General features: G+C 50.6%; 3 protein-coding genes across 12 annotated transcripts; 1 reads left to right on the top strand and 2 right to left on the bottom strand.

Annotated features, from left to right (window-relative positions):
* Positions 1–3,556: 3,556 nt before the first annotated feature.
* Positions 3,557–25,411, bottom strand: FRS3 (fibroblast growth factor receptor substrate 3). 2 transcript variants are annotated; one of them, XM_074935874.1, is made up of 8 exons: positions 25,326–25,411; positions 20,390–20,526; positions 18,900–18,988; positions 17,910–18,096; positions 14,998–15,159; positions 14,236–14,393; positions 12,271–12,569; positions 3,557–12,153 (listed from the first exon to the last, which is right to left on the bottom strand). In XM_074935874.1, exons 3-8 carry the CDS (start codon positions 18,963–18,965, stop codon positions 11,646–11,648), a joined length of 1,380 nt encoding a protein of 459 aa, XP_074791975.1. In that variant the 5' UTR covers positions 18,966–18,988; positions 20,390–20,526; positions 25,326–25,411; the 3' UTR covers positions 3,557–11,645. The 2 variants fall into 2 exon arrangements, with proteins under 2 accessions (XP_074791975.1, XP_074791973.1); XM_074935872.1 differs by having other exon boundaries at positions 3,557–12,569.
* A 4,419-nt stretch (positions 25,412–29,830) lies between these two features.
* On the top strand, positions 29,831–48,689 carry PRICKLE4 (prickle planar cell polarity protein 4). Of its 2 annotated transcripts, none has more exons than XM_074936030.1 (8): positions 29,831–30,206; positions 38,494–38,662; positions 40,484–40,591; positions 41,518–41,646; positions 41,805–42,008; positions 42,447–42,633; positions 42,899–43,237; positions 43,737–48,689. In XM_074936030.1, the coding sequence occupies exons 2-8, from the start codon at positions 38,510–38,512 to the stop codon at positions 44,288–44,290; spliced, it is 1,674 nt and encodes a 557-aa protein (XP_074792131.1). In that variant the 5' UTR covers positions 29,831–30,206; positions 38,494–38,509; the 3' UTR covers positions 44,291–48,689. The 2 variants fall into 2 exon arrangements, with proteins under 2 accessions (XP_074792131.1, XP_074792130.1); XM_074936029.1 differs by having other exon boundaries at positions 29,832–30,206; positions 38,483–38,662.
* Positions 46,611–68,819, bottom strand: LOC141975573 (uncharacterized). Of its 8 annotated transcripts, none has more exons than XM_074936032.1 (14): positions 68,699–68,819; positions 59,888–59,963; positions 58,875–59,030; positions 55,881–56,030; positions 54,933–55,004; positions 54,215–54,338; positions 53,638–53,693; positions 52,602–52,721; positions 51,748–51,879; positions 50,859–51,059; positions 49,846–49,977; positions 49,358–49,489; positions 47,708–47,839; positions 46,611–46,839 (listed from the first exon to the last, which is right to left on the bottom strand). In XM_074936032.1, exons 2-14 carry the CDS (start codon positions 59,924–59,926, stop codon positions 46,657–46,659), a joined length of 1,629 nt encoding a protein of 542 aa, XP_074792133.1. In that variant the 5' UTR covers positions 59,927–59,963; positions 68,699–68,819; the 3' UTR covers positions 46,611–46,656. The 8 variants fall into 8 exon arrangements, with proteins under 8 accessions (XP_074792133.1, XP_074792136.1, XP_074792132.1 ...); XM_074936035.1 differs by lacking the exon at positions 68,699–68,819 and adding an exon at positions 66,764–66,871; XM_074936031.1 differs by lacking the exon at positions 68,699–68,819 and adding an exon at positions 60,855–60,924.
* Between the last annotated feature and the right edge of the window lie 662 nt (positions 68,820–69,481).

Here is a 69,481-nt window from a genome sequence, read left to right as displayed (position 1 = left end):
AGTTCAAAGGGAGCTTCACCTGCACCCTTGTGATCGACCGTGATGGGTCTTCCAAAGATTTCACAGGGGGAAGGGCCAGAAGGGACCGTTTCGATCATCTAGTCTGAGCTCCTGCATAACATAGACCAGAGCATTTCACCCAGTCATTCCTGAATCAATTCCAGTGTCTGGATCAAACCGCCAGCGTGTAACCCTGTTCTGAGCCCATCGTACCTACTTCTGGCAGATAGCCTGGGGTGGGAGGTGTCTGTCTCCCCGCTTTCCCCACCCCACTTTCTTTTTAAACTCACTTTGTCAACACTTGAAGAACTTTTCATGCCAATCAAGTCTTATGGAATTGCTTCCTCCATAGTCTCTTTTCCTAACTGCAGAGGGGTAAATTGACCTAAGAGCAGTGCCATACTTCGCACCAGGTTACATGTATGATCACCTTGATATCTGTGTGAACAGGGGGCGGTGCAGAACAGCAAGGAGAAGGAAGACTCTCAAGCTTAGCTGTGCAAGCAGCAGCCCTTACTCTCCACCCCCGAAGATTGTGACTGTTCTCAGCAGAGGTCTGTGCTACGTGGCCCACATCCTGGTCTCTGGATTGTCATTGACAAAGGGCAAATATAAAGATCAGCCCACTCAAGGGGAACTTTATCACCAAGGGCCTAGATAAACAGTGGAAACTGCTCACCCCATGGGCCAAAATTACAGAAAAGCAAATAGAACGTGGGTGGGAAAGGGGCATGGAATAAACCCTGTTCCCCCACCACACAAACTCAGATCTGATTTGGTCTTGCAGAATGTTCCTTTCTCCTTCAAGCTTCATAAAAAGAGGGCAAGAGGCCAGGTGCCTGGTTGTATCAGCTAAATTTATTTATTTATTTATCCGCTGATTTATTGCCAACACTAGAAATGTAAGAATTGCTACACTGGTTCAGAGCAATGATCTATCTAAGTCCAGGATCCTGTGGCCATCATTAGCAGATGCTTCATGGGATACTGCAGTGAACATCATAGTGGACAATTATGGAGTAACCTGCTCCTAAAGAAACTTTATTCCTGACCCTAGGCAGTAGTGGTTGACCTATGCCCTGAAGCATGAAGGTTTATAGTCCTCATACATTTTCTATCGTGTCTGAACCAAACATTGATGTTCTCATTATTGATTTAAATATCTACTCATCTGACATCCTACCAGATTTTTTAGGTTCAGCGATCTTTTGTGGCAGAGACCCATACTTTAATTACATACGGTGTAAAAAATGTATTTTCGTCTCAGTTCTAAAATGCACTGCCTTTCAGTTTCATTGGATATCGATTTGGTTTTGTCTTAAGAAAGAGGTTACTAGGGTACATAGGAGCACCTGAGACGACGCCTCGATTGCATTCATTATTTCATATTCCTCTCTCATGACCCCTTTTATCCAACTCCTCTCCAAAACAGTCCCTGCTCTCTCTTCACACCAATGCCTTTCCAGGACTCATCATTCTATCACCCAGCTCTGCCCCTCTCTCCTTCCACTAACATGCTTTTTGGAGACGGAGAGACCAGAACGGAACAAATCAGTGAACTTCAGAGCCATCTAGGCCATTTGGCTACACAGCACTCACTCATTTCAATGAGCGGAGGGCGGATGAATCATAGTCAGCTTTGACAATCTCAGCCAGAATCCCAGGTGCGGGTGTAGTGTTAATTGAGAAATCGGCATAACTCCACAGCACTATTTTCAATCTCTATCTTTAGAACACATTGTTTCGTTTTCTGCCCACTACTACACACCAAGCCAGGGTTTTCATCAAGTTGTCCACTGTAACACCGGGGTCTTTTCCTTGCCTTATTTCCATCACTTTAGAACCTAGTAAGCTGAATTTTATCTGCCATCATTAGTTCTTTGCCAACTTCTCTGGTCTTAACTAACCTAAATAATCATTGTGTCTGCAAATGTTGCCACTGCTTCGTTCATCCCATCCCATCCCATCTCATTAATATAATAAACACTAGCCTTAGCGTAGACTTTTGCGGCACACTGCAGTGTTAATCTTTCGACAGGTTGAAAATTGGCCATTGACTCCTCTTTCTTTTCTGTCTCTTAGCCAGTTTCTGATCCATGAAAGAATTTTCTCTCTCCCTCCTGTGATCGTTCAGTTTTCTTAAGAACTTCTTTGTGAGGGACTTTGCCAAAGGCTTTTTGAAAGCCCAGATAAGTTCCATCAACCAGTCCTACTTATTCACTAGTTGGTCAAACAAGCTCAAAAAATTCCAGTAGATTAGAGAAGCATGATTTTCCCTAACTGGAACTGTCCCCAAGTCTCGTGATATTTGGTGGTTTCCTTAAAGGTCACACCACTGAGATCAAGGGACTCTCAGATTTCATTAAAAATATATATTTATAGCGCTCATGTTTGCAGAGAAACCCAGAAAGCACAACCCCTAAAGGCTCACACATCCGAAAGCACAAAGAAAGTCCCCCAAATACTTGTTATTTTTTAAAAAGTTTAAGATTTTAAGCCAATCTCAGGATTTTTGGGGGGTCTGATGTGATTTTCAAATGCTTGAGATTGGCAATGCTGCTACTGCCTGCAGTTTGATCTATTCTGGTACATTTCACAGCTGATAAGTTCAAACGGGAGCCTTCTATTAAGGGATAGCTCAAAGCTAAATAGATTGTAGCTAGTCAGCACTTTGGGACCTCTAGTCTCTTCCTCCATCTCCTCCCATTGTCCTTTTTATGCTTTGCTCAAGGGTGCCCCTTTGTGCTTGGCACAGCCCCTAAAATCCCACCAGGCAAAGAGCTCCCCACAAATAACTTGAAACACACCTCTCTTGCAGTGCCCCTTCACTTCCTTTTGTTGGAACCAGTGGGCTCTGTATTGTATTATCCAGGTTAGATTTAAGCTCTTTTGGGCAGGAATAGTCATTCATATTCCACAAAGCACCTTCTATAAACAATGAGAGATTTTCAAGAGCACACATGGCAGGCAGGTGCTTCAATTCCGTTTTTCCTTTGAAAGTCTCCCCCAACACAGCGAATAACCAGGCAGAGGCCATTGCTGGAGGCAGGATACATGGAGCAATGGGCTGATCTCACATGGAAAAGCTTATGTTCCATTGCTCGGGAAAGGCACAGGGCTGGAACAGCAGGTGGTCAGAATTGAAGCGCATTGGGGTAACGGTTTGTGGGGAGCCCAGGACTGGTAAAACAGAGCGTAGTGCAGGTCAGGACTAGGGGGCATTGGCACAGCTGGTCACGAGATCAGGAACAGAATAGCAAGTAGTGCTGCAGGCCAGGATTGCCGGATACCGGCAGAGCTAGAGGTGGCGTCCAGGACTGACACAGCAGAGGCTACAGGAGGTTGGGATAGAGGCGCGTTGGCAGAACCGTGGGGGGAGGCCAAGACTGGCATAGCAGGTTAGGATTCGGAGCACCGGCAGAGTTGCATGAAGGAAAGCGCCTACTTACGCTAGGATTGATTCTGGCCAGCACGCCGGGTCTCCAACTTAAACGAGCAACTAAAATTCATCTTTAAACTGGACAATTCTCTATTTAACACCAAACAAGTCACACCCTCCACCAGATAGTCGTCAGATTCCATTTATTCTGTATACATTCTTAGTGCACATTAGAATAAGACAGGAGCGCTCCTCAGCTCACACAGCACTAAGGCTCTTTGCCTTGAAGGTTACACCTGGATGAAATATAAACAGGGACTGAATGGATATCCATAGTAATAACCCATAGAAATAATTACACAGAAAGACCAATCTCTATGGACAGAGCAGCTTTGAATCCCTGGTGACCAGAGCCCTGAAGTGCCTTTGCTTTTCCGCCACGTCAGAAATATTTAGTATCAAAGACACCAGTACAAATAACAATAAGGAGAATCACACAGGATAAGAGCTTGAGGTTAACACAGATGTGCCTGGGCCTTTTGACTTTAGTCACACACACAAAGGAAGGAAACAAATAGGATCCCCTCTTTAGAACCGGCGTGTTCCCCACACTCACTGCCTGGCTTTCATTTCCTAACCTCCAGCCTACCCTATCCCTTAACTTCTTCCCATTTGGTCCTGTTTGGTAGCAGGAGTCCACTCCCCTTCAGCTACCTACACACAACACTCAGCTTCAGATGAGCCAAGCATGGTGGGAAGACAAACTCTGCAGACAGACAGGCTGCAAGGGTGCCATAACAGGTGAACTGAGATTACTACTAAGCAATTGATGAATGATACTGCACGGTAAGGGTGAAGTCAGATGGGGTTGGATAGCATCATGCCTACGGAAAATGGGAAGTGGCTGCGGAGATGACTAAGAGACCTTATGTTAATAATACCTAGCTCTTGTATATCACTTTTAATCCACAGATCTTGAAGTGCTTTACAAAGGAGATCACTATCATTATGCTCATTTCACAGATGGGGAAACTGAGGCATGGGGAGGGGACGTGATTTGCCCACTGTCATCCAGCAGCAAAGCTGAGAATAGAACCCAAGCCTCCTAAGGCCTAGCCAGTGGGCCACACTACACAGAGGGATAAACAAACAACTGACTGCTCGAGACACACATACCCTCACCTGTCCTAGTGTGAGGCACAGGGGTCTCTGGTGTTAGAGGTATAGAAACACTCCCCTCCTAGTGTGGGAGGAGGAAGATTCTGAGGGTTAGAGGTATTTAGATGGCCACTTCCCACTGGAGGTAAAGACAGCAACAGCTGGGAATTTTTTCCAGTGGACACAGTGGCTTACATAATAATACTTCGTATTTGTGTAATTTTTTTTGTGTTCAAACCACTTTGTAAACATCAATTAATCCTCACAATACCCTTGTAAGGCAGGTAACTATTACTAGCATTCAGACCAAAGGCGTTACAGTTCCTCTCCATTCCTAGAGAGAAAAGTAGGCATCTAGACTGTATAAAACAAGCTAGAAATAGACACGGTCCTTAAGATGAGACCGATTCCCTGGCAATCACATAAATAGATGGCGAGGGAGAGGGAGTCCAACTGCCTAACTTCAAAACCCAAAGAAAAAACACTTCAAAGGTTAAGCTACTCAAAAACCTAAAGAAATCTCCTCGTGCCGAAAGCCTCCTGAGGACACATGGTCTTTTCCATGTTATCAGCCCCACACAGAACAGATCAGTGCAGGGACGATCCCCGAGGAAGCCCTCCATCCACAGGACAAGCCTTAAGAGATGATGTGCTCCTCATCATGGAGCCAATTCAGTTCGGGGGCTAATTCCTTTTTGTGTTAGCACATGCGAGGTCTCTGGGGCAGGTACTCATCCGTTTACGATGCTGAGCTCCTTGTGTCCAGCGGTGTGCCATGAGCCAGATATATAATGCTTTGGAGAACACCTTTGACTCTGAGACCAAGAAGGTTTATGAAGGCCACTACAAAAGATGAAACATTCTGGTTTTTGCCTACGTTGTATTAGCTGAGGTGGTCACAGCATGTTTGGAGTGGGGACATTGGGATGTGGATGATGGTTCCTAATTTAACCCACATCCAAGATACAGGTGCACAGGCACTTGTATAGTCCAATAATCTGTTCCTTGCAAGGCTCACGGCAAGATGTGCAAGGAAAAGAAAGGCAACCATTAAAAGAACACGATATGGAGGAAAATATAGTCTTATGGAATGAGATGTCCTGTTTTCTTGTCATGAACTAGAAGGTTTCTAACAATGATAATTGGGGCCAAATTCATCTCCTGTGTGACCCCACTGAAGTCAGTGGAGTTACAGCAGGACTGAATTTGCTCCACAGATTACCTCCTCAGGGCAGGGATCTGTGTCTTATTTTAGATCTGTAACAGTGCCGGGAATACCTATGGTGCTCCATAAATATAAATAATTCCAGACCAAAAGAGAATCATAGGATAAGAGATTCCAACAGAATTACCACTGGATTACAGGCTACCTACCATCCATTATCCAAAGCAACTTCTAATCAAACAGATCAAGGAACTTGATGGTGAGAAAAAGTCAAATAAAAAAGGTCCAAGCCTGTTCAACCTGCCACTGAAAACTCCCATCTTCTACCTGAGAATGTCCCACATCAGACCACTAGAGGAAGCTATGAGGCTGGATAACACCACACCACACTTATTAACATGGAAACCTCATCAGCAGGGGCTTCCCTTCTGTTTCTGGTCCCAGAAGCTCTCATGCAGCAGAGCTCACACTGTGCTCCGTGAAGTGTCCTCCTGGCTGTCAAAAATGAGGCAACAGGATGGAGACTGGGACAGGACCTTGTCCATGGAAGGAGATCTCACCCTTATGAAGCTGCCAGAGAATGAAAGAGCAGTGGAGCTATTGGTCTAATACATTCCTGGCTAACTCAAGTCAGGTGACCATGGCTGTGTCTCCCCCAAGCCTATGAGATGACTAACTGCCTTGAGAAGCCTTTATCCATTCACAGTGTGGCCAACTGGTTCTCCCACTTTGCCTACACAGATTCTCTCTCCATCCCCGGAAGTCTTCCCACCCAGCTCAAAAGCTGAACTCGACCTTCTGTGCTATGGAGACATGGTTCCAATGAGCATTAAATTGTAAATTCAATTCTACTCAGCCATCCCCTAGAGCCAATCTGCCCCTGGTACTTCTCTCTTGAACCTCTTCATGAGATCGGCTGCTTCTCATGAACAAAGTCAAACATTGCACTCCTCTTACACAGGGATGCCATAAGGAACGGAGAATTCGAGAGACAGTAAATCAAGACACAGCCAGACTGCAATTTGTAAAATCAAACTCCAAATCAAACCACAAATGTACTAAATCAGAACCACCCAGGATGGAATCAGAGGCTTCTTTTCTCACCTCAGTGATGAGAGAACTTCTAGCTACTTCATCTCCCCCACTTAGCAGGTGCATCATCCATTATCAACCACTATAAACTGGATTATGGCTTTGATAAGGCAACCAACTCAAAGTGTCAGAATCTTTATGTACTTATATGGCCTTCATCGCCACAGTACCCCAATCACAAGTGCCTTACAACACCCCTGTGAGATAGGGAAGTATTATCCCCCTTCACAGATGGGAAACTGAGGCACAGGGTAGCGTGACTTGCCCAGGGTCATCCAGGAAGTCGGTGACACTAGACTATCTGAATGGCATTCCAGACCGGGGCATATTAGGGGCTTCAGCCTGTGTGGGTGCACTGGGGGGAAGCCCCACAGAGCCGTGTTGTTAACAAACAGCGCCTTGAAGAGACCAGTCTGATTGATTCCAGCCTCTTGGCTCATTTAGAGTTTTGGAAATACTCATTCAGGTATACTGTTCCCCACAACTCCCCCACTCTAGAGAGAGAACACTATGACAGCAAACTCTATAACATGGCCCCAGGCCTCACCTATTACATTACACCTGATTTGACTTTTCCCAAGACAGGTAAACTGTACAGATCTGTACTCAGATACAGTTTTACCTGTACAGATGAGTGGCTTTGGATACACTTAAAGGAACCCAATGTTTCTGTCAAAAGGCAATGAAAGGCCCCTTCCCTTTCCATGGGAAAGGACAGGGTCTGAGATATCTTATTCCAATGCCAGGAACCATACTGATCTTGGGTGTAACCCTACCAAAGCTAAAGAGGCTGCAACAGGAGGAATTTGGTCCAATGGTCAAGGAGTCCTTTTCTGCTATTGCCGTAGTGTCAAGAGTCCTTTGTGATCTTGAGGTAGTTCTAGCCAATAGCAAGTAGCAGGCCCACATGGGGCAGAATGAGGAAATTTACCTTTTTGTCTGGGACTAGATTAGCTTTGCTGTTAAACCTCCTAGGCCCTGATCCTACAAAGCAATGAGACTCAATGGGAGAGGAGGATGCTCAGTGATTCATAGGCTTAGGCCCCACATCACCTGATGTCACTTCCCATGATTTACTGAAAGAAAGAAAATGGCACAAGCCTTATAAGTGCCTTAGCACCAGATCCCATCTGCCAAATGAGTGAGTGCATGACAAATAGCTTACAGGATCTTCTTTCTTATCTCAATCCTTCTCACCCTTCCCTCTTAGCCTTTCATCTCCATCAGGAGATGATCTTGAAGTCCTAGGATTGCCACCACCAGCCACTCCCAATTTTAATATATTACATGTTCTTAAAGAGAGGCACACTTTCTAAATCTTATCAGAGTCACCAACAAATACAGGAAACTTCACAACGGAGTGGAGCTACCACAATACAACAGGGATGATGGCTCCTGTCACATACTGGTTTTTCCTCTCTCCCCCTTACTCTCAAAGGTGCTGAGACTGTCCACAGTATGACTTACACCATGCTAGTAAGAGCTCCTCTTCAACGTGGGTGTTGCTAGGACTGTTTCCTAGGCCAATGTGGACAGTGACTTTTCCATTTCACCTGCACTACAAATACAGCTGTAAACAGGGCATCAAACACAGGCTAAAGCCTCAGACATTTCCCATCTGCATTACAAGACCAACTCTGCTCTAACTGTGTGGGCGACAGGCATGTTGTAACCAGATCCCCTGATACTGTCATGGTGTAGATGGACGCAATGTCCGAGAACTATGTTATAAAATCATGCTACATACAACAACGGAGAGCTAGCCAGCTGGGGTATCCTGTGGGTGCTTCTGAGCATGAACTAACCAACCTAGTTCTCAGAAAACTATTGCTGATCAGAGGAATTGTGATAGGGCCCTGCTAAAGATGCTTCTTAGCATAACAGTAACGTGGACAAGGCCTGAAAGTCTGCAGTTCACGCAGGCTAAGCAAAATCCAGGACAGAGGGAAGTCAGAGAACATGCTGTTTCTTTTATCCCAATGTTAAGAGCACTCATCTAGCAGCAGGCAACCACTTTCTACTTCGTGGTCATTTGTGATCAACATTATTTGTACACAGCCCCGCTAATCACTTTTTAAAATCCACGTTAGATGTGGTGAAATAAAAACGTTTTATCCTCTCCATTAACTGAATAAACCTGTTAGATCAATACATTTGCTACAGACCAATGAGGAAGTGATCAAGGTATTAGAGGACTTGATTTACTGCTGTGGATGTGTGCCAGGCTCCCTACATACCTAATCATAACAACACTAAGCTAGATAGTTCATCACGCCAAATGCTAGCAACGAACTCCGAGAATAGACTCTGATCCGGGCTGCAAGTGAATGGAATGGAAGGTCTCAGCAGGCTTCAGTGAGTGCTGGATTGGTCCAATAAAGCACTGTAACAGGTAACATTTGCCCATAAAAGGGCAATTCAAAGCCCACCAAAGACAGTGGGAGTCTTTCCATTGACTTCAGTGGACTTTGGACCAGGGCCTACATGAAGACAGATAAAACTTGGCATGGTCAAAGTGGGATGAAATTCATGCTCCAAGATTTGACCGTGAAGGGGTCCATGAGTGCATCTGCAGCATCCGCTGCCATGTAATTCTAACACATTCGTATTGTGACATTTAAAGACATTCTGTCAAGATCAAGCACACATTTAACAAAACCTATATCCTGACTTGTTTTACAAATAATTTTTTTTTTGCCTGGATGTTTTGCACATCTCTCAGCTGGGTGAGCAAAACTAGACAAGTCAATTTAAATTCAGCAGTTAGTCAGTTTCAGCTAAAGATTCTCAGGCATTCTCCAGCGCTGTAATGTCTGAGATGCAAAAGCTGCAGTGGAGGGTGATATTTAAACCTTTAAAAAAAGTCTCTTAATTGAGATTTTTCATGAAAATATTTTTATACAGTTACTTAAAAAAAAAATTCTTCCTCACCCCTAATGAAACCTAAGTTTGGGGCATAAATTACTTGACAGTTTCCTTATAAATAAAGTCAGTTCATATATTAAAAATAATTAGCTTCTGTTATAGAACAAAAAAAAGAGATGGAGGGAAGCATGGAAGACAAGAGGTCAAAGGCTTGCCAAAACTCACTCACTTCTGAAAGTGGTGGTGGTGGTGTTTGCTATTTGTAATGCAGACACCAAGCCAATGAGAAGAATCATAACACTACAAATGATAGGGAGTTCCTGACCTGAGAGTAAAGAGATTATATGGATATCCATCAGTTTTACTTATTTGTAGCGCTGTGGCTACATTCCTTGCCATTGCTCCTAGAAGGCTCACTTTTCAAGGCAGCACCTCAGCACCAAAAAGAAGCTGGGTCTGTTAGCGCTGGAAAGAATCTCAGTAATCGACAGATTATGTTTGTGACCTCCAGGGCTGAGATATGAGCAGATGATCCCGCTTTTCCCTTTCACCAACTCTAGTCTGCTAACATACCAATGGCAAAGACATCATAGGAAGGTTTGGATGGCTCTGTTTGCCAACCCCGAGAGAGCTTTCAGAAAATTGGATGGCATGATTCAGATCCTGTGGAAGAGGGTGAGGAAGTTTCAAAGCGATAAGGCAGAAGTTAATATAATTCCAAGAGCTCTTTTATGTCTCTCAGAAATGAGAGGGAATAGCAAAGTGGAACCAGTGAATGCCTCATGCTGCAGAGATTGGTGTGGCCTGTAGCAAGTGAAACCATATACAGAATGTTATCACTGGACCATCCCACAGTGGAAGAGAAGTAGAATGTCATGCACAAGTTTGTTTGGTTTTTTTACAGAAGGGCCTGATGGTTCACATCAAATTCAGCCCTGGGGTAACTGGTTACAACCACTCAAAGCCAATGGAGTTATAGTAAAGCTCAGTTTAGTACTTTGAGCCTACAATACAAGGAAACGAGCCATGCATTTAGCCAAAACACTAGTCAATTATTTCACATGGACTCAGCGAGGTGGTGTGGGAGTAGGCAACGCTCCTTAGATAGGACTCCAAGCTTGGCTGCCTCGCAGTTATGCTCACACTTCCACGTGTTCTGCACTCACTCCCACCAGTGCATTCCAGGTAACTGAGCTTTGAGTCACAGCTACTCCTTCCCCATTTGTGTTCCACAAAGCATCTGGATGTAATACATCACTCTTTTCACCATATCTCCTCTGCCCCCGCCCCAAAAAAGGAGTTGAACACCAAGCAGATCCATTGCATGATGCCACTGGCTTGGCACTTTTAACTTTGATGCAAAAGAACGTTCACAAAATAAAATAAATAGATAGAAAAATAAAACAAATAAATAAACGGGCAGCTTGAAAACATTTCTGAATATCTACAAAAAAAGACAGACAGAGACGTACACACCAAGGGCTCCCTGATCCCAAACCTCAAACTCCACTTGCATTCCCCGTCTTTCCCCCTGCTCCTATGGTTTTTTTTTAAAACGCTCCCAATACGCTCTCCACCCCTCTGCGGTCTTCTCTGCACCGGCTGCTGACATGGAGGCCATGAAAGCAGGGGGATTGACCCTGGTCCATGAATGACCTGTTCACGTTTATACTCTGCTTGGTGCCATTTCGAATGCTGGCCCCCCACAAAATAACTAAAGTAAAATAAATAAATAAATAAATAAATAAACAAACGTTTTCTGCTGCTCTGCAAGGCTTTAAAAACAAACGACACAGGAGGAACGGAGAGACGGGGAGAGGCAGGCAGACATTTGTAAAGTCTGCGTGATGGAGCTATCCCAGGATGCTGTATTGAGCAATAAGGTTAATGGGGCATCAGGGCAATAGAGAACAAAAGTCACGCTACACGATACACTGAAAGGCAGGTACGAAAGCCACAATGCAGCTCTTGCACTCAGTGTGTCCCTTACACAGGCAAGTCGGTGCTGTTATGCCGAGTTTTCCTTGAAGTCCCATCGTCTCTGGGCAGCGCTCTCTGCAAGTTGGACATGGCTGCTGTCTTTTTAAGGTCAATGACCGCGTAGGAGTCCATCCTGCTGGCCGGGTGGGTGGCAGAAAGCGGGGCGCAGGGCACCTGGTGGCTCTGGCGCCCCTTGTGGGGGTCAGCCTCCAGCTCTACCTGGATGTAGTTGAGCTGCCGCTGTTGCTCCGGGCCGGGCTGGCGGAAGTCGAAGCTGAAGACGCTGGGCGTGCAGTTGTGGCGGTGCTGCAAGAAGCCATCCCGACGCAGGCCGCTGCGCAGTGCAGCGTTTTCCGAGTTCAGGTAGTTTTGCAGGGGGTCGTCTTCGTCCGGCTCGGGGTAGCCATTCGGAGAAGGAGTCAGCACATCCCCAGAGTCCTCGTCCTGCTGCAGCGGCTGGCACTCCCACACAGGAGGCAAGGAAGGCAGGTTCTCGTAGTGCAGCAGGGGCGCCCTGCGGTGAGAGCAGCTGTTTAAGCCCTGGTCCTCCCGGGTGAGTTTCAAGCGCCCGCCACGCCGGAGAGACGCGCCCCCAGCAGGCAGCAGGCCGTTCACATTCTCGTACACACACCTGGGCACGAGGCACTCATCCTTGCACTCGTTGTTGTTGTTAGGGGCGCAGATGTGTCCACCGCACTCCCGATGGTAACGGCAGGAGCTGTCACGTTTCACCATGTGCCTGTGAACTGGGGCAGGGCCCAGCACAAACTTCACCTCCCCTGGCTGCAGGAAGACCTGGGGGTTTCGGTCCTCCAGAGAGCAGCTGTGGTTCCCATGCAGGAAAGGAGGGTGGACTTCAGGCAGCGAATGCATGCAGTGCCGGCCTCTTATCTCCTCTTCACCATTGGTTGTGTTCACATAGGTGTGGGACTGCAGGGAAAGAAGATGCATTTTAGAGGCAGAGGGTGATGCTGGGGAGGGCGACAATGATAGGAAGAGATCAGAGCCAAAAATACAGGGGGTGGAGGTGGGATTGAGTGTAAATACAGCTGATAATGTGAGTGAGGAGACTGAGGGGTCTGGCAGCTGATAAACTGGCGGGGCAGGGGGGCGAGGAGGAGGAGTCTTGAAAAAACTTGGAGGGACAGTGTGCCGAGAAAGTGGGGAGTGAAACTTGACTGAAAGGGATGCAGCTTTGATAAAATTATGTTTACACATCAACTGTTGCAAACCAAACACCCAGCACCTGGAGACAGGAATGAGTTTTGTTTTCTCTCGTGGATGTGAATTTAGTTTCTAAGGGGCAGGATGAGCAGCAACTTATCAGATTTCAATTGTATTCCCCCTCACATTGCTCATCTAGAAACTGCCCTGAAGAACTGCAGTTATAAAGGGGAAATAATATGGCTCTAAAGCTTCCCCGTTAGTCTGGCCTGATTCGGTTCTGCTCCTCGCTCCCATAAGTCCCCAGCTTCTCCCTTACGATCAGAGCCACTATTCATCAGGGAGCGACGTGTGGCTCTCCAGGGTCAGAGGCCAGATCTGCGCTAGAAGTGCTTTGCTGGTATAGTTATACTGGCATATTACACCACCAAAGCGCTCCTAGTGTAGATGTAGCTTATACCAGCAAAACTGTGCTTTTGCCAGTAAAGCTTATTCTAGCCCCCCCACCCCCCACCCCCCGCCCCGCCAAAATGAGCTATACCAGCAAAATTGCAGTTTTGCCAATACAACTACATCTAGAGTAGGGGCTTCTGCCAGTACAGCTTTGTCCGCCACGGATCACGCGTCATCACACCCCGACTGACACAGCCGTGGTGGCAAAAGTTTGCAGCACAGACTTGCCCTCCCATAGGCTCCTTTCAACATGAGCAGCTTGTGCACATGAGATGGTTTAAAACAAAATATCGAGGATACGTTTTTAAACAGATCCCAAGTTGAGTTCAAACTCTGATGTGGAGCATGTGAATTTCCATCTACCCAAGGTGAGGTATCTTCTTGAGTGGGCTATATAAAGTATCCTAGGACACAGCAATGACATGAGGAAGGAGCCCACACCTGCCTAGGTTTGCGTGACTCTGAAGCAGCACCTATCAGACAATGATGGAGACAAGACACTGGGTCTAATGGACTGAGCTGGTAGGATAAATCCATGAGCCTAAACACAGAGAACGAAGATCAGCTGCCCCGGCAGTGTAGTGGAAGCACACCACCATGCAAGAATCTGAGTCTCGGTGTCCAGCCTAGCGTTTAGCTTGGGGCTGGCAGAGACGTGGAAGCAGCACATACAGTCTCAGGAGGGAATTGCATGCTGCTGTCAAACAAGGGGCAGATCATTACTGATCGACCCGGGAAGCTACACCCAGCTCTCAATGCGAGCAGCTGTTTTAGCCAGTAGTCACGGGGGTGCAAATTTGCAACAGTGAAACTAAGTAAAACAGCCAAGAACGAGCAACTGACAAGGTAAGAGGGTCCCTGGGCTTCCTTAGCATCGAGCAGATGTTTGAGCCTGGCACCCCACAAGAATCCTAGAAGAGAAGGGGCAGACATGCTACGAGTTCCCTGCAGCAATGGAAATCGGGAGACCTGGGCTTACCTGCTCATCCGGCCCAATGAGGCCGTGTGTGGAGTCCTCCCCAATAGAGGAGTGTCTCAAGCTGTTCATGGAAGGGTGTCGGGCTGTGGAGTAGGATGGGGTTTCCCCAGGGAAGCTGTGGAATCCGTTGGGGAACCCTGGAACAGTGTATCCCAGAGCTGGAGGGAGAATTCAGAGAGACGTGCTTTAGAGGCAGAGTATCACACTGGCCCTGCGTACAGATGCAGCTGCATCTGCGCCATGGGACAGCTTCTCAAAGGGCCTTATTAAACAGGCGTGCTGGAAAGGCAGAGCCTGCTTGGCTGGGGAAGGCTCCTACCATGTGTACACCTGTTGTAAATATACAGGCTAGGTCCCCTGGGTTAAATTTACCAGCACTTAAGTCACGCCTATGAAAGTGGGAAACAAACACACATTCTTCTAGTTGAGGTTCCCCTCAGGAGCCCTCTGTTCCCTAAAGAGGCCACTTGGCAGGGCTTCTCCTGGAATCCGACTGGAGTCGGAGAACAAGCTTGATATTTGCAGTTTTTGTTCCCATTTCCTTGGGAACAAGGTATCACATCTGCAAATGAGTGGGGCTTTAAGCATGCTGCACAGAACATATGTGGACTCGAGGACCCAGCTCAGAGGCCAGACAGATCACACCAGCTGCTTAGGGGAACGTAGCCTGGGCTTGAAGACCAGCACCCAACACAGAGATAAACTTGGAGAAACTTCCTCTACCCCTCCATTCCCCTGGACCTAGCACTCTGGAAGCCTTACTGTTGGGTGTCTGGGGTGTCCGGGATAGCTCCAGCTCAGAGGAGTGACCGCCCCTAGTCATGATGACTGGCTCCTCCACCACATTGATACTATTACACTGCATCAGGTCCTGCAGCAGGTTAAAGATCTCCTCCGCCCTTGAACACTTGAAGGCAAATATCCCTGTGCATATACAAAGAAGGGGGGTGGGGAGAGAGAAGTACAATCTTAGTTTAATCAGAATGTAGTCTCATCCTTGGAAAGCAACAAAACCTAAAATCTGATTGAAAAAGGTTTCTGTTTAACACAACACAATTAACCTGGGGAACTCACTGTCACAGGATAAGGTCACAAGCTTGGCAGGATTCAAAAAGAGATTAGACATTATATAGGTAAGGAGAATATTCACCCTTCCATTAGATAGTACACAAATATGTAAGAGGTATAAACCCTCATGCTTCAGGGTACAAACCAAATACTAAATGTCCGGGGTTAGGAAGAAATTTCCTCTATACACCGGTTGTTACACAATTGCTCGTCATGAAGCTTCTTCAATTTTCCTCTAAAGCTCATGGTGGGAGCCAATATTTCAAACAGGATACTAAATTAAATTGACAACTCCTCTGACCTTGTTGGGCAAGTCCTGTATTTCTCTACACACAAATTTATGATTTACAAGGAAATATTTTGTAAGATATTGTCAATATTAAAACACCCCCTGAGGTGATATTTCTGTATAGTGTATCCTGTTGTTACATCACTAGAAACCTAACAGCACAGTTGCTACTGATCAATTAACTGGTGCATCTAATGCCACCTTCACATTAGTTAACTCATCTGGAGATAAGAATGGTATACTGGGTCACAGATGAGGCTCTTCACCTGTAATTTCCATTCTTTTCATTTTACCTGGGGCCTGATCCAACTCCCACTGTCAATGAAGTCTAATGGGAACTGGATTGGGCACCTGGAATGTAGGTGGAAGAGACGGGCAACTGCACCCCACTTTTAAAATGTATCAGATGACACGGTGGCTCCCCAGATAAATAGTTTGACCAATAGCCAGCATGCGCAGAACTAACCAATCACATGCTGGTGCGCACACACATGAATGCACAAAAGCCATAGCAACAAGGACAACAGCATGGCAACAACTGCTGCTACTCTGAAGAAAAATTTGAAAAAATATTCTTGCCAGAAAATATATGCAGCCGTCTTATTCACTGGGTCTAGGGAGGAATGATCCAAACAAAATCAATTAAGTGCAAAAGTCTCCTATGAGAAGGAAAAGAACCAGAGGAAATGTACGCAGATCAAAACAGTATGGCTTCCATACAATTTATCTTTGCATATAGAGGACATGGATGACTTAGCCTGTGCCCTCTGAAAGCTCTCTTTGTAGGTGAAGAGTGAATGTCTCTACCCTAGCTGTGCTATCTAGAGCTCCGTAGAAAACCCGAGTAAATGTAACAGCATTCCAACGACTGATCGGAATCCTGCAAAAGGGAAAGTAGACACACACAAAAAGACACAGGTCCCACCCTGCTGGCAACCAATAAGCATGCAATTCCACTAAAGGCAAATCCTGTTTATCTAAATATTATAAAAGAGTAGCACACAGCATTGTAAATGCACACAGTACTTTATAAACAGACGCAGAACAGTGATGTGGACTTTATTCAGATATCGGAGGACTTTTCAACACACATTATGCTAATTGGGGGACATAACCGGATTTTTTTTTCTTTTGCTGTGTGCCAAGAATATGCTCATATCTTTACAAGTAATATACAGATAGCCCTTATGCCAAGAAACTTACAGTTTAACAGGCAGCATGGTATAGTGGGAATCAGAAAACACAGGCTCTATTCCCAGCTCTGCCACTGACTGAATGGTGTGTTCTTGGGTGAGTCATGCCATCTCTATGCCTCAGTTTCCCCACATGTAAAAAATGGGGCACTTTTGGAACTACCCTCCCCCCACCTGGCAAAGTGCTGCGGGATCAATGGATAAAAAGCAGTAAAAGTAGCAGTACTGCTAAACAAGGCAGATAGAAAAGACAGGATACACTGGAAAGACCAGAACAGAGGAGGACAGGATTTTTTAAAAACTAACATTGACTCACTTTTTTGGGTCATTGTGCAACAAGCAAGCCTTTTAGAAGGGACCTAAATGAAGACAGAGCAGAGGCTTGGCAGACAGTAGTACAGAGGACATAGATGATGACATGCATGCAAAAGCAAATATCTGAAGTTGAAATATGCTAGGAAACCAGAGCCAACAGCCTCACCCTTGCAAAAAGCACCTTGTGGGACCTTGGTTTCACATCCCATAGAAAGGTGGCATTTCTAGCACCTCATAGAATCATAGAATATCAGGGTTGGAAGGGACCTCAGGAGGTCATCTAGTCCAACCCCCTGCTCAAAGCAGGATCAATCCCCAACTAAATCATCCCAGCCAGGGCTTTGTCAAGCCTGACCTCCTCAGTGCCAACGTAGAAGAGTAAGCCTACAGAATCACTAACTTCTTCCTGGGTTTTCTTTAATGGTCTCTGATCCAATTGAAACCCCACTCCAAAACTGCTTACCTTAAGGTACAATGAGAGCCAATTCTAGATGTGTTTCTCAATAGCCTAGTTACTTTAAGTATATAAATATAAACAAGAGAGCCACAATAGGCCACAAGAGTGATAGCACATGATGTCTCTGCCCTCAAACACAAGCTTCCAACATTAATGTCTTAACTGGGAGTATTAAATGCACATGCAAACACACTACAGTACCCTAAGGGCGTCCTATCGCTTGTGCGCGTGAAGCAGGGTATAAAGCCGGTTTCCGAGACGTGATAAGCAGGGGAGAAATCAGCACCAAGCAGTTACAGCACTCTGCAACTGAAAGCTTTAGACAGGTTTGTTCCCCCAAAAGACATGACACCTTGTCCGGTCTGGCAGCGGCGTCCGCTCTCGAAGGAGAAGAGGTTGGAGTCATAGCCATAGCGGCGCAGGCAAAGGTACGGCCACCGGACAGCATCGCGCTTGTGTGTGTGCAAGATGAGCTCCATCTGCGTTAGCTCCATAATCCCAGATCCCAGAGCGTTACCCTCATCATCCACGTTTGTTACCTGCAGGGGCACCAAAGCTCACATCAGGAGGCTCACACAAGGAGATGTGACAGATGTAAGTTTGCCTGGAAGCTACTGGAGCCCCAGCTCTCTCTCCCTTGACTCATTAACATGCCTTGCTCTCGGATGATAGGGGGAGGTCATTTGGGTGTGAATTCATTGCTGGTGAAAGATGCCACCTTGACAGCCCTGAAGACTGCAGCCCCACGCCAGCTCAGCTAATGTGCCTCAACACAGGCATTGGGGGAGCGGGGGGGGGAGGACACCCTTGAGAGGGAAGAGGAGAGTTCAGTCTCTCTCCAGTTCTTGGCCTCTCTGCTAAGACTGTCAAATGGTTCAACCACGGCCAGTTGTGCTGGTGCTTTTACAACCTGGAGACCTGTTTACAGCCAATTAGGCTGAAATGCACTCACTCATTTCACACGAGCCACCACATAGCTACCATATGGTGGTAACTTTTGATGCCCACTCACTTGGGCCCAATTTGAAAGGTTGCACAACACATGAGCCATCCAATTTTCCCTTCCCATTGCATCTGTTTCTTCTCTGGCACGGGGAGATTGAATCTCGATGCCAATGCAAATCCTTCTACACGACAGAGGACGGAACCAGCAAGCAGGGGATTCCCTGCTTAAAAATCAGCAACACTGATATATAGAAGAATTCCATATAGAAGAATTCCCCCATAAGAGAAGGGGCTTTAATGTGTAGGTTCCATGACATTTGGATTGTACTTTGCAGGCCTTGATTCCCAGTGGCTGCTGACAATTGCAGAGCTCTCCCTCTAGGATAAAGGGTATTACCTTAAATTTGGAGGGGTGGTTGTTCGGGACACTGTCTCTGCACAGGTAGCTGTAGCAGCTCCCCATGACGTTAGCATACCAGGTGAGCCCTAGAGGGATGGTGGGGGAGGAAAAAAACAGAGGATAAGGGCACAATTTCATTTGTGTTTTTGATCCATAATTATCGTTTCATCCCAACCAATGACCCAAGCTTTTGAAGTGGTGGAGCAAAGGCTGGGATGGCTCAGCGGAGCCCTGTAAGTGTCCTGGAAGTTAAATGCCTTCAATGAAGGAGGGAGTGGGTATGCATGCCAGGGTGCAATGCCACACGCAGGCCACACAGTGCACATACGCATCACCCAGTGATTTTTCTAAGGGTACGTCTTCACTACCCGCCGGATCGATCTATCGGGGATTGATTTACCGCATCTCATCTAGACGCGATAAATCAATCCCTGAATCGACACCTGTACTCCACCTCGGCAGGAGGAGTAAGCAGAGTCGACGACCAGGTAAGTCGAACTAAGATACTTCGACTTCAGCTACGCGACTAGCTGGACCTAATAGAAAAATATTTGGCCTAATAGAAAAATATTTTCATAGTTATGCACCGATGGAGCAACTAACAGCGAATGTGACACAATGGGGCTACAGCAGCTGTTCATAAAACAAAGTTACTCTGGAGTTTTGGCACCAACTACCCTTCTTACGACTAACCACAACGAGGAAGAATCACTTAGGCACTAGCCAGCTCCACACTAGGAGTGTTTCACCAGTATAGCTCTCCCCGGAGGGAGCAGCAAAGCACTCCTTGTGTGGAAACAGCTTGTATAAGCGAAAGCACAATCTTGCCACGATAACTGTGTCTAGGCTAGAGATCACAACCCTGACCAACAAAGCCATGCCAGCAAGAGTTTGTAATGTAGACCAGTGGTTCTCAACCATTTTGGGGCTCAGGACCAATTTGTAAATGTTTATGGCTCGTTGTGACTCAGTAAATAGCCTGGGGTGGAGGCCCTGAGGGGTTTCGGTCAGGTCCTGCCCAGCACTCACCCCACAGCGACGGCTCCTGCAGCTGCTGTGCTGTGGGGCTAGCTGGGCTTGGTTCTCAGCTCCGGATATTGCAACCTCCAGGGTTGCAGCGCCACTCAGGTTTGGCCCCGCCCCCCTGACTTGACCAAATTTGGGTGAGCGGAGTTGTGACCTGACTCATGGGGTTGCAGTGCCTGTCACTCAAATTTGTCCTATCCAGACTCCCGTCATCATAATGGCTGGGCCAACCCTGAGTGGCTGTAGTGTCTGGAGCAGGGAGGCAAGCCCAGCCAGACCTGCGGGACAGGAGCCAAAGGAGCTGCCATGCAACCCTTTGAAACATTCTGGCGACTCAATTTTGGGTCTCGACCCCCAGGTTGAGAAACGCTGATGTAGACCTAGCCCTAGTGCAGTGCCTTTGAGATAATCCGTGAGGACAGAAGAAAGTTTGTAACTCTTTAGTCCCACTTGATTCTTACCCAGTTGAGGCCATTAGGTGGTTTTTGAGGGCGGGGAGGGATTCCCACTTTATTCCCACAGTCCTCTGCTGAGTGTCATGGTAACCCGGATGTCAAGAAGTCACCTAGAGTTCCGTGGAAACTGTGCCATGTTTCACCTGACAAGAATACAATCAAAGAGATTGGCAGAGAAAAGACAGACAGAGAGCTAGATTTTTATCATCTCTCTATTAATCTTTCTAAAAAGTTAAGAAAAACATAAATTAAAGCAACAATTTATAAGCGTAAGTTTATGTAACACATTGCATGGACAAATCCAGTGGAGACCCAGGACCAAATCCAGCGGGGACCTGACAAATAAAACACACTTTGGGGGTAAATTAGAACGTAGGTGTAAACAGACTAATCCAAAACTCACTGGGTGAGCAAAATGAGATGTACGTCAGCAGGAAATGCAACTAGCAGTTGCTTACTTCCTCCTATTCGCTGCTTTTTTCCCCACATCCCTCTCTTGCTTTGTAAATTACACTCCCTTTGCCTGTTCAGCACCAGGTACCCTACTTTGCCACTTACATCCATTTTCCACCCAACAAATGTCGCTATTGAATTTGGCACAGACATTCACGGGAGTTGCACCACACCACTTACAGCAGAACGAACAAGGCGTGCCAAGCATTTTCAAAGACACACCAAATGTGCGTGCAGCTATTAAGGAATTAGCTCAGCACCATTCATAAATGAAGTGGGGCTGGAAACGCAGACAGGCAAATAAAATTTCAGACAAAGAACACAAGCAACTTTCTTTTCACTGGGCAATACTGATCTCCAGAAATAAGACAAATTTTATCTTTTAATTATGGGATCCTGATCCATTACTGGGCCTCTGAGCACTACTTCAATATAAACAGATTATAATACTAGTAATTAGCATCCAAGATACTAAAAATCACATGTATCTGCTGCTACATAACGGTCAGACTTGATTCTGCTCTTTTTTTCTCCTTCCTTATCCATACCTGGGTATCTCTCCATCACACCTCTGAAACACTGCCTCTGCCTGCCACTGCCCCAATCCTACCTCTGATGAATCCTCATCCAGATCTTAAGCCTGATCTACACTTAAAACTTAAGTTGACATAGCTACAGCACTGACACCCCTAAGCTCTGCAGTTCTACTGACCTAAACCCCCAGTGTAGATGCGGAAGAATTCTTCTGTCGACCTAGCTACTATTACTCAAGGAGGTGGAGTTACTACAGGGACGGAAAAAACCCTTCTGTCACCACAGCGTACATCTATGCTCCAGGATTGCAGCAGTATAGCTGCAGCACCAGTGATGCCACTGTAGAGTAGACAAGCCTTAAGTCTACTCTCAACTTCATTCTTGCAATGACCTTCTCAATGGCTTTTCTTTGTCCCAGCTCCCACAACTCTAGAAAATGCAATATTCTTCAGCCTGCCTTCTTACAACCAATACAATCACATCATCCTCAACCCTGAATAACTCCATAGGTTCATGACACAGTTCAAAATTGGCCTCCTTGTTTGTAAAACCCTCCACGAACTTGCTCCAGCAGACCTCACAGACTTTGACCACTTAATCTAGCATCAGCCTCCTCTCTGCCTTTCAACTAATCTGGTCACTGCTGGCACAAGTAGCCTTCTCTTCTACAACTCCTGCCATTATCAACATCCTCTCCCACCCCCTACCCACACACACCTTATCAATTCTCCATCCTATTTTAAATCTCAGTAGAAAACTTCAACTTTTTCCTTTGCCTCTTTGCTTCTCTCTCCCTCTATGAGTATTTCTGTCACTCAGTTCTTTGGCTCTGTAAAACGTTTGGGATAGAGAGTTATGGCTTCCACTGAAAGGCTGTAAGGCTCAGAACTGAGAAACTGAGATGATAAAACTACCCATGTTACGATCTTTGCAGATTTCCTAGTCAACTAGTCATTGCAGACAATGCCTTGCTGCTGACCATTCTAGCTGTATCCATTTGATGCAGATACCTAGATTCTTAAGACTATATCTTCAACGAGCAATCCTTTGAAAACATGCCGTTTTCTGACTATGCTACACATCCAGAGCATAACCTAGCTGACCGAAACAACTTATCTGCAACTGAAAAAACCCACAAGCCAGTATATCCAAGTGGGACATTTTTAGGAAATGCTTCATATTGACCACAACATATTTTAAACATCACTTTCTACAAGACAGTGGAAAGAACTCAAGAACCCTCCTTATTTACTGTCTGCCTATATACTGTACACACACAAGTGCTTCAAAGCTCTTTCTGAGCGTCCATCATCCAGCTCCCTTTGCCCACACCAGCTGCTCCAGCCATCTGCTAAAATCCCCCATAGCCTATACACAAGCGAAGCAAAATGCTGCTATCCTTTGTTAAAGACCCAGACGTCAGTTGTGTCTTTGGCATATAAATATCTACAATACCATTTCTCATGGTTTCTTGCTCACCATGCTTAATTGGCTGTGCTTTCCAGGGGAAATGAAACCAGCTAGCACTCCTAGCCCTATGCACACCTGTGACTGCCTGGGTCAGTGACAAGTGTCCCTACACTGTAGCTGGAAATGTGCCTCCCAGCCAAGCTCTGCTTGAGTTACCATGCTAAAGGTAGCAGGATGGACAGTTAGCCACCCCAGCTCGTACCCACAGGGTCGGGAGGATTTGGACGCAGGTAGCTACCCAGAATTGCTGCCTGTGCAAAAAATTCGCACTGCTATTTTTAGCACACTAGCTCAGCCGGGAGGCGCTCTCCCAGCTACATACCCTAAGGGGAGAACTGCCTACAGCCAAGGGATGGGAGTATTCTCAAAAAGATACAAGGTTCCAAGGTTGTCAAAACGCCCAAGGCAGGATTTATATCATTTTCCATCTTATTGTGAGAGAGAGATTCTGAAATCACAGCTGGCAAATTTTCTTGTGATACTCCTGTCACCTTATTAACAAAGGTGGAGATTTTCAAAAGCACAAAATGGGGACTGGGCACCTAACTCCCATTAACTTTCCATGGAAGTTGGATGCTTAACTCCTGCTTGTACCTTAGAAAATATCCTCTAAGCATTTTTTAAAAACTAAGGAAAGGAAAGGAAAGTCATCCACATACAAAACTCCATCCTCTCTGTAATCCTCCCCAGCTCATATCTCGGTTCTTCTTATTGAGTGTCCCAGTGCATAGCTCAACTCTTCGATTCCCTTTGGTGTGAATTTGGTGGTCAGCTCAAAACTGTGACAGCACCAAACACCCTCCAGCACTATAATTCACAATAGTGCCATCACCTCCTATTCTTGTAATCTCTTCCTGTGTTTTTAATATTTATGTTTTTGAGAAACGTGGGTTGAAAACAATCATGTGAAATGATGACATAGCTCCTTTTCCTGGGAGGGTGGCAGATGAGAAATAATTTAATCTTCATTTTAGAATGACACTTTTTCAAGTTTTACACAACGATGACAATTTTAGGCAGAGGCCTATAATTTCTCCAAGGAGCTTACAAATAAAAATGCACTTCTAACTCAAATGAGTTGACATGTACTGTGTATTGCACCTGCAATGCTAATCTATTGCACGGCTTTGTTCTGTTTCCAAAATTATTATAGACCCTATGTTTATGTGCAACACACAGGTGGAGAGCTCCGGTCACTCCTCATTAGGAGCAGTGGATGAATAAGGCTAAATTGAAAGCTTTTGGTTTGCAAGCCGATTGACAGCCAGCATTGAACATGTGAGCGAATACCCTTCCAATTGGCACAACACTACCAGCAGAGACCATGTTAAGACCGATACCAGCCCTGGAGCAAAATGTTAATAAGACACAGGCTTTCAGGAGTCTTTAACCCCTATTTATTGTGTCTTCAAATCCCAATCTGGAGATTGCCCACTCTGTGGGTATGTCTACATTGCAACCAGGAGGCGCGATTGCAGCATGCGTAGGCATAGCCGAGCTAGCTTTGAAAATAGCCGTGTAGCTGCAGGGGCATAGGCTAGCCGCCAGGCAGGATCATATGCAGGCAGCTAGCCCATGCTGCCTCACCTACACCACTATTTTGAGTAAGCTGGCTTGAGCAAAGCTAGCTCAAGCATCCCAACACATGCTGCAATCTTGCCTGCCTACTGCAGCGTGGATGAAGCCTGCGTGAAATGCAATGCCTAATCCAGCCATTTGTATCTGGAAACAAGGCGCATATCACTCCCAAGCTCAAAAATTTTCACTGCTTTTCTATCCATTAGAATTCAGATCCAAACCTCCCGGTGAGTCTTCATGCTCCTCCATGGACTCCCCCAAAATTGAATTCATCTCTAATTGACAGTTTTCTTCCGCTCTCTAAATATCTCACATTTGTGTCCAACATTCCCCGTCTCTCCAGTGCCGGGGGTGTCGGGGCAGGAGGTGCTAAGGGGTCAGAGGGAGGGGATAACGGGGTGTCGGGGCAGGAGGTGCTGGGGGGGGTCCGGAGAAGGGATAACGGGGCTCAGTGCTGGGGGGTCAGTGCAGAGGGTGCTGGGGGTCAGGGGAAGGGATAACAGGGGGTCAGGGCAGGGGGTGCTGGGAGGCCGGGGGAAGAGATAATGGGTGTCAGTGCTGGGGAGGGGATAACGGGGGGTCGGCACTGGGAGGGTCAGGGCAGGAGGTGCTAGGGGGAGGGGATAACGGGGAGTCAGCGCTGGGGGTGGGGAAGTGGGTGCTGGGGAGGGGATAACGGGGGGTCAGCGCTGGGGGGAGATAACGGGGGTCGGTGCTGGGGGAGGGTCGGGGCAGGAGGTGCTGGGGGGGTCGGGGCCCGGGGGGGCAGGGGCGGTCCCATAGGGGTGGCGGGTCCCAGGTGCTCCCGGGGGGAAGGTGCCGGGTAGCGGGCGGGGCGGGCGGGGGGGCCGGGAGGGGTCCCCGAGGGGCGGGGGGGCCCTGAGAAGGGGGCCGGGGGTCTCTGTACCTGCGGCGCTGCCCGGCCTCTGCCGTGCGGGCGCTGAGGGCCGGGCCCGTCCCGCCGGCCGGCGCCGTGGGCCCCCGTTCGGGCTCCGGGACCCGCCAGCGCAGCCTCCCTCCCCCCACCCCAGCTCGGGCCGGGGCCGGGGCCGGGCCCGGACTCGGAGCCGCCGGGAGCAGCGAGTCCGGCAGCCGTAGCCTAGAGCGTCTCTCGCTGGGAGGACCCGGGCGGGGAGGCGGTGCGGCCGCTAGGTGGCGCTGGGGACACGCGGCTCCGGCCCTCTGGAGGGGGGCGGGGCTCCGAAGGGGGCGGGACCTTTGAGCGAGCAGGGGGCGGAGCTTAGCTGTGGGGCGGGGACATAGGGCTCTCGGTGTGGGAGGGGGAGCTCTGGGACTGCGGGCGAGTGAGGGGATTTGGGGCTCCGGGGGGGCAAGGGAGGGGTTCTGGGGGGCAGAGAGGGAGGGAGAGCTGGCCCTGGGGGCAAAGGGAGGGAGGGAGGGAAGCTGGGGCTCTGGGGGGCAGAGGGAGGGAGGGGGAGCTGGCATTCAGGGGGGCAAGGGAGCGGCTCTGGGTGGCAGGGGAAGGGGAGCTGGGGTTCAGGGGGGCCAGGGAGGGGCTGTGGGGCAAGGGAGGGGGAGTTGGCCCTGGGGGCAGAAAGAGGAAGGGGGAGCTGGGAACCTGGGGGGCATGGAAGGAGGGGAGCTGGGGTATTTGGGGGGACAAGGAGGGGAGCTGAATTAAAAAATGTTGCCCCTAAAGAGAGAAAACAGCTGGAGGAAGGGGCCATGCAATGTACAAACCCCATCCCACCCACCCCACGCTGCACCCAGCTCATGCCACAGCAATGTACATACAGCTCACACGTAGGCTCCCCCAACACAGACAAAACCCCGTGTGCACTCCCACGCCGTATACACAAAACAACCTGTACTCCACGCACACTAACCCCACACCACCCACGCCCGTTTCAGACGGATCATCCCTTTCTTCTAGCAAACTATTACTATTACCAGCTAAAAACCTCCCTTTGTCCCCATGAATTTAGATGCAGTTAAAAGGTGTTTCCCTGTTTTTCCTCTCCATATATCTTGTTTATAGCTTTCAAATACCTACACACTCCAGTAGCCTCCAGTAATGTCGCAATATTAACATAAAAGAATAATTCATATTAATAATAGGTCATCCCCACACACCATGGTAAATGCCTAAACGGATGAGATAATATTAATGATATTTTTACAATATTCTTCACTTCCTGTAGTGTAGATTGCTGTCTGCTATTAAACAGCTATCAGAAGCGGCTATATGTCCATGGGTGTCTAGTGATCCCTAGATTGTGTATTGGAGGCTCCTGTGTGATGAAAGATGCTGTAGAAATGCAAGGTGATGTCATGTATTAAATCCTGATTCGGTAGGACTGTTCCCTGTAGTGGCAAAGTGCCCACACCTGGTCCATTACCCATGTATCTTGCATCACACCCTTCAGAGGCTATGGGATGGCCCAGTATTCAAACATGAGCTTTTTCCATTTTTTTGGTGGAACGATTGCACGTGGCCAGAGAGACGCACACAACAGATTTCCCAGGGCACTATGTCTCCTCCCCAGCCATTTATCTGCCAAGTACAATATTCCCTGGTTGAACTAAAGTAGCAGACGTAAACACGCCAGCCAACCGTTGCCCTGTACCTGCTCACAATTTCCCTATAACCTCTCAGAGTAGAATTACCATTGCATGCAGTCTGAATGCATGGGATACAAATAATAATCATAATTAATAATGCTAGTGACAATTAATTAAAGGTGGGCTTAACATGTTTTCCCTGACTTATGGACAGGGATAGTTTATGATTGTTCTAGCCAACCTACTCTATAACTTCAGAGTTAAATTCTCTTCTGAAGTCAACAGGTGTAACGGAGAAGCTTTTAATCCTGACCTCTGAGAGATCATGTGCGTTTATGTTTTAAACAGGTTTTGAACATGGCTCAGACAAAATATCCTTGTCCACACCAGTCAGGGGAACTAATGTGAGACTTCTGCTGGCAACGGCAGCGATGGAAGTCGCCCGTAGTTGGCATGCTTCTGATCCCGCAGTGAAATTCACCCCTGCAGAGGGGGCCGTCTGAAGGCATATGCGCTACATGTGTCTTCAGAATAGGGCATAATAAATCTGCAAATATGGTTCAAGCCATACTACAGGGATGGTAGGGGGCTGCCTTGTGAGAGGGAAAGTAGGGAGGTCTGTACATCTGACAAATTACTTAACTATTTCTGTTTTCTCTATGAGGCTGTAACAATGCTATAGACAGAAACTGCCTTTCATGTTTTGTACAGCGTTTACCACAACAGGGGGCCCGGCTGCACTTGGAGCCTTCAGGCTCTACTGGGGTACAAATAATAACAAACAGCACAGCGCAATGAAAGGGGTTGACTAAACGATTATATTTTCAGGGCTGTAACACAGGTCCCTTAAAGTGCTTAGAACACAGACTGGTTCTGTCTAGCGAGGCAGAATCTTCCGCGCTATGGTTGTGTTGTTATGTTGCCAAGAAGGCCAATGGCATTTTGGGATGTATACGTAGGGGCATTGCCAACAGATCGAGGGATGTGATCGTTCCCCTCTATTCAACATTGGTGAGGCCTCATCTGGAGTACTGTGTCCAGTTTGGGGCCCCACACTACAAGAAGGATGTGGAAAAATTGGAAAACGTCCAGCGGAGGGCAACAAAAATGATTAGGGGACTGGAACACATGAGGGAACTGGGATTGTTTAGTCTGCAGAAGAGAAGAGTAAGGGGGGGATTTGATAGCTGCTTTCAACGACCTGAAAGGGGGTTCCAAAGAGGATGGCTCTAGACTGTTCTCAGTGGTAGCAGATGACAGAACAAGGAGTAATGGTCTCAAGTTGCAGTGGGGGAGGTTTAGGTTGGATATTAGGAAAAACTTTTTCACTAGGAGGGTGGTGAAACACTGGAATGCGATACTTAGGGAGGTGGTGGAATCTCCTTCCTTAGATATTTTTAAGGTTAGGCTTGACAAAGCCCTGGCTGGGATGATTTAGTTGGGGATTGGTCCTGCTTTGAGCAGGGGGTTGGACTAGATGACCTCCTGAGGTCCCTTCCAACCCTGATCTTCTATGATTCTATGACTCTATGAATGTCTGCGCTTGGAGGTGGGATCTTAGGTGTGACTGAAATGCTCCCCTTTCTGGGGGAATAGACACAAGTGACAGTGAGTGAATGGACAAGGAGGACTTAGAGGAGGCAGCAATACTTCAGATTGTGCGGAAAATACACAGGAAAAGTAAAGAAAGGCCCAGCAGCTCAATGGAACAAAGTCCGGAACAGCGAGCAGTCAAGATAAAGCTGACACCAAACCCAAACATAGTAGATTAACTTTCACTGGGTACAAGTTGGTTGAATAGTTCCCTTTAGGACTCTGGTCGAGCTGAATGTGCCTGGATTGGAGCTCCTTTTAGAAAGCCGCCCTGGGTGAATTGAGAGGGGGTAGTATTCTTTGATACACACCTAGGGACTGGCACAGGTCCCTTCTTCTTGTTGTTTTTGACAGGTGGACAGCGCAGGAAATAAAATGCTGTAGAATAGGCATGAACAGATGTGATGATACATATAGGGCACACTGGGGAGGGCTCTTCCCACCTCTGCTACTGCCTGGCTGCATGGCCCAGGGCAAGTCACTTCACAGTCAGCAGCAGCATTTGAGTTATTTGTGTTGCCGTAGTTCTTAGAGGCCCCAGCCCTTCTGCTAGGTGCTGTAGAAATCAACACAAAGGCAATCTGTGCCCCAAAGACCTTACAATGTAAGTATGAGACAACAGGTAATGCAGCCAACAGAGGGGAACCCAAGGTATAAGTATCAGGGGGGAGCCGTGTTAGTCTGTATCCACAAAAACAACAAGGAGTCTGGTGGCACCTTAAAGACTAACAGATTTAAGGTATCAGTGAGACAATTATGATAAATGTGAAAAGAAAAGGAGTACTTGTGGCACCTTAGAGACTAACCAATTTATTTGAGCATGAGCTTTTGTGAGCTCATGCTCAAATAAATGTGATTAACCATAGTCAGGGCTCTCCATCTGCTTAACCACTGTTCATTTAATTATTTTAGGCATCATGGCAGAAGCGAGTTTTAAGGAAGGAGTCACTGATCCGTGCCTCAGTTTCCCCGTCTCTAAAAAGGGGATAATTATCTTGACCTTCTTTGCTGAGGCCTCAGAAGAGTTTGCGATCTGTGTAGCATAATAATCACCACAGAGAGGAAAAGCAACGCACCAGTGAAGCAGGGGGATCAGGCACCAGATGGAGGGAAGGAGAGAGGCAGAGGACAGAGAGGTGGTGAGCCGCAAAGCAGCGCCCAGATCTTTCCCCTGCAGGGTTAACAACAGTCTCCTCTCGCCTCCTCTGCTCGTTTCCCTCCCTGCCTGCTGCCATTGGCTGCCTCTGTAGGTTTAAGCTAAGAAGCCCCGTAATTAGGACCCCAGCTGACACAGGGCCAGGTTCCTGGGCAGGCAGATTTTGAAAAAAAGAAGAAAATCCCTGGTGGAGCCTGGGTGTTTTCCTTTCGCTTTGCTGCGCAACCTTCCCAGCCGTTCCCCCTCTGCCCGCGGCCCTTTGAAGCAGGTGGAGAAGGGGGTGACCAGCCATCCCAATGTTATGGGGCTGTCCCAATATTAGGGGCGTTGTCTTGTATAAAGCCACTATCCTCCCCTCCCTGGGAAAAAAAAGTGTCCCGATTTTTTCACCCTTGTTTTCTGGTCACCCCTCGCTGGGGCGCGACAGGAAAAGGGCAGGAATACAAACCTTTTTGCGTCTGGGCGAAGCAGATCTGGGCTCCGGCGCTGGAAGGAGGGGACCCCAGGAAGCGGCAGGTATGTGATCTCTTGGGGTGCTGTGATTCCCGGCAGGCAGGTCCTTTGGGGTGGCATGCTCCGTGGTGCTGGAACAATTTATATAGTGGGGGGGGGGGGTGAGAGCCACTGAACCAAACTGTAAACCCTGCATATGATGGAACCCGCTTCAAGCCAGGGGGTGCAGGAGCACCCCCCAGTTCTGGCACCTATGGGCATGCTGCGCCAAGCTCCGGGAGCTGGGCTGGCATATGGGGCAAAGAACAGAAGGCAATATCCTAGAGAGGGGGAGATCTCTACACTCCCTGCCTGGGAAGTTACTGCAGTGTGATGGCAGGAGAAGGGGGAAAGAATTGGGGAGGGGAGTTCCCCCTGTGAAAATCGTTTCAAGGTGTATAATAGAGGCACCCCCTCGCTCTTGGGGAAGCTGAGGGAATTCCCACAGAACAAGCCTCAGGAATCCTATATGGAAGAGGGGACTCCCCCTCACATAAAACAGGAACTGGGTGGCTCAGCTGCTTAGTTGGGGGAGACCGAACTTTTTCACTTCCAGCTTACCCGTCTGCCTGTTTCTGAGTGGGACAGGAAACACCACTGCGACTGGCACGAATTGTCCCCCCTTGCCAGCAGGCAGGCCGAGCGCTGAATGGGCAGGGGTGCACAAAACACCGCCCTCCCTGCTCCCCAAGAGGTGGTGAGACAACAGGGGCCAGATATTCAATAGAGCTCAGTGCCCATGATGGAGGCCAGGGCTGTGTATTTGCAAAAAGCCCAGCTCCTATGTAGGCGCTACTCGATTTTCAAAAGAGCCCAGCATGTTGGGCAAATCTGGCTGTAATTGTCACAGCCGGGAGAGGCCGTCATTGGGTGCTGAGTGCTTAAAATGGGCACCTAAATGAAGGGGGGAGCTAAGTGGGAAGGAAAATCTAGCCATGTGTGTGAGAGAGACAGCGCTGGGTGGGAAAAGGCCATTCAGTCTTGCAGGGATTTTGATATTCTGAACATTTGCTTTCATTTGGAATGAAAACAAAGAAATTTGAAATATTCCACCAAAGGGAAGGGAGCCCTGGCTCAGGTCTACCGGGTGGGTTGTCTTGGAGCCCCGGGGTCCTTCTTCCAATCCTGACCACCAAGTGGAATGCAGATCTCGAAAGATCCTGACCCCAAAGCAGTCCACCCCTGCATAGTCACAGCTAGGGTCCCTGAGGCAGGCTGCCGAGAAAGCAGGGATGTGCCAAAACTGAGTGGAAATCGTTCCACGTCCAAGGAACATTTTGATGAAACAGCAAATGTTGATTTTTTTTTTTATTTATTTTTTTTCCAAAAAAAGTTTCATTCAAATTTTTCTGACCAGCATCAGCCGACACCTGCTCACACGTTGCTATGGATTTGGGGCTGCCAGCCTGGATCCTTTCACCAGCACTCAACTCAGCAGATTGCTCAGCACAGCTACGAACAAACCTCTTGTTATAATGAATCACAGTCATCTCCCCTAGAGCTTTTAGCGTAGTAGGCAGGTGACAGTAGGTGGTGAAAATGGAGCATAGATCTATATATTCAAAAGTGGCCTAGGATTTTGGGTGCCCACCTTGAGACCCCGACGGCCTGATTCGCAGAGTGCTGAGTAGCTGCAACTCCTGCTGACATTGGGGGTGCTCAGCACTTCAGCAAATCAGACCCCAGGTGCCTCAAGTTGGGCACCCCAAAATGCATGGACATGTTTGAAAATGTGGGCTGTAGTGAGTTTGCAGTAGACAGTACGTAAGCCCCTTCATTTTCTGTTTAAACCAATTTTTACCAAAAAAATTCAGGGTTTTACAAAAAGTATTATTCACGTTTTGCTGATTTTCGCTCTATTTTTGTATCATTCAAATATTATAAAAAATAACTTGTTTTATTAGGACAATACCGTACATGGCATGAAATATATGTGTTATGATAATACGTTAGTCCAGGGATTCTCAAACTGGGGGTCGGGACCCCTCGGGGGGGGGTTGCAAGATTATTACATGGGGGGGGGGGTTGCAAACTGTCAGTCTCCACCCCAAACCCTGCTTTTCCTCCAGCATTTATAATGGTGTTAAATATATAAAAATGTGTTTTTAACTTATAAGGGGGTGGGTCGCACTCAGAGGCTTGCTATGTGAAAGGGGTCACCAGTACAAAAGTTTGAGAACCACTGCATTAGTCTGTGTGTACATGCAAAGCTGCCTGTTGAAGTAAGGTTATGCATTAGTCTAGAAGATACACACAGCAAACAAACAGGCACGCACGCAAACTCTGAAGTGCGTGTGCATCTGAACGTACTGACGAATCTCACGCCCACCACGTACACATTTGAAGCTGTTCGCAGATAACGGTTTCAAGAGCTGCCACGCACTAAAATGAGAAGAAAACGAAAATCTGTCTCCGAATACATTTCAGAACACAAGGAAGTATTCGAAAGTTTTTAAAAAACAGGAGAAAAGGATGAAGTTGAGAGTATGCGTTGCAAATGGTGTGGCCCAATTATTAAACGTAAATATTTATAGGCTACTAGTTCTAAGTGTACAACGGTAAACTGTTTATTCAAATGAAAAGTTTTATTTGGGGATTAGAGAGCTATTGTTTTCTTAAACTCAGAGGTGGCGTTGTGTTTTGAGTTCTGTTTTCATTCTGCAGCAAACCACGCTGATGAATGGAATTCAAAACACGAATCTACTGAATACTTTTCCCCCCGTCTTTCTGTCCACCAAAATAAACCCCAATATTTACCCAGAAAAAATTATTAATAGTTTTTTGCACTGATTTTCACCTGTTTTTGTTCTTGTGCTTGTGATAATAAACATTGATACATTCCCCGGAAAAATTAAATAACAAAAACTGAAATGGAAGGGCCCTTAGATTATGGTGTGCACAGAAAGAGAGTGATGAAAGATGAAGGTAAATCCTTATTGTTTTAGTCTTAAACTGCATTTGGACCCAAGGAAGGAGTAGGTTACACTGAGCATGAGTTGAAAGTTAACGTACCGGTCTTGGCATAAGAGAGATGGAAGGTAGCATGCGTGGCCCGTGGGGAGCTAATGTAGGAAAGCAAGATACTATTTCACATTCATGTAGTGCCTTTCATCTGAGGATCTCAAAGTGCTTCACAAAGGTTCATGTCACTACTGTTGTGCCCATTTTACAGCTAGGGAAACAAACTCCAAAGGGGGAAGTGACATTCCCAGGGTCACACAGCAGGTCAGAGCCAGGAACAGACCTTAGGAGGCCGGCCTCCCCATTTTGGGTTCCAAGCCTTATGGGCAAATTCAGGCCTGGTGTAAGCAGGAGAAACTCGATGGTGGAGCTGTACCTCCTCACTGCAGTTCTGATTTGGGGACGTAGCTGTTGAAAAGCCCCAGCGAGGCGTGTGTGTGGAGACAACAAGGTACTCTCCCAAGGGATCCCATGAGCTGCCCAGCACCTCAAGTTCATAGCTAGTCTAGTCTCCCCCAGATATTTGTCACTTCTGTGCAAAGGAATAAGCCTGCCAGCAAAGAGAACAACCTTGCACCAGAGGGGCGAGCCGGACAAGGTCATTAAATCCTCTTTCACATGGAAGAGCGAGCGAGCGCCAAAGCCAGTGATTAATGGGGCTGCCTTCAAAGCCGGGTAGGGGACAGGACGGGAGAGAGACAAGGACATGGGGAAGGAAGGACTGAGCCAACAAATTGAGGAGGGGGAAGGAGCTGAAGAGAAACAAAGGAGATGAACCTGTGGGAGCTGCCTGGTTCCGCCTAGGGAGGTGCTAGCTATTGTTATTCCCTGCTAATTGTGGGGAATTGTCCAGATGGCCAAACTGATTAGTCACATAAAACCCAAACACAGGGTAGGACTCCAGGGGCTGGATTAATCTCTAGCCTAACCCTCCCTGACGGCCTTACTCCAGTCAGGGATACCACCCTGTTATTTGTCGCTAAGCAACATTTACTGCTCTGATGGAAGGTCCCATGCTGCCAGCCCTGAAGTCTGACGTCTGTACAGTGTCAATGCCAGCTCCTCTTATGTTACCTTCACCCCTAAACTGGAGGAAGAGAAGACCTCAGCCTCCAGTCCATCCTTGGCCTCTCTGCTGAGACTGCCAGGAGGATACAACTGTGATGGAAGGCCCAGTCCCTTGGAAACTGGCATGAAATCACCAGTTGGAATTTCAGTATGATGGCAGCCCGCACCCCAGACTACTGTACCCCCAAAAAGCGGCCACTGGCCACCCAACCACCACCAAAAAAGACCCTAGTACCACTGGTGGGCTTGGAGTCCATCCTGCTTCCCAGAGCGCTTGAGGGAGTCCCCCTACCCTATTCTCCCCATACATTGTATGGGGAGCTTGGGCACCGCGGGCTGGGACCACTAGGCAGCATGGCCCTGAGGGGCCGGGCTAGGTGTTGCAATACTGAGCAGAAAATCTGGGCCAAAGTGGTTTGCCCAAGGCCATGTAGCAGGTCAGTGGCAGAGCCAGGAATAGTGTCCAGATCTCAATCCCTGTCCAGTGAAAGGCTTCTGTCCTCTGAGGCTCATGCAACGGAGATGGAGTTCTGAAGTGCAAAGCTCTCCCTTGCTGGCATTGCAACACCAGTGCCATCACATAGTGATGCCAGCCCAGCCAGCCAGGCGTGCCATTTGGTCGACAAAATGCAGAGATTGGTCAGGCAAGTTTGTGTCTGTTCCCCCCCCCTTTTTCCCCACCCGTAATTGTGGTCTCTCTGGAGGAACCACAGATCTCCCTTCCCTCCTCCAAGTTTGCACAGAATTCTAGAGCCTGCCACTTGCTGCTGCCTTCCTGGGAGCAGGGTGCTGGGAAGAAGGCAATCAGTCCTTTTTGTTTTTTCCTCCTGGTCATCGGCCAATCTGCTAAGTTAATTATTGACCCAGGCACCCAACAGAGAAACCTGAGCTCCCTGTGCTAATTACCTTGGAGGAGCGGTCTCAGGCCCTGAGAGGCATGTGGATGAGACTCAGAAAAAGAGCCATTCCCTCATTAAAACCAAGAATTCCGAAAAGCTGCACCAGCGGCTGGATTTAAAAGCCCCAGTGCACCCCTTGAGCTCTCCGTCCAAAGCTCGCTCTCCTAGGCACAGCTGGAGCACTCCGAATTCCAGGCTCTTCTGAAATGGGGGAGAGATCTACTTCACATGCCTTCTGTACGGCTGATCCTACTCGTGGATGATATTTCTGTGCCTGAGAAAGGTGCAGGTTATCCTGGGATGTGGGCGACAGGGTAGGGGAGTATCTTGCAGACACAAACATTGAAGTGCGGTGTACGTTGGAGTAGCATCTGTATTGCGGAAGGGCGTGTGTTGCAGTGGGATAGTGTAGCAGAGGGGCAGGCTGAAATGGCATTGCAGATGGGTACACACTGGTCATCGGGCAGATGCAAAAGGGACGTTGCAGAAGGGGATAGAGAACAAGATAAGAACAGCCATGCTGGGTCATACCAATGGCCCATCTAGCCCAGTATCCTGTCGTCCGACAGTGGCCAATGCCAGGTGCCCAGAGGGAATGAACAGAACAGGCCATCATCAAGGGATCCATCCCGTGTTGTCCACTCCCAGCCTCTAGCAGTCAGAGGTTAGGGACACCCAGAGCATGGGATTGCATCCCTGGTCACCTTGGCTAATAGCCACTGATGGACCTATCCTCCATGAACTTAGCTGATTATTTTTTGAACCCCGTTAGCGTTCCGGCCTTCACAACATTCCCTGGCAACGAGTTCCAGAGGTTGTTGGATAGCTTGTTGGAAACAGCCTGGGAGCACAGAGAAGTGTGCATGCTGGAGAGGGGTACGCGTTGGGAGTATAGATGGGTCTGCCCACTGCAGAGGGGTGCACATGGGGAACGGGCTGGGATCATGGCGTGCTGCACAGGTACATATCTCAGGCCATGCAACTCAAGTACGGTTCACTGGAGTTGGGAGCTGCGTGTGCTGGCTTTGAAAGTTACAGTGTGACTCCCGTCTATTAGCCAAGTCAAGGGAGTTAAGATGGACCCTTTGCTGGGCGCTGACACCAGGCATAAGTTACAGCAGCTTAGACTCCCTCTCTGACTTGGGCCTCATGAATGAACTGATTTTGGGGGGGGGGATCCAGGAAGTGCTAAAGGATCCCCCCGTCCCCCAGCCTAAGAGGGGGGTCCACAGGACCTGGAAATGAATTAATTACGGGGACAACTAATGAACAACAGGGACAGGAGTGCGGTCAAAGGGTCAAACGAAGGGAACCAGACAGGGACACCGAGCAGAGAACCCCGGACAGCGCCCACTGCTTCTCAAAGCCGTCAAGAGAGTCAGTGGACACCGCCCAGAGGAACTCTGCCCGGAGACGTGAATGGACGGAGGATCGGAAATAGGCCCCACAGTCACAGGAGACTCCATCGGCCAACCTCCTCACCCTGGTTTTATAGATGGCCACTTTAGCCAGGGCCAGGAGGAGGTTGACCAGGAGGTCCCATGACTTAGGGGGCCACGGATAGGGAGTGCATAGATGAGAAGGTGAGGGGAAAAGTGCAACCAAAATCGTAACAAAATATTTGTGAGGAGCCGGAATAGGGGCTGCAGCCTGGTGCACTCCAGGTAGACATGCGCCAGGGTTTCCCTCACGCCGCAAAAGGGGCAGGCGTCTGGGATAGGGGTGAACCGTGCCAAGTACACGCCGTGCTCACGGCCACTGAAGGAGCCGCCAACTGATATCCCCGGCGGGCCTCGGGACCGGGGTGGAATATAGGCCGGCCCACTGGGGCTCCTCACCCTCTACAGGTGGCAGGAGGTCCTGCCACTTTGTGTCAGGGCGGGATGCAAGGGTGACGATGTGATGCCGGTGAGATTTCTCACAGCAGCTCACTTTGTCTGTCCAGCTCTGGACTCTCTCCCAGTGGGGTGACTGGCTGGATGCAGCGTAGATCAAGAAATGCCTTACAACCCCCACATGCTGCAATCTGTGTCATATGGCTCGTAAATTCCTCAGCTCCTTCCCCTGGGCAGTGCTGCTGATCAGTCATGGCCCTGCAAACGCACCACCTCTGCTCTTCCTCAGCCCCAGGCTCTCTGGTTTCTCTCTGCTCAGCGCTAGGACAGGAAACCCAGCCGCGGAGCGTCGGCCTCTGGGAAGGCATCCAAGGAACCGCAGGAGCTGAACGAGCGAGCCATCACATTGACATCTTGGCTTTGTTTTGGAAACCGAAGCGCGGAAGGAAGCCAGCGGTGAAAGAGAGACGCAGGGGGGATGGGGCTGGTTTCCACAGTGTAACCATTAGCTAGGAGGGGTGCCCGGTGTCTGCTGGGTTAGGTGGCTGCTTGGGCTGGAGGGAAGGATGATTAATAACAGGCCCGTGGGGGGCTCACAGGGAAAAATAATCATTTTCCACTGAACTGGAATAGACAGATTAAAGCTGCTTCCTGCTGCTGCACTGAGTGACAGGATGCGAAATCATGGGATAACTATGGGAACATAGGGCTCTTACCAGCTGGGGAACTCTCCCCTACCTGGCCTGTGTGCACCTCAGAGTCCATTCCAGCTGGGTACAGAAATCCAGTTCTGGTTCCCTCCCACCTCAGGGGCCTCTCCCAGGGTCTGTCACGGCTCCCTTTTAATTCCTTCCAGCCATGGCTCAGCACAGAATCCAACCCTCCTCCCCCGGCTTTTCAAAGCAACATGCACCCTTTCCACAGTCATTACTTGAGCCAGAGAGCTCCTGTTATCTCCAGCTAACTTTCCAAGGTCTCTCTGAATAATCCTTCCTTCAGCTGAAAAATTCCCTTGCCTTTCACTGAAGGCTCGAGACACGGGAGGTTCGGTGTACCCCTGCATTGCTTTGCCTGCTACTGAAATGCAGCTACCTCTGGGGTGGAATTGCTCAATCCCCCCCCCTGCAGTAAAGACGGAAGGTCCTCTGCTTTCTTTTGATGCCATATGTATATACAGTAGGCTCCATATCAGTCCTGTAAGGCGGTAAACATACGTCACTAAGCACTCATGATACAGGTTCTCCATAGGCTCTCAAGTGTTCTGTATGGGTAAAGGCACCAGACCAATTCTGCAATGCTACCAAGCACCATATAGGTTCTGTATGGGGAAAGAATCCAGGCACTGTATAGGTAGCTATCCCATATAGACACCACAAGAGTTCTGGTTCCGTATAGGTTTTGTATGACCAGCTGGACCTGGCCTGGACAGAGGTACCATAACAAGACTTCAGGTCCCATCTGAAAGCCCTCCAAGCAGCACCAGTCTGCCTGGACGTCCTGCCTGCCCCATTAACAGCCCTGTCCCATCTCACTTTAGCTTTGTTTCAGTTCTTGCTTCCTGCTGATGTCCCTGCCGAGCCCTACATGGCCCCAGAGAGACACACCTCCCTGCAGTGGGACACTCGCCGGCCTCGCACCCACCTCCTCTTCGGACAGTGACTCCGGCTGCGCCCTGGAAGAGTACCTGGAGCCCGCAGCAGACGCTGCCCCAGCAGAGGTAGGCAGGAGTCCTCCTCTGGCTCAGCAGCCCCTGCTGCTTTTCCTCCGCTCAGTGTCCTGTGAGATGGTATCGGTGGGCTGAGATTTTCCCCTAGGATCTGAGCCTGGGCTACTGCACGTGCCAAACAGGCCACCTTCGCTGCGCCTCCCTCAATGAAGCATGCCTCTTCGCTGTTGCGCCCACCTCCGGTCCCCATTGGGTCGCTGTTAGTGTGTCTGGGAGCCACCATGTCACTTACCCCCAGTCAGCTCTGCCACTGCTGGGCCCCCCACCCACTCATTCCACTCCCGTGCAAGCCCTACAGTGGCTCACGCCCAGTGGCAGCCAAGAGGGGAGAGGGCTGCAACGGGTCCCGCTTAAACCTCCCATTCCATCACAGGGTCGCTCGATTGGCTTCCCGGGATCCCCGCAGCGCCGAGGACAGAGCAGGGCTAGTGCTGTGTTAGCGGGCTGCAGCCTCGCTGGGCTTCTTTAGGGGCTTGTGTCAGTGGGCGCCTGCAAATACAAGGGAGGGGAATAGTGCTGATGGGGACTGTGCCGACTGCTCTCCGACGGCCCTGCCAACGTGTTTATTTCAGGCCCGGGTTTCTCCGGCAAGCAGGCTGCTAACATGAAAGAAACAAAACTTCCAGGCACATCCTGAGACAATCCAACTCCCTTTATTTGGGACCTAGCTCAGGTCCATAGCACGCCCAGATCTGCATTCTCCTTTTGCCTGTGAGAGATTAACCCAGCAATGGAACTTAATAGCCGTGTTGACACTTAAAACAGGCCAAAGAATGAACCTGGGATTTGCTTAGGAGCAAGAGTCCCATGCTGCTTTGCAGTTAAGCTCATTTTAAGCAGGGCTTTTACTAAGCAATAACTTTAGACCAGTGGCTCTCAACCTGTCCAGATTACTGTACCCTTTTCAGGAGTCTGATTTGTCTTGCGTACCCCCAAGTTTCACCTCATTTAAAAACTACTTGCTTACAAAACCAGACATAAACATACAAAGGTGTCTAAATACACTCGTACTGAACCATTGCTGACACTCTCATTTTTACCATATAATTCTAACATAAATCAATGGGAATGTAAATATTGGACTGACATTTCAGGGTATAGTACATAGACCAGCATAAACAAATCACTGTCTGAACTTTTAGTTTGTATTGATTTTGCTAGTGCTTTTTTATGTAGCCTGTTGTAAAACTAGGCAAATATCTAGATGAGTTGATGTCCCCCCTGGAAGACCTGTGCCTACCCCGGGTTAAGAACCATTGTTTTAGAAAATGGCTGCAGCCGATAGTGTAGTGACAGTAACCACAAAATGTCTTCAGGTGGTATAACACGACATTATTACCAAAAAAAGAACAAACAATCTCTAATCAGATCTTGTTGAGGCAGCTGGAAAGGTATAAGGGGACAGGGAACTTAGAAAAGAACCTAAGGAGATGTATACACCAAAAGAGGGAAATAGATATGGATTGGAATGATAAACAATAAGGGGTAAGGGAATAATTAGCCTAAGAAATCACAGGGGAAGTAAGACCATCTGCAGAGTGGACGCAGGTTGTCAGCAACCGTCTGCCTCTCTGGGTTTGTGCTGTTTTTACTAACTGTTAAATCAATGTATCCACTCAAAGCTGATCTATTCGAGGCTTGTTGTTATTGAGCTAATCCGGACTCGAGAGAGCTCCTCTCACTAAACGGATCATCACCGTTAACATTTGCATCAATTATTGGCGATCGATTATTGACCAATTATTAATCCTTGATTTGTCATTATTAACACCCTGGAAATCTTTTCACGTCTCTCCTGTGTGAATTCCCCAGGTATCTTCGTGCTTCGACTCTCCCTCAGCGGACACGGTGCCTGCTGCCATCAGGAGCCAGCTCCGCATCAAATCTCTCCTTCGGCAGCTGCCCCCGCAGGACTGCAATGTAAGATGGGCAGTGCCTTTCCCATGGGGATTCTGTATGCTGGCTATGGTTCATCCATCCATCACTCCACAGCATGAGCCAAGCTCACTCTTCCCCACCCCACAGGCTTTGCCACCCTCTGCTACTCCAGCCTTAGCTCCCTCTCCCATATCATCCTGTGCACCTCAATCCTGTCCTGGAGGAACCAGTCCTCCCACTCCAAAGACAGCTTTGATGCTTCTCAATCCTGCTTTGCAGCCCCTCTCCCCCGCCCCCGCCCCCCCCCCCCCCAGTATTCCAGTTCTGGGATCCCCCATGTTCTGCTCTGCCAATGCCTCTTATCCCTGGCCTGCTGCTGCCCCTGCTATTCGCAGTCCTGGCTCCCCCTGGGGCAGGGATAGCTCAGTGGTTTGAGCATTGGCCTGCTAAACCTAGGGTTGTGAGTTCAATCCTTGAGGGGGCCATTTAGGGATCTGGGGCAAAAATTGGGGATTGGTCCTGCTTTGAGCTAGACGTTAGACTAGATGACCTCCTGAGGTCCCTTCCAACCCTGATATTCTGTGATTTTCTTGAGTAGAAGCCAGTGATGCCAAATTCTGCACTGGCTCTGCAATGTAGACACGTGCCCGTGGCGGCCAAAGGTGTGACCACTCCAACCAGTGCTGGTTCGAGGGGCAGGGGAGCAGGGCCTCATGCTGCTCCATTCGGCTTAGTTCCTCCACTCCTGATTGGCCAGCCGGCCTTTTAGGTTTTTTAAAATTATTGTTTTTTGCTCGGCCACCTGGGCTCCCAACTCCATCCAAACTCCTGGCACTTGTGCCTATGCTCCAATGTGATGCCCATCACCACAGCATCCAAGCACTTCTTCCACATTTGAGCACTGGGTTGCAGGGGTGAAACACCCAATGTTCCTGCTGCTGTGATGCTATCTTCTGGTTCCTTTCCAGGACAGGTACTGCCCCGGCCTTGGGGGGGAGGACAGGAGGCGACTGCAAGCATTCAGCGCCCGTCGCAGGCAGGAGTCACTGGGGCAGGGATTTGCATGCCTTGTGCCCTCTGCCTGCCTTTGTGAAAAGGTAAGACGTTGCCATGCCCATTCCAACCTCCTTTGTTTCCAAGACATGCCAGGCTGTAGCCTGGGGCCCATCAGCACCTGCAGCTATGCCCCTTTCACTGGCCAGCTCACAGGTCCCGGGACAATTCTCGGGGCTGATGATATCCATTTGCCTTGCAGTGCGGCAGGAGGTTGAACACAGGGGACCTGGGGGTTTTTGCATCCAGGCTGGGAGACCGGTCCTGCTGGCATCCCTCCTGCTTTGTCTGCCACTCCTGCCACCAGCCTCTGGTTGACCTGATCTACTTCCACCAGGAGGGGAAGATCTACTGCGGCCGACACCACGCGGAGTTCTTCCGGCCACGCTGCGCCGCATGCGATCAGGTAGGCACACAAGTGACTGCGCAGGCACCGGGGGCCGTGTCCCACTTTGAAGTCACCGGAACTGCTATGCCACGCTAGGCCTCGGCTCCGTTTAGTCCGGTATCCCCGCCATACTGCACCAGCCCATTGGTCCCTCTACTCCTGCGTCCTGGCTCCAGCCAATGATGCTCAGAGGAAGCTGAAGATGCCCAGTTGTACAATGCTGTCCATGGGGTGTACAGAGGCAGCGGGGGGTTCCTTCCTGACCCCGGCAACAACCCATTTATGCCCTGAAGCATGAAGTTTGATCATCCCCATCTTAGCATCAGAAATAAGCTCAAATCCCCCAAAATTTGCAGGAGGAGGGGTTCCAACCCAGATCCAAATGCTACCAGCTTGGGGGCTCCGTCTCCACCTTTGGCATCCGGCTGAGGTCTCCTTTGTGCCTTCTCTCGCCAGCTGATCTTCACAGACAAGTGCACGGAGGCCGAGGGCAGGCGCTGGCACCCGGGGCACTTCTGCTGCCTGGAGTGCGACCTGCCTCTTGGGGGGCAGAGGTACGTCATGAACAGCGGCAGACCCTGCTGCTGCAGCTGCTTCGAGAGCCTCTACGCAGAGCTCTGCCAGGCCTGCGGCGAGCTCATCGGTAGGTAGCAGGCAAACCGGGCACGGCTCTGAGCTGGCCAATCGCACCAGGCGTCGGAGGGGGTACAGAGTAGGCTGAAGGGTTCTGCGGGGGGCTTGGAGCAGCCAGCGTTCCCGGGCGGAGGGATTAGAATGAATGGGAGGCAGTGGGCATGGGGTGGCCCAGCTGAGACCTCCCTGGGAGAGGATGGGCACCACCTTGAGGAAGAGCCTCCTACCCTTGTAACGGCTCTGTGTGGGCTGTCGCTCGTTGTGCTGTCCCTCAGGTGTCGACAGCGAGCAGGCCACTCACCAAGGCCGGCACTGGCACGCCCGGGCCTCTTGCTTCTGCTGCACCCTCTGCCAGAAACCGCTGCGAGGGCAGCCGGTCACGTCCCACCACAACCTCCTCTACTGCTCCGAGGCCTGCAGCTTGGAGAAGGCGACAGGGGCCTCCACAGCCTCGGACTCGTCCGACTCCGCCTTTGTCTCGGCTCCGTCTCCCGACTCGACGCCCGCCTCCCGGGCCAGCAGTGAGGGCGGCAGGAGCGCCCCGGGGCCAGGGAGCGCCCCTCCGGCTCCAGCAATGGGTGGCGATTCCTGTCAACGGAGGGCAGAGGCAGAGGGTACAGTCACGCGTGAGCCGCTTTCGAAAGCGGGGGGGGCGGAAATTGGGGGCAAGGAGAACGTTGATCCCGAACGGCCAGGACAGGGAATTTTCCCTTAGCAGCTAGAGGCCAGGGCATGTCCTCCTGCCAGCACGTAGTGTCCAGGCTGGCTGGAGCGTAGGACCATTCTGCTCTTGCCCACACCAGTGAAGTCCCTGGGAGGCTGCATGGTCTGCAGGATCAGAATCAGGCCCATAGGCTCTACCAGGGCAGATCAGCCGGTCGGGCCTCGGGAACATCTCCAGCGGTGGCCAGCAGCTGATACCACAGCGTAAGACGTAGGGTGGGGACAATCCTGCCCTGATTTATGCAGCCCCGTCGGCTTCCATGTACATGTCAAGGCAGAACTCCGCTTGGGCTCCAGCATTGAGCGGCAGTTGTCATCAAGCGGGGATGGGGGGCATGGTGGTGAGGGGCACATTTGGATCCTTTTCTTTCTCCTTCTCCCCTCGTTCAGAGATGGAGGACTCTCCAGATCAAGCCTCCACGCGCCCCGCATGCAGAAGCCAGGATGGCCACGGGACAGCATTCCAGGAGAGCAGTAAGGGAACTCCCTACCCCAGTGCGCTGGCACAGGCAGCTGCCGCTCCCCCGGGGCAGGAACGATCCTCCACCACCCTGCCCGGTGAACTGGGTCTGAATGGACCTGGGGCCTTGGGCGACCAGCTCCCAGGGAGCACGCTCGCAAGGCTTCCCCCAGGCCGGGGAGCTCCGCGCTTTAGAATCAGTTCATCCACTGACCCCAGTCCGGCAGCACGACTGAGCCCTGGCCCATCGCTCAAGGATGCCCGCTCACCGGATGTCATGGAGGAAGAAGATTCCTGGTGCCCGACCTGCTCTTCCTCCTCGGACTCAGACTCGGAGCAGGAGGGCTTCTTCTTTGGGAAACCGATCCCGAAGGCTGGGCCAGCCCTCCCCGACAGGGAACGGAGCGGCCTTGGCAGGGCGGCAGGAAGGAGCAAGCACTTGGCCAGGCTGCGAGGAAGCCGCAAACACTGCAGCATTTCCTAGCACGGGGAAGGCTGGGCAAAGAGCAAGGGCTCCCCAGGCAGCATGGAAAGGACAGAAAGGGGGTGGACAGCAGGAGGAAGAACTTGTTACTTAGCCAAGTGTATTTAACCAGAGGGTCCCCCCAGCAGACAAGCCAGGGGACCAGAAGTAGCCCCATGATGAAGAACAGGTACAGCAAGCTGGGGAGGGGAAGGCAGACAGCCCTCAGGGGGAGGCACAAACATCCCCTCTCTTACGTCACACCCAGACATGGGAAAAGACAAACCAGCCAGCCCTGTTTGTTCTCCAGAGCCTGTTTCACTGTGAAATGCAGGGGGGGCGGGGTTGTTAACACAGCAACGGTGCCTGCAATCCAAATCTCTCCATTGCCCCATCGAAGGATTTTGCAAGCACTGGAGAGCTCCGAGGGGCAGGACACAGGTGGCTCGGTTTGGCTGCTCCGGCAAAGGGGAACTCTTGCTCTGAGGACCTCCCTGCTGAGAATCCCGTTCAGGCAGGTGCGCACATTCAGGGGTGGCCTGGCCCCTTTTGCCAGCCCACCAGGACCGATCAAAGATGGACACCGGATCCTTCAGCTCAGGGCCGGGTGCGGCTTTCTCCCCCACAGTGAAAGCTCTGAAGGAGGATGACTGGAGTTTGGAGAGAGAGAAGGAGGGTTTTGAAATCCTACAACCAAACAGTAAGCAACGAAGTGCCCCCAGCCCGGGGGTGGCGAGGGGCAGACTGTGAATGTGCCGGAGTATTCAAGAGATCAGTTCCTAAGCTTCACCATGTTGAGCTTTTTTGGACCTGAAAGGGGTTGGGGTGTGAATAAGAGAAGCAGGTCTGGGTGGGACATGTTCTGCCACCTGCCTGACTGCTGCCTGCAGGAGGAAGAAGGAAAGGGCCTCACTGCATTAAGGGGGTCCAGTCGCTGCTCGCAAGGGGCTTCCCTTCCACTCAGGGTACGTCTACACTACAGCTGCTGTAGAAGCCCAGCTATGTAGTGCTTCCCACAATCGCGGAAGGAATTTTTTCCGTCCATGCCGTTAATGCACTTCCCTGAGAAGCGATAGCTGCCTCGATGGAAGAATCCTTCTGTTGGCCTGCCTGCGTCTACACAAGGGGTCGGGTTGGCCTAAATTTTAGGCGTGGACCAGATCTAAGTCATTGGCACGGAATATGCTGGCGGGATAGAGCACAGCTTTTAAACAGGAGGGGGTGGGAGTGCTGCAGGGCCAGCAGAAGGAGCCCAGGTATGGAAGAGCAGGGGAGCTGCAAGTCAGGAGCGAGGTGCATCAGCAGAGCTGGGTGGGGAGTCCAGGATTGCAATCACAGAAGAGCAGGGCGGCCATGCTTCCGTGGAGCTGCCTTGGGACTGAGGATTAAGCTGGCCTAGGGCCATATTTTTAGAAGAGTCCAGCTCCGATTTAGGCAGAAAATTAAGCGGACAGAGGAGCCCAGCACACTGGGTGCTGAGGGCTTGAAAATAATCCAGCCCTGAGCTCCTTTAAAAATCCCACCTCCTGTAGCTACCTGCATCACACCTTGCGCCAAGCAGAGCCACCAGTTCCTCCTACGGGAGAAATGCCCCAAACTGAATGTTTTGAAACAAGCGTGTAACAGCCTCAGCCGAACAGCTGCTGCCTTATTTACCAGCTTCCCCGTTAACTCCCCTCAGCGGCTCCGTCTGTGAGCGGCTGTATTCACACTCGAGCAGACTGACACAGGAACGCTGATGGCGCAGGGGCAGCTGCAGGGGGCGCTCTGCCCTCTGCCTGCCATTTTATTTTTCAGAGATAAAACAATTTTCTCCAGAAACAAACAAACAAAGAAACATTTCAAAGTTCAGGGAAGCCAAGCGGGGACTCCTCTCCTTCAAGGAGACCATGAGGCTCAGGGGCCCCGATTCTGGCCAGGTGAAACCGCTGCAAGTGTTATCCCGAGGAGGCTGTCGCTCATCACTCTCAGCCTCGGCTTCTGTCAGCCCCGCCCGAGAACCCTCCACCCATCCCCAGCCCCTCTGGCACCACTTATCCATCCCCACGGCTACTGACCCCTTCGGCCCTACCCCCCAGGCAGTCCCCCTCCCCTCCTAAATTACGAACCCTCCCTGCCACTTCAAGCCAACGGCCCCTTTCCCGTTCCATGCCGTTGTCCCGCATCAGCACCGTGATTGCAGCCCTCCACGCTGGGGGCTCTGCTCCACCCCGTCATCTCCAGCTGCAGCCGCACAAGTCCGCAGCTGCTGGTTTCTCATCCCAGCCAGGCCCGCTGCTGGGGCTCCAGCCCCAGTCCTTAGTAGCGCTCCCCCCTCCCCGCCATCGCTCTCACCCCCCACCCATCAGGCTCAGAGCCGGAGCAGACGTTGCCCGCTGTGCTGCCTCTCACAAGCGGGCGGAGCCCGAGTCGTAGCTGCTAATGAAGCGCTCCAGCTCCCGCAGGCAGTGGCCCCCGACCTGCCGCAGGTTGGCCCGCAGCGCAGAGCCCATCGCCGCCTCCATGGAGGGCTCCTTCTGCAGCAGCATGGCGGCCACCACAGCGAAGGCCAGGCTGGACTGCTGGTAGGACTGCAGGGAGGGGAGAAGGGGAGCTTGTCAGACGAGGCGGTGGGCAGGCAAGTCCCTAAACTCAACCTGGGTGCCTGAGATTCCCCCCTGAGGCCCGACGGGCAGCCCCGTGAAAATGATCAGAGCTACCCTACGACTCAGGCCAGTGGCACCCCTTAGGGCTGGGGCAATAATTAGTGCTTTCGTTGATCCCTGCTGCTGTCATGACACACCTCTGCTGGGCGGCCCGAGGACCTCTCCCCGCTTCTGGTTGGACGGTCCCTCCCTCTGCCCAGAACATTTGCTACCACCAGAGCCTTGCAAGGGGTCAGGCTCTGAAGCCTCAGCCGCAGGGGCGGACAGATGGGCCAGCCAGCCAATCACCAGGGAGTGTTAAGACAACAGGGCCAGCCCTCAGACTGCCCCCAAGCCCCTGGCAGTTTAATCCACTCCCCAGCGGAGTGTGAATCCAGGAGGAAGAATATTTTTCGCATGCCGTGACGGCCACAGGCACAAGAAAACAAAGCAAGGAGGAGGACGGGGGTAGGAGTGAGGTTGCTTTGACTTCCTGGCACCAAACTCACTCGTCCTGAACTGCTCCAGGCTGGCAGTGGGGTTTTGCCTCCCACCTCGTTCTTCCCAACCCAGGATCACGCTGGTCATTCATGGATAGCAGACACATGAAGGTCTGAGACGCCCCCCCGAACCTATTGCACCTGCTTTGAAGCCCTCACTGCAGCTGTTGCAAGAGATTTGGGGCAAGCCATGCAGATGGCGGAGGTGGTTCGGAAGGGGAAGGGAAACCTAGATCCTGCACACATCAAGAGCCTCAATGCATCTAGGTCCTACCCTGCTCCTGGGTGAGCAAGAGGGGACAGTTAGAACTTACCAGCTCAATTTCTTCCTTTCTGGCCAGTATGGCAGCAGAACGAAGGTACTCCATGGTCTCCAACGGGGCAGCCAGAGCAGAGCAGGCCTGGTAAGGATAGCCTGCGTCCTCCTGATGAGCGGCCAGCTGCTCCTGCGTTTGATTTCAGACAGGGTGAGGGAAGGAGGTTAATCTGCTTGGGGGGAAGACAGGGTTGGGCGTTTGCAGGTACATGAGTGAAGAGGGCTTCTGACCAATTAAATCGTCCCAAAGTCAAATCCAATAGTCATGAGTGGAGAAGCCAGCGATAAACTCTTCCCCCTTATCGCTTGCTGAAAGTGGGAGCATTAGAGGGATGGCTGCAGACTATTTTAAAGCATTTTTCTGAGCTTTACGCCACCTGCCCCAGCTTCCTGTCTGGGTAGCAAGGGGCAGTTTCCCTTTAAAAAAAGAACAGGGGATGCCAGAGACGGGCACCAGTCCAGGTCAGCTGCGATGCAAAATCGCTACAGTCGGATCGCTGTTCTTGTCCCTTGCGTGAAGGGAGGTTGTGATAAATGAAGCGGGAGGCAGCTCCCTTTTATGGACACCCAGCCAGCCAGTTAGCTATAAAATCCCTCTTAGTAGGTGTTCTCTACTTGCTTTACCTGTAAAGGGTTAAAAAGTCCACAGGTAAAAGGAAGGGAGTGGGCACCTAACTAATTCCCTTTGTCTGGTCTGTTGTTCTCTGGAGAGAGGGGACAGAGCAGAGACAGGGCTGTAAAAAGCTTTTTGTCAGGTATGGAAATCATAGGATCATACCTAAAACCTACTCATGAATCAGAAAATGTCTAGAAAGACACAATTAGGTTTATTTCTGTTTATTTCTTATTGGCTTGTGGACTCCTCCGTGCTAACCCCAAATGCTTTTGTTTGGCTTGTAACCTTGAAGCTGGACCTCAAGAAGGTTATTCTTGATGTTTAATTTTTATAAGTAGGTTTTTTAAATCTAGCAAAAGCCTAAGTTCCAGATGTATTTTCATTCTTTTTGTTTTTAATAAAATTTACCTTTTTTAAGAACAGGATTGGATTTTTGGTGTCCTAAGAGGTTTATGCACATGTTGTTTAATTAGCCGGGGGAAACAGCTAATTTCCTTTGTTTTCTTTCTTAGTTCTTCCCCGGAGGCGGGGGGTGAAAGGGCTTGAGGGTACCCCACAGGAAGGAATTCCCAAGTGTGCCTTCCTGGGCTCCAAGGGGTTTTGCATTTGGGTGGTGGCAGCATCTACCCATCCAAGGTCAGAGAGAAGCTGTAACCTTGGGAGTTTAATACAAGCCTGGAGTGGCCAGTATTAATTTTTAAAATCCTGGCAGGCCCCCACCTTCTGCACTCGAAGTGCCAGAGTGGGGAATCAGCCTTGACAGAGGTCGACAGCTCTCAGCCCAGTTCACAGTGGGCAGGCACCCCTGGCAAAAAAGCCACCACCACTGGCAGCCCTAGCAGAGCTGCCGAGAAATTAATGCCTCACGGGGATGCTTCCCAGAATCTACTGCCTTGGCACCTGCTTTGAAGCACCCATGCAAAGGATTCTGAGGGTGTTTTAGGAAACAAAAGTGGGCTGGACAAGGACTTAATCCCTCCCAGGCCTAAGGTGCCAACCTGGGAGAATGGGGGCAAACAGGTCAGTTCATACCAACTCAATTTCTTCCTTTCCCACTGGAGGCAGCTCCTCTGTGATCTCAGACCAGACTGGAGGTAAAGTAGCTAGAGCAGAGACAGCCTGGCTGAGAAGATCCGGGGCCTTCAGGTTGTCTTCCAGCTGGAGCTGTGGAGATTACAGAGGGGACGAGGGAGGTTATGCCATTCTAGAGCATGGGGGCTGTGGGTTTGCCAATGCACAGAGTGAAACGGCGGCAGCGAAGACACTGACAAATCAAAGCCAAAAGACTGGATGGGCCATGGGAACGTTCCCCAGAACCCTTCAGGCGGGTTAGTCTTCTTGCCTCCACTGATGCATGGTTGGGATAGTGCAGAGGACTCTGGGGACTACAAGCATCAGTTCCACAGGATGGGGCAGGCAAATGGAAGCAGATAATGTGTGGGAAGAGGGCATCAAACCCCACCTTATCCTAAGGCCCCACAGCATCTGATCCAAGGTGAAGGAGAAGGGTCAGTTCATACCAGCTCAGTATCTTCTGTTCTGATAGGGTAAAGCTCCTCTGTAGTTTCAGGTGGGGCTGGTGGCTCAGCAGCTAGATCAGAGCCGGCCTGGCTGGGACGGTCTGTGGCTTCATGGCTGGCTTCCAACTGGACCTGTGGAGTTTTCAGATGGAGGGAGGAACAGTTAGATTGTCCCAAGGGAGGGCGGGGGTGTGCGTGCATGAACGAAACAGGAGCACCAGAAGCTCCAACAGTGCAATCAAACTTTGCAGCTTCAGGGGCGATTCTGCAGGAATAAAATCCCTCTGTCTCACAGCAACTGGGAGACTACTGTAATAACAATCCCTAGCGCTTAGCTAGTGCTTTTCATCCTAGAGCTCATAGTGCTTGACAAAGGAGGTCAGTGTCATGAGTCCCATTTTACAGATGGGGAAACTGAGGCACAGGGAGGGAAAGTGACTCGCCCAAGGTTACCCCGCAGGCCAGTGGCAGAGCTGGGAACAGATTCCAGATCTCCTGAGTCCCAGTCCAGTGTTCTAACCATTAGACAACACTGCCTCCTGTTCCACACCATGGAACACATGAAACACACTTGTGACCCACGCGCCCTTTTATCCATTCGCTACGTTAGCGGAGGGGGCAGACTCCTATCTCAGCAGCCTTGCACCTCGACGTCACCAGCGATGGACCAGTGCGACTGCTGCTGCTGGACAAATGCCCACATCGCATTCCCCATCATCCCTCTTGGCTGCACTTAGCTGTCTCCTGGACTGCCTTAGCGGAGTCCAAAGGACTGAATGGACCATGCAGATGCCACCCACAAACTTTTGCGCCAGTCGTCTTGGAAACTCCTTTGACGTGCTACTGCAGCTGGTGCCAAGGATTATGGGGGGGCGTTTGGGAATTAACGGCAATCCACTGTCAGTCAATGCCAGGTGGGCACGAGGAAGGGACTTCAATCGCATCTCTCGCCAGAGCACCAACACGTCTAGCCTCGGGGAAGAGCTGAAAGTGGGGGACGGATTAGCTCATACCGTCTCTATTTCTTCCTCCGGGAGACAAAGATCCCCCGGGGTGTCAGCCAGGACTGAGTCAGTCGCCAGAGTGCAGCCGGCCTGGCTGTGATTGTCTGCAGCCTTCAGACTGGCCCCCAGCTGGACCTGGAGAGATTTCAGATGGATGAGGACTGTCCCAGGGCAGGATGGGACCTGTGGGTGCAGGACTGAACAGTGGCCCTGGAAACGGTGACAGTCAATCAGACCAAGGAGCTCTGTGATTCTAGAGGAGATTCAGCAACCGGAGAAGCCCGGAATAAAATCCACCCCCATCCAATTACTCTCTGCAATGGGGAGTGTTGCAGAGACGCACGCAGAACATTCTCTGTGTACAATTTCCAGCTTGCTGCTGCACTGGGAATTCAGGCTCCCCCTGAAAACCAGCCTATTGATGCAGAGCCATCTGGTGGTCTGCGTGAAGCGAGTTCAGTGGGTCTCAGCCTGAAATGCCCCCGGACAGCTGCCCGCGCCACAAAAAGCTGCCATCCTAATTAGCCTCCTTTACAGTCAGTCTTGGCAAAGTGTCCAAAGATTAAAGGGGAAGACGCTCCCCAGAATCCTTCACACTGGCTACTTTGACACCCTCCTTGCTGCACTGCCACAGGCATCACTAAGGATGCTGGGGTGCTTATGAGATCCAAAGGGGAGCCCTGCACAAGTCAAGGTGGGAGAGTGAAAGGAAGCAGCGCGTAGGGACAAGGAGAACCAAATTCCATCCTGTCCTCCTTAGACTGCAAACGCCTTTGGGCAGCAAGTGTCCCTTTGTTACAGGTACATACAGCGCCTAGCGCGAGGGGGCTATTGCAATGCTCTAGGGCACCAACACATCTGCTCCAAGCAGAGTGAGAAGAGCTGGGTTAGTTCTTACCAGCTCAGTTCCTTCCATTCTCATGGGATGAAGATCCTCTGTGGTTTCAGGTGAAGCTGGGGGTTCAGTATCCAGCGCAGAGCTGGCCTGGCTGGAAGGGTCTGTGGCTGTCTGGCTAGCTTCCGGCTGGACCTACAGAGGTTTCAGATGGGATGAGGGAAGGAGGTTGGACAACCAGAGGAGGACAGCAAACGGGTGAGCTTGCGTTCCCTCTGCCCAGGCTACAGCTTCACGCCATGATGTTGGCCATGAGGCTGCCAGTCCAGCACCTTTCACCAGCACTTAATTCACACCCTCGCTACGGCAGAACAATCACCAGCCTGTACCTGGGCCTAAGAAAGGGGAAACGAATCTCCCCTTAGCAGGCTTCTGTACCTGAGGTTCACTCAGCATCTCCAAGAACTCGACTGAGCCCTCAGCAAGGAGATGAAAGGGGAAACTGCACCAGGGACTTCTCAGCTGCAACAGAGGGAGGTGCAGCCAGCAGCTGCCTGCTGCAAAATGGCCCTGGTAAGGTTGCTGCTGCTTGCCTTTGCCAAATATAGAGGGCCCATCCCAGCAAGGCATGCTGGGAAAAAGAAGTTCCAATAAGATGGTGACCTTGCTCATAGAGAGTGAGTAGGCACCAAAAAGTCGCTAGGGAAAGGGGCTGTGCCGGTTATCTTCTCCTATGGCTCCACCTTAGATTGGACGCTCTTTGGGCAGGGACGATACTCGCCTCTCTCCCCATACCCTGTAGCACCCGAGTGTCACACAAATCCCCCTACACCCAAGGGACTTAGGACACAACCTCGTCCTTGGGACCCATCCATTGGCCAGGAAACCCAGCCCGTTCCCGCCCCGCCGCCCTTGACCTGGGGCGGTTTGGGTTCTTCCACTGGAGCTGCGGAGTCTTTCTTGGATTTTCCAGGCTTCTTGGGCGCTGCTGTTTTCGCTTTCTCTGTCTTAGATGAAACACTTTTCTTTCTACTAGACTGGAGGAAGGAAAAAGAGCAGAGGCTGGAATCTCTCTCTCTCTTGTCTTTCTATGGCCCTCTATTACTGCTCTATCTTAGGCCCTCAAATTCTTTACTGTGTTTATCTTTGCCACACCTCTGTGAGGCCGGGCTAAACACAGAGAGACTATGTGACTTGCCTAAGGTCACACAGCGACACTGTGGCAGAGCAGGAATTGAACCCACGTCTCTGAAATCCAAGGCTCAGGCCCTAACCACTGGGCCAGCCTTCCCCTCCTTGGCTAGCAGCCTGCAGGCTTTTCTAGCTGTGGTTGGGGATTCCAGTGAGACTGTGGGCATCTCCCTTCCCCTCCCTGGCCCACGGACTGTCCTCAGCTGAAAGACAGCGGGTGAGACTTCCCAAAGCCGCCTCCAGGGGTTGGCTACCCAGTCCATATTCGATTGCCGCAGGAACCAGACATCCCAATCCCTCAGTCAGCTTTGGAAACGCCAGCTTATCTTTCCAGGCTGCAGTTCACCGGGGGCAGCCAGGCTCTAGCTTTGTGGGGCTTACTGCTCTGGGGAATGCCCACCACGACCAACTCCACAGCAGCTAAGGGCCAAGTTCTCCTCTTGGTTACGTTGAGGCAGCCCCATTGACTGTGACATGCTCGTGTAAGGGGGGGGGGAGGATTTGGTCACGCATGGGGGGCGCCCACCCTGCGTCTGCTCGGTGGGTCCCCACGGGCAGTCACCCTTCAGGGCTGGCCAGGCAGCACAAGCAGGAACCCCAGCCACAAGCGGGTTGGGTATAAGACCAATTCCTCCTCACCGGCCCCTCTGCCCCCTGCCCGGCTGGGGCGCAGAGAAGCATGAGGGGCTGGACTCCAGAACCTGGCTCATCCCCTCTGCTGCCCTCCTGGCGGGAAGCAGAGAGACGCCGCTCTCCTCTTACCGCCGAGTGTCTCTCTGGGGAGCGGGAGGCCGACGACCTGGACGACTTGAACTCTTCTGCAAAGAGACCAACAGGGACAGAATGAGGCAGACAGAACCAGGGGGCAGCAGGGATGCTGGGCCTATGGGGGCCGGGCCACGTTCCTCCTCCTGAGTGAGGGGCAGGAGCTCTGGTTTTAACACTGCCCTCCAGTCCCAGCCCCATGCTGGGTGGAGAAAAATCAGATGGGTCCTCCTGGGCCACTCCTCAGCCCAGGCAGATTCTGCCACCCAGCCTCTCCTATGGGCTTCAGTCTTCCTCCTTCCACCCCTGAATCCTTCTCCTAACAGAGCCACGTGCCGACAGTCAGCTGTGCTCCATACCGCCCTGCTTGCCGCTCTTCCTGGGACCCCTGCGATCGATCCCCGGGGATCCAGACCCTGCTCTTCAGGCCAGAGAGACCTCCGTGGCAGGTAGAACTGCCAGGACTTTCTCACTCAGTGCTGAGACCCTGGAATGCAGCTCGGGATGGGGCATTGCTGTTTCCGGGGCTAAGGAGCCCATATGGTGTATGGCCTAGGCCCCCCAAGGGACTGACCTCTGGAGGAGCAAGACTGAAAGCGGTGGTAGTGAGGGTCGAATTTCCCCCGGTAGCCGCCTCGGAAAGGGCCACGGTGATGCTTCCAGCCGCGGCCACGATACTTCCTGGGGAAGAAGCCTTGCTCCCTGCAGAAGGAACAGGTGGCCCTGTGAGTAGCTTCTCTCGTTCTGGTCAAAAGCAAGTGTTAGCCCTGGAGGCTCCATCCGGGGTCCAGACAAAGGGCAGAGCCAGGTCCCCACTGGTATTCAGATCCCACCCTGGCGCTCCAACCTCCAGGGCTGGCCGGCTGCTTTTCCCTTTCCCCAGGCCGGCACGCCCATTTCCTCCTTCCCCTGGTATCTACCCCCCCTAGCAACCCCACCCGTGTCCTTCCCCTTCTCCCTCCAGATGAGATTATCCCCCTTAGAGTGGTGCTGCCCGGACAGTCACAGCTGAAAAGTGGCAGCGGTGGGAACAGCCCAGCCAGAGATGAGCCTGGGAGCAGTGGGCTATCCTGGGATCACTTGACTTGAGTGCAGATTGTGGGTCACGCCAGCACTGCAGGGTGATTGGATGTGCTCTTTGGGCAACCCTCGCCTGGGATCCGGCCCACTCAGCGAACCTCTCTGTAGGCCAGCCTTGGAATTTCAGAGCCTCGGCCCCAGGCAATAGGCCCATCCCCGCCAGCCAAAGCTCCCTGCTCCCGCCGACACCCACGCGCGTCCCCTGCTGACACCTGCCTGTCCCAGGAGTTGCCATGTTCCTCCCTTGATATTGACTTCGGGCAGTGCTGGTTAGGTGGCGTGGCCTGAGAAAAGGGACACGTGTTACACAGGTTGTGGAGATGGCAGGGTAACTCTGGGTGCTTTGCACAGCGTGCTTTGCAGAAGCTCAACAAGGCAGAGCAAGGGGAGACCTGCTCGCTCACTCCGCCTCCCTGAGCAAGGAACAGAGCCCAGTCACCTGATCTAAACACCAGGCAATGCTCCCCTCCCAAGGTCTGGGGATAGAACCCAGGTGTCCCGGTTCCCAGTCCCCTGCTTTATATAGAGTTGACCATGCTACTTCTCTGGAAGGGACTCTTCTGAAATTTGACAACGCAGAACAACAGCAGTGGGAGACAACGCGCCAGCTACAGTGCAGTATAAGAGGGGCGAGGGGGGGTGCGCGCTCACTGGGGACACGTTTGCTCAGCTCCAGTCCCTCAGCAAAGAGCCCTCAGGACATGGATGTACATGGGTAGTGCTCCAGGGGTAAGTGCAGGGAACTAGGAGCCGGGGGCAAGGCAGATCCAAGTGGCAGACGGACAGATCTGCAGGCTTGGACTTGCCAGATTCACCAACGTACAGCGTGCCCCATGAGAGACTGTATACAGTGATAAAGAAATCAGCTCCAATAGGTCTCCTGCAGAACATGACAGAGGACAGACTACATGGCGTTTCTCCCCGAGTTTGCAGGGTGGGAGCAGAACATCCCTCTGGTTTGTCCAGCACAGGAAGGCTCCGTTCACTTGGGATCCCCAGCACTGTAACCAGCCCTGCAGAGATTATACTAGTGTTATCCTTTGCCAACACCAGTCTGACCGCTGCCCACCCAACACCAGTCTGACCGCTGCCCACCTCTCGCTGTCTGCATGGGCACAACGGTGCCCTGCACACCAAAGCTCAACTCCAACCCCACTTACCAAGTGCCACCCATCCCTGAAGCCTTCCTCGTCCCTCCCGGGTTGGTTCTCCCACCTGGCTGGCTGCGGATAGTCCTGGGGTGCCCAGCACCCCCCGTTGTCACCCCCGTAAAAGTCAGCGGGATAGGGTTCAATGTCTCGAGAAAAGGGCTGCAAAGACAACACGTGGGGTGAGGGCAATCCTGAGTGAGATTCGCGGGGATGTACGACCTGCCCTTGTGTCACAGGGACAGAGATCTCATTCGCAAAGATTGCCAGACTGGATCAGACCTGGGAGGAGGGCCATCTACTCCAGCATCCCGTCTCCATCAATGACCAGCACCAGCTGCTTCAGAGGAAGGTGCAAGAACCCCTGCACTGAACACTATGGAATAGCTGGCCCAAAGGGGAATTTTCTGCCTGACCCCATCAGTTAGTGGCTGTCTCCTACCCTGAAGCCTGAGGATTTGTAGCGTTTACATGATATTTTTATCCTATGGACTACAACTGTGGAAGCTCTCACTGCCCCTGTAAAGGTCTCATCCTATTGGAAATCCTACAGAGCTTTTGCCCTCAGTATGATACCTTGTGGCAATGAGTTGCACAGGTTAATTTATACACCCGGACTAAACAGTGTTTCCTTTTAGGAGCTTTCAGTTTTCTTCCAAGGTCATTGGCTGTCTTCTTGTTCTTGGACCGGGTGGGAAGGTCAGCAGGCAACCCCCCCCCAAATCTACCATCTCCCCCATTCATTATTTTACAACCCTCTCTCAGGGGTTCCCTCCTTGTTAAATCACAGAGGGAAGGTGGGCGGGGGTGGTTTCCCAAGGAGCTCCCAGGGCTGTCAGCTGGAGGAGTGCTATTTCACAGACGGGGACACCTAAGCACAATGGTGCAGCGAGTTGCCAAAGGTCCCACAGCGAGTCAGTGGTAGAATCAGGAACAGAACCCAGGTGTCCTGACGCCCAGGCCCCTGCTCTAAACTCCAGACCAGAATGTGGAGTGAACTGTACGAAACCGGATGGCTTGGGACGGCAGTACTAAGAGGAACACCGTCAATGGGGGCAGGGGTCTCGGGTCCAGATATAAGCCTCCGGCCCTTTCCCTCCCAGGCAGGTGGTAATCATCTTCCTCTGCCCACCCCCCTTCAATTGGGGGGCATTAGCACTTCAGGCCCTATCATCCCCTCCTGCCCCCTTGCTTTTGCTGGGAAAGAGTCAAGCCCGCACCGGTGTAACACCTTGGCCTGCTCCCAGACTTCATAGCCCTTGGGAGGCAGAGGCTGGTCAGGACTCCAACAAGAGGTAGTGCTGACCCTCAGATTCTGCTGGTGCTCCCCATTCTCTGCCCTTTGCTCCTGACCTGCCCCCCTTCCTCCGATGGTTAGTTCCTGACCCCCTTAATACTGTGGTCTCTGAATTCCTCGTTCCCTACCTCTCAGGGAGGCTCTGTTCATGGGCATCCCTCCCCCGGAGCCGTGACCAGCTCAATCAGCCAAGCAGAGCTTGCGTTGGTCACTTACAGACAAACCAGGAATTCTCTCTGCTACCCACAGCCCTCGCACTGTCTGCATGCACACAACAGTGCAGCAGGGCTCAGCCTGGACCCCACTTACCGAGTGCCAACCACCCCTGAAGCCTTCCTCATGCCTCCCAGGTTGGTTCTCCCACCTGGCTGGCTGCAGATGGTCCTGGGGTGCCCAGCACCCGCCCGTGTCACCCCCGTAAAAGTCAGCGGGGCAGGGTTCGATGTCTTGGGAAAAGGGTTGCAAAGACCCAACACGTGGGGTGAGGGCAGTCCTGAGTGAGGCACGTGGGGATGTACGACCTGCCCTTGTGTCACAGGGACTGAGGTCTCATTCATAGGGATTGCCAGACTGGATCAGATCTGGGACAGGGGCGGGAGGGGGCATCTACTCCAGTATCCCATCTCCGTCAGTGAGCAGCACCAGCTGCTTCAGAGGACGGTGCAAGAACCCCTGCAACGAACACTATGGAATAAGTGGCCCAAAGGGGAATTTTCTGCCTGACCCCATCAGTTTGCGGCTGTCTCCTACCCAGAAGCATGAAGGTTTGTAGCTTTACGTGGTCTTTTTAGCCTGTGAATGTAACTGCAAATAGTCACATTATCCACATCAGTAAATGTCTATTCCCCTTTGAACCTGACTGAACTCTAGGCCCCAGGTTAATTACGGGTAGTGTAAATAAAAGGACCTGCTCCAATCAGTTTAATCAATGTCCCCTTTTTCCTGGGCGATGAAGGAAGGTGAATAGGAGCGACCCATTTACCTTCTCTCAGCCAGGCACTGTTTTGTGCCTCTCCATTGCTGCTTTAGGGCACTCAACTGCGAGGTAGGTGGGCAAACCCTGTTTGCTTGTGGTTAACTGCTGGGGAAACCAAGGCAAGAAAAGGTCGAGTGACTTGCCAAGGGTCACACAGAAAGTCAGTGGCATGGCCAGGATTAGAGCCTAGGTGTCCAGCCACCCAGGCCCCTGCTAGGGCACTTGGGCTCTCTGGGAGTGAGCAGCAGGAATGGCCTGGGTGGCCTGGAACAGCAGCAGCCAGAGGCAGGTGACACAGCTAAGATGTTCTCCTGGGAAGCATTAGCCGGAAGGATACTGGCTGGTCCTCAGGGGGTGAATCAAGCCCCGGGCATGGAACAGCTTGGCCTGGTCCCATGGCTTGGTGGGTTTGTGACCCCTGGGAAGCAGGGCCAGATCAGGACACCTGACAGAGCCAGTCTGGACCCCCTAGCCCTCACAGGGCTCCCTCCCCATCTTCCTGACCAGCCTAACATCCTCCCCGCCACTCAGGAAGGCTCCACTCATTTGCATGCGGGTCACAGAGCTGTGCCCAAGCAGCGATTGCTTATGCCTGCCCCAAGAATTCTCCGCGGGACATCGTCCTCACTACCCACGTCCCCTGCTCCTGCCCTAGCCCCAGCTCACCTGCGGCCCACCTCCCACGCTCTGCCTGGGCACAACGCCCCTCCAGGCTCAGCCCAGACCCACTTACCGAGTGCCGCCTGTCCCTGAAGCCTTCCTCGCGTCTCCTGTGTCGGTAATCCCAGTTGGCTGCCTGCTGATGGCCCTGGGGCGCCCACCCCATGTCCTCGTCACCCCTGCGAAGGTCGGCAGGGTAGGCGCAGGGGTTGATGTCCTGAGGGCAGGGCTGCAAAGAGAATACATGTGGCACAGGGGGGAGGGCAGCGATGAGCGTGACACATGGTGAGGCAGGATCTTCTCCTTTACCTCAGTGACAGCGCTCTCCTTGCTGCCTCACAGCAGGTGGATCGCGGGGGGCACAGTTACATGGGTGGGAACTGGCACATTTTTAACCTGCCCCTGGGAAATGATTCTTGAAGCAAAGGGGAGACTGAAACTCCTCTTATTCCACATGTTCTTCCCATTCCCAAAGCATCACAGCAAACACGAGACACAAGTCAGCAACGAGCCCCCTGAATCAGCTGCAGCTTCTGATGGAGGCAGGCCAGAGCTGTTCCCAGTGCCATGACACAAGGCCTGGCTGAGACTCGGGGACAATGGATTTACACCAGAGATGGAGCTTGCTGTGTAGCTCCATGGTCAGGAAAGAGGTGTGACTGGCCCCCCAAGTTCATCTCAACTGACCGTTAACTCTGGAGCCTATTGACGGGAATGTACAATATTTGACACCATCAGCCATTTCGCTGCTGGTTGTATTGGTGGAAACAAGCCAGCTATTCAGGGAGCCTGGCCAGGGACTGGGTGGAACACCACTATTTCCCTCCCCTATACACACTCTGACTCCTGCTTGGAAAGCGAGGAAAGTAGACTGAGAAGGGAGAAAACCAGGCGCCTCCCGTCACTGGTGACCTTATCGTTCTGTCCATGCTTACAACTCCCTCCTCTCCCCAGCCATGTCCAGAGCACGCTGAACCATTTGGAAATTAACTCTTTGTCCCCCGGGGAACGAGCAGACTCTGCAACGGTCCCATCTCTTCCCGCAGCACCAGGTTACACCATCTCCTCCCCTCCGAAGCCACTTACTTGGAAGAAACCATTTGGGTGCCCTCTTCCGGGGAACATCCTGTTGCTCAAGGCGAAACCCCTCCTTGTTCAAGCCCTGGGAGAAAAGGGGCGGGGAGGGAAATGTTGTGAGTTCAATTGATTAACAACTGAAACCCCACATAACTCAATCAATCAATCAGCACAGACAGACCTCAGCCCTTCATAGCCCACTTGTTTATCACCGCTGAAGCGTGGCGGTTAGCTACACTGACTTCCTTTTCCATTTCGGTAACACCCCTCGCTTTGCTATTAGTACATTTCCCTGCCCTTAGGGCACGTTTTATACAAGTCAGTAGGATCGCAGACCTGTCTGCCACACCAAAGTCAGCTGCTACCAATTTTCCACGATTTCTCTTACCCCAGTTTGTTGGTAAACCGTACAGTCAATTGCTTGACCGCACTTTGGCTTGTTACGAAATATACTCAAGAGAGTACATAACCAAAGTCAGTGAGATTTACGGCTCAATGTCAGTAATAATGGAGTAGAGGTAAAAAGTTTCAATACAATACCCGTTTCCAGGAAGCAGCGTGGTTACAAAGAAGGCAGGGGTCCAAAGGTACACCCCTCAAGCTATTCTTTTTCTGTCCAACCCCTCCACAAGTAACGAGATACTGTATGCATCATCTGAGGCTAGATTTAACCAATCATCTTTCTACTTTGTTTTTCTGGTACCATGCTGTACCTGTTAGCTCTCTGTTCTGAACTCAGCCATTCCAGATACCAAGGGCATGAAGGCATCCCCTGGGCTTGTATCAGAGTAGAACACTCATATATCTTGTCCTTATCTTTGAGACATTCTGTTAGACTTGCAACAGAGGTCTCCCTACAGGATGGGGAATAGGCAGATATCGGACACAGTGTTGGTATATAATACTCTAAAATGCTCTGTTTTGATTACAAAACAAACCTTACTCACTCCACATTCACACCCCAAACATACTATACCAGAGTCCAAAGGTTAGAATGATCCTGATGGCCAGTCGAGATTCCTGCTGATCATAAGATTGTAAGATGAGGGGAGCCAGTGAAAACCACATCTATATCCACATGGGACTCTAGATCAGTAAACGACTCCGATTTGTAGAAATCATAGGCAACCATTTATAGTCCATTCCATCGCATCATCGGTTCTCTGCCTTTGTTTACTAGGCCTTCTACCCACACAATTCCAAAGACACCATCCAGGGCGGGCCTCCATGATCCAAGACGGGCCGCCATGATCCCAGACGTGCCATTTCCTCCAATTCTTATACCGTTTTATATCAGTCCAGCTGGTATTGTTTCCTTTTCTGCTGATTTTCCGTATTTTTCTCGGAACATAACAAGATTGTTTTTGCACAAATAGTTCTAATAGTCCTTGACCTTAAGTTCTTGCTTCGGTTGTCAACTTACAATGCATGTATTCATGTCAAGCATGCGTCATTCATACCAGGCCTCAATAACCTATAACATATTTCTACATAAAGATATAAATCACAATGTATATTGATATATATATATATATATATATATATATATATATGTATATCCCAACAATTCCAGGATTGGTCAGAGAGAGTAACTCCCTACCCGTTACTATGGTAAAACATCCACATCTTCTGTTCCTGACAGTTTTACTGTCTTCTTAAGCCGAAGTTTACTTCAGCTAATGCAAGGTGCTGCAGGATACTTAGCACAAGTGTACAGGATTATAGAAAGACAGAGGCCAATTCAGGCCGTGTAACTGCTTGAAATATATATATACAATCTAATGGCACAGAACCACCTCAGAGTTATGAACACCAGAGTTACGAACTGGCCAGTCAACCGCACACCTCATTTGGAACCGGAAGTACACAATCAGGCAGCAGCAGACACCCCCCCACCAAAAACACCCCCCACCAATACAGTACGATACTGTGTTAAATGTAAACTACTAAACAAAATAAAGGGAAAGTTTTAAAAAAGATTTGACATGGCAAGGAAACTGTTTCTGTGCTTGCTTCATTTAAATTAAGATGGTTAAAAGCAGCATTTTTCTTCTGCATAGTAAAGTTTCAAAGCTGTATTAAGTCAATGTTCAGCTGTAAACTTTTGAAAGAAGAACCATAATGTTTTGTTCAGAGTTACGAACAATCCCCATTCCCAAGGTGTTCATAACTCCGAGGTTCTACTGTATGTTGATATTGTTACTCCTGGGGGAATTCTGCGCCACTGCGCAATGCAGAATTTAAGGTTGTGCGTTCAGAATTTCCTTTCCCCCCCAGAAATGGACTGCAGTACTGCTAGCTGCCACTAGCACATAGGTGACACTGCTGTGGGGAGGGAGCTAGAGGGATCCTGGCAGCTGCAGTTCCCAGCATGCCTTGAGGGAAGGAGAGGGTGGCACACAGGAAACTCAGCCTGGGACCGAGCATCAGTCTGTTTCTCCTTCTGGATCCCTGGGCTCTAGGGGAAAGGGAGGGAGCGGGTGTCTGGGCAGGGGGAGGGGCCCTGCGGCTGGGCTCTGGAGGGAAGGGCTCGGGGGGCGAGAAACTGGCTTGTCATAGAGGTTTCTTTAACTCTCTACTCCTGGGCGAATTTTTGTGTGTGGGTCTGTATTGTTACAGACATACTTGCTGACAGGTATTTTGAAATAAATTACCAAAATAACTGAAACTGGCGTGATTATGTAGTGTTATTTTGACAAATAAAATTTGCAGAATTTTAAAATATTGTGAGCAGAATTTTAATTTTTTTGGCGCAGAATTCCCCCAGGAGTAAATTATTGTGTGTTTAATGCATATTGATATCCGTAGCCCAAACAGTACATATTGATCATGTGATATGTATTTATTAGACCAGCATATATTGGTCAACGGGGAGTCATCCGTTAGTAGGTAGGCCAGAGTCACCAGATGACAGGGAGAGAGAGCACTACAGGGGGGTAGAGCGCGTGGGGGAGGTTGAGGTTGTATATTAGGAAACACTTTTTCACTAGGAGGGTGGTGAAGCACTGGAATGTGTTACCTAGGGAGGTAGTGGAATCTCCTTCCTTTGAAGTTTTTAAGATCAGGCTTGACAAAGCCCTGGCTGGGCTGATTTAGTTGGGGATTGGTCCTGCTTTGAGCAGAGGGTTGGACTAGATGACCTCCAGAGGTCCCTTCCAACCCTGATATTCTATGATTCTATGTCCCCTTCCAGGCCCTGTCTCCACAGGTTCATAGGGGGCGGCTTTCAGCCCAGCTGGCTCAATGGAGTTGGAGGACTGAGAAGCCCCCTTACTGCTCATCGCGAGTTCACACCGGCTCAGCTCTCAGATGGTGGATGTGTGGAGCCTACATGACACTTGCCCTTAATGGAAATCCACTGCACGTGGTCAGGAACAGCTCCGGAGCACGTGCCCTAACTACCATTCCCACTATGGATGAAAAGCACTGGTGACAGGCGAACTCACACCTGATACAAAGCTTACCGACACCAACTGTCCATTGACGGGGCCTTAGGGGCTTGATCCTACCACCTTCATTCACGTGAGCAGCCTTGTGAACTGGCCTGGGCAACTCCGGCAGTACAATCTATCATGCCAAGCATCTGCAGTGAGAAATATGGAAAACCCTCCCTCGCCCTCCAGCACTGGCCTCAGGAGGTCACATATGCTGAACACTCCAAAAAACCTCCATGGGCCCAGTCCTGGACCTGCGGCACACTGCAGATAGTTCTCACCCCCTACTGAAGGTGATAAGCGCTGAGCGTACTTAGCCCCAGGAGGGGCCTGGGGCCTGTTATTTTTAGCAGCTCTCATTCACTACACTGCCCAGGACTATCCCGTGCAATTTTAAATGGATGCCTCAGATTTAAATTTGGCCTCAGCTAGACACACTGTAAATAGAAGCTTTTATAAAAGCTATGACCAATAGGAAGGATATTGCACACACAAAAGTCCAGTGAAAGCTGTTTGAAATAGATAAACACTGTCCTGCCCTCTGCAGTCCAAACACTGGCCCATTAAGAGCCTGAAAGCAAAACTGACCATAAACAAAAATGAAACTGACGTCATCTATTTGCATTGTGCGAAATGGGACAGGAAAGAAAACAAACTGGATGCAACAACAAACAGCAGGGCTTGGGAGTGGGGGGTTATGGCTCTATTCCAGCTCTGGCACTGGCTCACTCTGTGACCTCACGTCCCCTCTCCGGGCCTCAGTTTCCCACCTGTAGAGTGGGCATGATGAAACTTCTGTGCCTTCACAAAGTGCTTTGAGAGCAGGGGTGGGGGGACTGGCCATTCATTTTCACAAGACACATGCAGTACTGCTAACCCCAAATGTTCCAAAATCATGGAGTCAGGCCGCCCAAAATCATGAAATTTTTTAAAAAATAATATTTTTGGGGGGTTCTTTCTATTTTCCTTCTGTTTTCTGGGCCTTCAGGATGCATTCGGGTCACAATTTCACTTATTTTGACTTTTAATGAAAACTAAGATTCCCAACTAACCATGCATCTCTGAGTGCTGGAGCTTTAACGCAAACAGGAAATATTGCAATAAAATCACCAGAGCAGGCAACACTGCCTTGCCTCTCAAAATAGACCACTTGATTCCGGGACCAATTAACTTCAGTTTTTGAATAAGGAACTTGAAACAAGTAAAATGCCCAGGCAGGTTGAGCACAGGGACAAGGTCAGTTTTTATAAATGCCATTTTTATTTAAGATTGGTGGGGGAAGCCTTTTGTTTGAAACTTTCCCAATAAAAAGTTGTGGACTTCCAAATTGTACACTTGGGGCTTGTCCACACTTGATAGTTAGTTCAGATTAAGGTAAGGTTTGGAATGAGAGCATCCACACATGGATTTTTATCAGGAATAGTTTCTTGCTTTAAATTCACACGTTACCTTATACTGGATTAACTTTCATGTGTAGACAAACCCGAGCGCCCAGGAATAACACTAGAATAGCAATTCCTCAATAACTGGCTCTCTCTTGTTTCCACACAGCACCCAGCATAATCAGGGTCTCTGGGCATTACTACAAGCCAAACCCTCAGTGCTAGTCCTATCGATCTCGTCTGGCCTGCCTTTCCACAATGGTGTAATTAATAACAAGAACACCTGGCCCATATTCCAGCCCAGGAGCAAAATGTGCTCTATAAACCGCGAAGCAGGGGTTCCCAAACTGTGGGCACAGTCCTGGGTGCTCTGTCATCATGGGCAGAGTTTGTTTTTTTTTTGGGGGGGGGGGGGGCGGGCAGCAGTGACGCCAACCACGCTGTGCGTCCAGGGCAGTTTCCCCATACGGGCTGGGTAATGGCCACCACGCCCTCCAGGCTCAGATAGATGTAGGCCTTGGTGCCCACGAACCGCTGGGTGCCGGTGGCCACAGTAACAGTGTAGGACCGGCATGGCCTGCCCGAGCGCACACAGAGCCACAAGGAGTGGGGATTCCCACACTGTGCCAACCAGGGACTGAGTGCACAGCTGGGCCCTGCAGCAGCACCCCCTCGGACACAATCCCTCCCTACATCCCGAGCTACACCCCTCTCCGCACACAGCCCCTGGCTATCCCATCCCTGCCCCCTGAGCTACACCCCTCTCTGCACACAGCCCCTGGCTACCCCCTCTCTGCACCGTGAGCTATCCCCACAGCCCCCATACAACCCCTAGCTACCCCCTGCCTGCACCCTGAGCTACACCCCTCTCTGCACACAACCCCTAGCTACCCCCTGCCTGCACCCTGATCTATCCCCTGACCTGCACGCAGGCCCTAGCAACTCCCTGCCTGCATCTTGAGCTGGCTGAAAGGCTGAAAATGGAAGGGGAGATCAGCTTGAGTCTCACGAACATATGTCCCCAGCTGGAACACCTGTGCAAGGAGAAGTGGGCACGGCCATCCCATTAAGAGGACTCCTGGTCTGCAAATTATTTTACATCTGGATTTACCCTATTTTTTTCTTCTCTAATTAGTAGAGAACAGGGTTGGGTCTTTACTCACACCGCACAGAAATGTAGCTATTCCGTTTAAAAAAAATAATAATAAAAAAAAAGTCAAAGGGCACAGTGCGGTTTTCAACAATGCTGGGCACACGGGTGCGTGACCGAGCGTTCAGGTTTTATGCAGAAGGGTGCACTGACCACCACATTTGGCTCTCAGCACTTGTTCCCCGTGGAGGTTTTACGAAACCCGGGCGGCTTCCGAGGTCTGGCAGCATTTCTCTGCGGGCAGCATGCCAGGGAGGTCAGGCATGGCAGCACACAGGTAACGGGCTCGGCGTTTATGTGCAGGGGGATGGCGTGTATGGATGGCACACCGACCATTCACCGTTTCCCTCAAGAAGCGGCAAGGGCGGGCCACAGGCTGCAGAGGTAGGCCGCGGGCGGCGGGGGAAGCTTGGGAACCCCTGCCAGAGAGACACGAAGGGACCCAATCACCCTGCAGGAAGGGCGGCAAGGGGGCATTTTGCTAACAACAGCCAGGGCAGGTGAAACACTTTGCTAACCAACATTCTCGCTACCCTTTGCAAGCAGGACAGCAGTTGCTATAGGGCAAGGGGGATGGGGGTGGGGGAGTGGAGCAGCCCCTCCCCGGATTTTTTTCATAGGTCTATAGGCTCCAGTTCGACACAGGCACGCACACCCTTTGCAGGATGCAACACAACCAGGACGCTGACACAACTTTGCAAACCCCCGCCCCCACACACACACACAATTTTTTTCTGCAATGATCCCCAAGGCTTTGCAATGCACTGAACACATCCAAAATACACTCAGGCCACTCTCTGAATCTTGCATCCCAGCTTTATTCCCCCCCCCCCCCCCCCCAAAAAAAAAAAAGCCTCCAATTCACCCGAATTTTGGATCAGTCAAGAAATGTGGGATGGGCCCCACGCAGGTCACTCACCCCAACTCCAATGCCCGTGGCTGGGCACCCGGGTACAAATCAGCTGAGCGAGAGTAGGCGGGGAGGGGCCGGGGCAGGGGGGCTACTCCAGGCCCCACAGCAAAGCAGGCGTGGGTCTAAGGCTCGACGGGAGAGACCTGACTCCCCACTGCAAGGCTAGCCTAGGGATAAAGAGCACATCACAGGCCCTTGCTCCTGGGCAGCTGGGGGGCAGCAGCCCCCTTAGCAGCCGTGTGCCCGCGGGCCCTGGCTGCAGACGGCACAGAGCGGAGGGGGAAGCGAGAAACGCGAGTTTCCTTCCAGCGCAGGCTGCAGGAGACTTGGAGTATTTCTGACTCCCCTGCACTGAGCCTGCGGGCGGGGCTGGGGGGGGACAAGCAGGCCGGCGGCGGCTGCTGCTGATTGCCCTTGACGGGTGGATGTTGTGGTCCCACCCAGGCACTGGCTGGTATATTAACGTCTCCGGGAAGGGAAGTGGTGCTGAGGTGTTCGGGGTTGCACCTTTGCACTTGCTGGTGTGTGACACTGGAAACAACTTCCCCTGAGGCCCAAGGACCAGGGCAGCAGGCAGCTAAACTGAACTAAACCCTGAACTAAACCCTTTGAAACTTTCCTCCGGGCGTGTGGCTCTTCTGGGGTTTTAAATTCTGCAGAAAACAACATACATTTTGAGCAGGGGGTGGGACTAGATGACCTCCTGAGGTCCCTTCCAACTCTGATCTTCTATGAGTCTATGACATCTCTCTCTACAGATCTGTATCTATGGCACCCTGGGTGTCTGCACGGCCCTGGCTGAGAGCCTTTCACTGGGGCAGAAGACCTCAAAAAGCTGTGTCTTGATGCAAATATGCCAACAATCGATGTAATGAGGAACTAAAGACCTGCTGCCCCCCTCTTCTGGTTCCTGAGTGCCTACAGGGAGTATTGCCTCGTGTTGGAACGTTGGCTTGTGAGGCTGAAGTTGTCGGTTCTGTTTTTGTCTACGACCCAAGGAGATGGGAACAGACAGGCACTTTCTATTCCAGTGTCCCAAATACATGGGAGGGTGAGAAAGATACTTGCTTAGATGATCAGGACCCGTAAAAGACGTCTCACTGAAAAGCAATGAGGACAAACTGTACCCAACTCTGGGCAATGGAGAGAGATGGCACAGATGGCATTGCCCTAAAAAGCCACCTGCCACCAGCTCAGGAATAGACATTGCTGACAGAGGGACACAAGGGATCGAACCCTGACCACAGCGCGTGACTCTATCCCGGGTGAACCAAACCGGCCTCTGACAGATACCTGAGGGGGGCTGTCCTATCCTTACATGCTGGCAACCCTTGTCTAGCTTGCCATTGAATAGAATTCACAACGCTGTGGGACCTTGGGCAAATCGTTTTGGTTCTCTGTACCTCAGTTCTCCAGCTGTAAAAGAGGGATGAAAACTGATCTGGCCTCCTGGTTCTTTTCTGCTTTACAAATAATTAAGATTGATGCGGAGGCCTGTTGGGTGAAAAGCCCAGTCCCCATCAATTACTAACCTTCACTAGTTTAAAGCTTTAATAAGAAAACATCCGGCGTGTATATCACTGCCTGAATCATGCATAAGAGAGAAGTAAAACAAACAGCAAGATAGGGTAATGATCAGCTACCCAGTCCTGGGCACAGGTAGGCTGTTTCTGTCATCATCAGGTCGGTGTTGGTCCAGCTGAGTGGGTGCCCTGTGTTACTCCACACCCCTTTGTTACACACACATCCTTTATGCCGGTGCAGATTATTAAAACAAGTTTAACTATAAACATTCTATTCTAAATATTGCTGGATGAGGCATGCCACACATCCCTCCGGTTTCTTAATTCAAACCTTTATTTGAACCAAAAGCATGGCCTTGTGTTTACAATTAGAAAGCAACGAATGACAGAGATACAGAAAAAGATATTGTCCAATTACCTCCTTCTGGGGCATAGGCGGGTCATGATGGATTTCTCCCACTGGTCTCCAACCATGTCCTTCCTCTCTAGCAGGTTTATGCCTTTTCCACAGCATGACAATCCAATAAACCTTACAATACGCATCTGCATGCTACAGTTTACTTAATGTTTGCTGACCTTGCTATTTTCATGTCAGCACATCACCTTCCTCCAGACAGGCACTTTCCTGTTTTTCCCAGTACAGTGACTTTTTGGCCAGTATATTTGGTGTATGAAGAGGGTACTGATTAACTTCATTTTATCTCGGCCTTTCAGCACCTTACCAAACATCACCTTTGTCCTAGCAGCGACATTTAAGCAAGCGCACACGAGGTGACACTCATGTCAAGCAAAGACCAGGCAGAGTTATTGAAGCCGTGTTGGTCCCAGGATATTAGAGAGCCAAGGTGGGTTAGGTAATATCTTTTATTGGACCAACTTCTGTTGGCGAGAGAGACGAGTTTTCCTTTCCAAGACCTGAAGCAGGGCTCTGTGGAAGCTCGAAAGCTTGTCTCTTTCACCAACAAAGTTGGTGCAATAAAAACAAAGACTAGGCCAAAGTCAGTTAGCTGAGCAAGCGTATTACCCTGGCCTGTATACATGACCCAGGCTTATGATCTTTCCAACAATATATTTTCATGCACACAACATAATAACTAACCCCAAATCCTTCTAATACATTTTTACTTATCCTGGTTGCGGTAAAATTTTAACTGGTACCTGCTTGTCTTTTTTAAACCATTACCACCCTCCTCGTGACTCA

Source organism: Natator depressus, chromosome 21 (genome assembly GCF_965152275.1).
Source record: "Natator depressus isolate rNatDep1 chromosome 21, rNatDep2.hap1, whole genome shotgun sequence".
In the NCBI taxonomy this organism is placed as follows: domain Eukaryota; kingdom Metazoa; phylum Chordata; order Testudines; family Cheloniidae; genus Natator; species Natator depressus.
The sequence above is the reverse complement of the archived record's forward strand: the minus strand, read 5'-3'. Positions and strand labels throughout refer to the sequence as shown.

Excerpts from the sequence above, each read along its gene's own strand:
- LOC141975573 (XM_074936032.1), bottom strand. The coding sequence starts at position 59,926 with ATGTTCCCCGGAAGAGGGCACCCAAATGGTTTCTTCCAA. Across the intron at positions 52,722-53,637 it reads CCCCAGAGAGACACTCGGCG|TCTAGTAGAAAGAAAAGTGT; the intron begins GTAAGAGGAGAG and ends TCCTTCCTCCAG. Across the intron at positions 51,880-52,601 it reads AAGAACCCAAACCGCCCCAG|GTCCAGCCGGAAGCTAGCCA; the intron begins GTCAAGGGCGGC and ends AAACCTCTGTAG.
- PRICKLE4 (XM_074936030.1), top strand. The coding sequence starts at position 38,510 with ATGTCCCTGCCGAGCCCTACATGGCCCCAGAGAGACACACCTCCCTGC. Across the intron at positions 40,592-41,517 it reads TGCCCCCGCAGGACTGCAAT|GACAGGTACTGCCCCGGCCT; the intron begins GTAAGATGGGCA and ends GTTCCTTTCCAG. Across the intron at positions 42,634-42,898 it reads GGCCTGCGGCGAGCTCATCG|GTGTCGACAGCGAGCAGGCC; the intron begins GTAGGTAGCAGG and ends GCTGTCCCTCAG.
- FRS3 (XM_074935872.1), bottom strand. The coding sequence starts at position 18,965 with ATGGGGAGCTGCTACAGCTACCTGTGCAGAGACAGTGTCCCGAACAAC. Across the intron at positions 18,097-18,899 it reads ACCACCCCTCCAAATTTAAG|GTAACAAACGTGGATGATGA; the intron begins GTAATACCCTTT and ends GTGCCCCTGCAG. Across the intron at positions 15,160-17,909 it reads CCGCTGCCAGACCGGACAAG|GGATATTTGCCTTCAAGTGT; the intron begins GTGTCATGTCTT and ends GTATATGCACAG.